This window comes from Gadus morhua, chromosome 20 (genome assembly GCF_902167405.1).
Source record: "Gadus morhua chromosome 20, gadMor3.0, whole genome shotgun sequence".
Taxonomy (NCBI): domain Eukaryota; kingdom Metazoa; phylum Chordata; class Actinopteri; order Gadiformes; family Gadidae; genus Gadus; species Gadus morhua.
This window is the reverse complement of record NC_044067.1, coordinates 42,634-114,722: the sequence shown is the minus strand read 5'-3', so window position 1 is coordinate 114,722 and position 72,089 is coordinate 42,634. Positions and strand designations below refer to the sequence as shown.

The 72,089-nt window shown below is 43.3% G+C and overlaps 3 protein-coding genes across 5 annotated transcripts in view; 1 reads left to right on the top strand and 2 right to left on the bottom strand.

Moving 5' to 3' along the window:
* Positions 1 to 12,407, bottom strand: part of abcb11a (ATP-binding cassette, sub-family B (MDR/TAP), member 11a) — a 17,299-nt gene extending 4,892 nt beyond the window's left edge. Inside the window, exons 1-19 of one of the 3 annotated variants that reach the window (XM_030343674.1) lie at positions 12,312 to 12,407; positions 12,097 to 12,148; positions 11,965 to 11,977; positions 11,837 to 11,876; positions 11,483 to 11,724; positions 11,323 to 11,407; positions 11,092 to 11,225; positions 10,810 to 10,981; positions 10,586 to 10,710; positions 9,495 to 9,669; positions 9,287 to 9,400; positions 9,036 to 9,146; positions 5,614 to 5,739; positions 3,839 to 4,042; positions 3,312 to 3,482; positions 2,168 to 2,378; positions 1,783 to 1,852; positions 1,545 to 1,647; positions 1,164 to 1,328 (exon numbers count right to left, since the gene is read on the bottom strand). In XM_030343674.1, coding sequence (XP_030199534.1) covers positions 1,164 to 1,328; positions 1,545 to 1,647; positions 1,783 to 1,852; positions 2,168 to 2,378; positions 3,312 to 3,482; positions 3,839 to 4,042; positions 5,614 to 5,739; positions 9,036 to 9,146; positions 9,287 to 9,400; positions 9,495 to 9,669; positions 10,586 to 10,710; positions 10,810 to 10,981; positions 11,092 to 11,225; positions 11,323 to 11,407; positions 11,483 to 11,724; positions 11,837 to 11,876; positions 11,965 to 11,977; positions 12,097 to 12,139 — 2,304 coding nt within the window. In that variant the 5' untranslated portion in view covers positions 12,140 to 12,148; positions 12,312 to 12,407. The remainder of the gene's footprint in view (positions 1 to 1,163; positions 1,329 to 1,544; positions 1,648 to 1,782; positions 1,853 to 2,167; positions 2,379 to 3,311; positions 3,483 to 3,838; positions 4,043 to 5,613; positions 5,740 to 9,035; positions 9,147 to 9,286; positions 9,401 to 9,494; positions 9,670 to 10,585; positions 10,711 to 10,809; positions 10,982 to 11,091; positions 11,226 to 11,322; positions 11,408 to 11,482; positions 11,725 to 11,836; positions 11,877 to 11,964; positions 11,978 to 12,096; positions 12,149 to 12,311) is intronic. The other 2 variants (XM_030343675.1, XM_030343677.1) reach the window with 2 other exon arrangements.
* Positions 12,408 to 14,029: 1,622 nt separating this feature from the next.
* On the bottom strand, positions 14,030 to 21,621 carry ehhadh (enoyl-CoA, hydratase/3-hydroxyacyl CoA dehydrogenase). The gene is made up of 7 exons (XM_030343678.1): positions 21,263 to 21,621; positions 20,882 to 20,985; positions 20,467 to 20,645; positions 20,277 to 20,388; positions 20,020 to 20,124; positions 17,906 to 18,247; positions 14,030 to 15,731 (listed from the first exon to the last, which is right to left on the bottom strand). The coding sequence occupies exons 1-7, from the start codon at positions 21,334 to 21,336 to the stop codon at positions 14,509 to 14,511; spliced, it is 2,139 nt and encodes a 712-aa protein (XP_030199538.1). The 5' UTR covers positions 21,337 to 21,621; the 3' UTR covers positions 14,030 to 14,508.
* Positions 21,622 to 33,315: 11,694 nt separating this feature from the next.
* LOC115533658 (UPF0524 protein C3orf70 homolog A) lies at positions 33,316 to 39,365 on the top strand. Its single transcript, XM_030344258.1, has 2 exons — positions 33,316 to 34,076; positions 36,465 to 39,365. The coding sequence occupies exons 1-2, from the start codon at positions 33,905 to 33,907 to the stop codon at positions 37,121 to 37,123; spliced, it is 831 nt and encodes a 276-aa protein (XP_030200118.1). The 5' UTR covers positions 33,316 to 33,904; the 3' UTR covers positions 37,124 to 39,365.
* Positions 39,366 to 72,089: the final 32,724 nt, after the last annotated feature.

The following is a 72,089-nucleotide window of genomic DNA, read 5'->3' as shown; positions in this document are numbered from 1 at the left end:
TTGCTCTTCATCTTGTTTTGATTGTTAAGGGATTTACCTAACTTACCGCTTACTACCATACTTTTGTTAAAAGCTTTGACTACTATGTACCATAACCTTAACTACTATACCATTGTAAATACCACAACCAACACCTGTGCTGTGTGACTTAATTTTAACCCATTTCGTTGAACCGGCGGTGACCCTGTGTTAATGTACAATTTATTAATCAAATGGAAATTGAAAAGGAAACAGTTACCATAACCTTTGCTACCGTAACTTTGTAAAAGAGAGTGTTTCATCTTTTTATGTTACAATACACAAAACCGTTAGCGGTTACGGTCCTAAGCTAACCCCTTCAGCAAACCCGCGGTCTTATGCTACCCCTCGTAGCAAACTAGCGGTCCTAAGTGAACCCTTCTGGTAACCTGTGGTTCTATACTAGCCCTTGTAGCGACCATGAGGACTTGTGCTAACCCTTGTAGCAACCTTGTGGTCCAATGCATACCCTCAGTGATCCTATGCTAACCGTCATAGCGGTCGTATGCTAACCCTTGTGGAGTTGCTGAGGTCCTATGCTAGCCCTGGTAGCGGTCCTATGCTAGTCCTCGTAGCGGTCCTGTGCTAGCCCTGGTAGCAGTCCTATGCTAGCCCTCGTAGCAGTCCTGTGCTAGCCCTCCTAGCGGCCCTATGCAAGCCTTCGTAGTGGTCCTATGCTAGCCCTGGTAGCGGTCCTATGCTAGCTCTTGTAGTGGTCCTATGCTAGCCCTGGTAGCAGTCGTATGTTAGCCTTTGTAGAGGTCCTATGCTAGCCCTGGTAGCGGTCCTATGCTAGCCCTGGTAGCGGTCCTATGCTAGCCCTCATAGCGGTCGTATGCTAGCCCTGGTAGCAGTCGTATGCTAGCCTTGGTATCGGACGTATGCTAGCCCTGGTAGCGGTTGTATGCTAGCCCTGGTAGCGGTCCTATGCTAGCCCTCGTAGTGGTCGTATGCTAGCCCTAGTAGCGGTTCTATGCTAGTCCTGGTAGCAGTCCTATGCTAGCCCTAGTAGCAGTCCAATGCTGGCCCTGGTAGCAGTCCTATGCTAGCCCTGGTAGCAGTCCTATGCTAGCCCTAGTAGCAGTCCTATGCTAGCCCTGGTAGCTATGGCAAATGGTACAAAGGATTGAAATACACATGCTGACCCCCAGGATCTGACTGAAGAGTATAGCGTAGATGGGGTTGACGGAGCCGTTGACCGCGGCCCCCAGGGACCCCAGCAGCATGTAAGGCCACTCTGGACGGTTGTACCTGAGGACCCGCAGCACGGGGGCCGGCTCCACAAGCTGCTCTGGAGCCTCCTCACCGGGCTGCTCACACAGAGTAGAGAAGAACGCATTCAAGAGCCATGAACCAGCAGGAAGGGGTCAGGGGTCATCAGGCTCAGGGACGCTTATAAGGAGACTGCCGACATAAGGGATCGAACAGAAAACCTTTGGCTGGGATCAGAATCCTGCCCCTGAAGTAAAGCTGAAGTTGAGACCATTTGAGGTTTTGGTGACAAAATGAACACGAAGGTACTTGACCTCCTCCATCCGGCCAGTGGACTGGAGCTGGAGGCTGCCGCTGATCGCATCAGGGATGGAGTTGTTGGACAACTGGGTATGAGATCGAAGACGAACGGAGTTCCTGAGGGAGGTATATTAATAATAGAAGTTAGTGGTTGGTCAGTTAGTTAGTAGTTAAATAGTAGTGTTCATCATTTCCATTATTCCATGAGACACTTTCTTATGTGACTGGTGATATGTGATGATGGAAAAATACCTTGAACTGGTATTATAACTTCCACGGCTAAATCCCCTTTCCCTAGAATCAAATCCGGTCTCAATTGATTCTAGAAAAGGCACATAAAAAGAAGAAGACCCGTTGAAACACAAATAATTGTGCGTGCCTATTTGTATTTACTATCATAACAATATTATATTTACTATATTATATCTACTATCCTAACCCTATTCATAACAATGGGTGACAGATGACATGAATCTATGTGAAGAGATTTGAAATAAATGAATATATGAATACGCTGGGTTCATTCTCAGGGAGGCCTAAAGGTTGATACTGGGTTTAAACCCAGTATCAACCTTAGGACGTTGGGTTCAAACCCAATGTGCTGGGAGTCAAATCCCTCCTCTGTCCTGCCTCCCACCTTGCGTACCAGCAGGTGCTTTGTGTGGGGCTGCGTCGGGCCCCTGGTCCTGCAGGGTGACCAGGGTGAAGTAGACCCCCTGTCTCTCTAGGAGCTGGCTGTGGGTCCCATGCTCCACCGCTCGGCCGTGCTCGAACCCAATGATGACGTCTGCGCTCCTCACAGTGGACAGGCGGTGGGCGATCGAGATGGTGGTCCGTCCTCGACGCGCCTGTGGACATCAGAGGTCATGTTCTCTGGGACTCTTCCATAGCAGATTTACCCTACTGCCCTACTGCCCTCTACTGCCCCCTACTGCCCCCTACTGCCCTACTGCCCCCTACTGCCCTCTACTGCCCCCTACTGCCCCTATTGCCCCCTAATGCCCTCTACTGCCCTACTGCCCTCTACTGCCCTCTACTGCCCTACTGCCCTCTACTGCCCTACCGCCCCCTACTGCCCTACTGCCCTCTTCTGCCCCCTACTGCCCTTCTGCCCTCTACTGCCCCCTACTGCCCTCTACTGCCCCCTACTGCCCTACTGCCCCCTACTGCCCTACTGCCCTACTGCCCTCTTCTGCCCTACTGCCCTCTACTGCCCTACTGCCCTCTACTGCCCCCTACTGCCCTCGAGCCCTGCTGCCCTCTACTGCCCCCTACTCCCCTACTGCCCTCTACTGCCCTACTGCCCTCTACTGCCCTACTGCCCTCTGCTGCCCTACTGCACTACTGCCCCCTACTGCCCTCCTGCCCTCTACTGCCCCCTACTGCCCTACTGCCCTCTACTGCCCTACTGCCCTCTACTGCCCCCTACTGCCCTCTACTGCCCTCTACTGCCCCCTACTGCCCTCTACTGCCCCCTACTGCCCTCTACTGCCCCCTACTGCCCTACTGCCCTACTGCCCTCAAGGGGTCCTGACTGTATCAGATGTACCCTACTGCCCTACTGCCCTCTACTGCCCTACTGCCCTCCAGGGGTCCTGGTTTATCAGATATACCCTACTGCCCTACTGCCCTCCAGGGGTCCTGGTTCTATCCGATATACCCTACTGCCCTACTGTCCTCCAGGGTTCCTCGTTCTATCAGATGTACCCTACTGCCCTACTGCCCTCCAGGGGTCCTGACTGTATCAGATGTACCCTACTGCCCTCTACTGCCCTACTGACCGTATCGAGGGCCTTCTGGACCACCGCCTCGCTGTGGTTGTCCAGGGCGGAGGTTGCCATGTCCAGCAGCAGGATGCGGGGCCTCCGGACCAGCGCCCGGGCGATGGCGATCCTCTGCTTCTGCCCCCCGCTCATCTGCCCCCCCCCTTCCCCAACCAGGGTGTCGAACTTCTGAAATACGACGTTCAGTAAAAAACAGATAATGTAAAGATTGTTTACATTGGTACATGGTTTACGTAAAACGTAAACCATGAAGTAAAGGGATTAGGCATCTATTTCAAGGACGCTTGGGCTTTAACCCTGAACCTAAACCCAAACCCGGCCCTGCTAACCACTAGTCTAACCATGAGACTAGCCTGCTAACCACTAGACTAACCAATATACTATCCTGCAAACCACTAGTCTAACCACTAGACTAGCAACTAGACTAACCACTAGACTAACCACTGGACTATCCTGCTAACAACTAGTCTGTATTAGACATATTTCAGATTTCAAGTGAGTAGATTCCTGTGGTGGTCTTCTACCTGTGGCAGGCCCATGATGAAGTCGTAGGCGTTGGCTTCTCTGGCTGCAGCGGTGATGTCTTCCATGGAGACCGCCGGCCGGCCCAGGCGGATGTTCTCAGCGATGGTAGTAGCGAACAACGTGGGCTCCTGCTCCACCACGCCGATCAGCGAGCGAAGCCACTGGATGTTCAGACCCCGAACGTCATGGCCGTCCAGGGTCACCTGACATCACATCAGTCCCACGTTGGCCTCAGGTTTTTTTTTATCATGAATCAAACTTTATTCAAACAGTAATTTTGTGCAAAAAATCGAAATAAAGTGTTCCATAAGGGAACAAACGCAACAAAAACAACAACCACAACAAATCAAAGATAAAGTTATATTACTTATCAAATTAATAATATAACCAATGAAGGGCCTTAAAGTTTGTATTAGCGATGTCACTTCTGTTGGTGTTTGAAGCGAGAACCCAAACAAACAGAGCCAGCTCGCCCCTCCCTTCGTGTCTCGTGCATCCAGTAAAAACTATCATGAGCGCAGTGCAAAACCCTGCAACACCCATCCCTTGTCGGTGATTGGTTGGAATACTATTTGTTGTATACTAGGATATCCTACTCAGTCAGTACAACAACTAATAAGGACACGAGACTGTGAGCATTTGATACGCACTGCTTTAGTATTGAACTCAGAGAAGGCACATACAACAACGTCAGCACGTAGCATAAAAGAGGGCGTGACCGCATCCCAGGAGGTACAAACTTAAACAGTGAATACACAACACTATTTATTTTATTTTTCAGTGGTTGGTAGTACCATTTTTTTTTTTGCACGATCTCGGAGCATAGGCTGCCTACAGAGACACGTTTTTGGCGGCCTGCTTATTGGGCGGGCAGCTAGCGGATCGTGAGGAAAAATCAGATGAATGTGATCATTTATGTTTAGGCCTAGAATCGCTGATACAACCTTGGGTTATAAGAAGACCAGAGGGCTATTACATCAAAGTCGCTAACGAAGGCGGCACTTAGTTGATTAAGCCCGGTTAGAACTAACGCCAACTTCCACTTGAGGCTAAAGCCATTCCATCAACGCAGTTCAGCCTCGCCTTGCTCAGGTTAGCTCAAGCCAGGCTTACGTTATCGCGGATTACGCATGCTCACGAGAAATGTAACCAGAAGCGTGAAGGCTGAATCATTATCAAATGTCCGAAAAGGACCGAGCGGGATCTTTTCCAGGGGTGAACTGAAGCTGCTTGTGGAGGTCTATGAGGTTTACAAGCATATAATAACTCAAAAAGGGAACATCGTAACCATTAATAAATACAGGGAGGCTATCTGGCAAATAAAATCACAGATCTGTTGAATGCATAAGTAGTATTAAGCTAAATATACGCTGTTTGTACTTCATATATGTACATTTAGGACAAAATCGTGAAGACTAGGCTTGGCGGGACCTTCTGATGGTACACTTGTTGCCGATGGATGGAACTTCTCTGTAACACCGATTAAGTAAGCCTGACAGTTAGCCTGGTACCGACCAGGTTAGTTTGGTCGGATAAGTTGCCAATGGATAACTAGCGGAGATTCCCTTAAGTCACTTTAATGGAATGCAACTCTAGCTGAACGTAGCTAAGCAAAATAAGCCCGGCTTTGCCTTTAGCTTGGTTGATGGAATACCCCCAGGTGCCCTTAGAGGTGTTAAAATGGCTTACTGAGTGCCATTTTGGAGACCAGAAAAGAACAAACGGTCGTTTGTTATGTATTGGAGGCTTTAACTTGTATTTGCCCAACTCTTACCTTTCCTTCCTTGGGGTTGTAGAAGCGTTGGATGAGCTGGACAGTGGTGCTCTTCCCAGAGCCACTAGGGCCAACAAAGGCAGTGTTCTGCCCGGCTTTAATGACCATGCTCAGATGGTCTAGAATCTAGAAATACAAAAATAATTAAGGAAATCTCACTCCCAAAGCGGTTAACCCAAACACTAGTTTCCTCCAATTAAGGACATAGGGGTGTCCTTCAATAACTTTTGGAAGGACACCCTAGTGTCCTCCAAATAATTGTAGTACCATGACATTCAGGAGCAGGTAAGGGTTAGGCACTACAGAGACAGGTCATTAAGGAGCAGGTAAGGGTTAGAGATCACAGACACAGGTCATTAAGGAGCAGGTAGGGGTTAGACAGTACAGAGACAGGTCATTAAGGAGCAGGTAGGGGTTAGACAGTACAGAGACAGGTCATTAAGGAGCAGTTAGGGGTTAGACAGTACCGAGACAGGTAATTCAAGAGCAGGTAGGGGATAGACAGTACAGAGACAGGTCGTTAAGGAGCAGGTAGGGGTTAGACAGTACAGAGACAGGTCATTAAGGAGCAGGTAGGGGGAAGAAAGTACAGAGACAGGTCACAAAGGAGCAGGTAGGGGTTAGACAGTACAGAGACAGGTCATTAAGGAGCAAGAATGGGTAAGACTGTACAGATACATAGTTACCCACTACGCTAATAAAGAGTTACCTTGACTACTACTAGCCACTATTCTATGATAGAGTTACTATACCTTGACTACTGTTACTAGCCACTCTAGTACTAATACTGACTTGATTTTAGGTCCTTTACTCACATTATATAGTAAGTAGTAGTTTACAATAATTTTTCCTAGTTCCGAGGCAATTTACTCTATATTCGATTTTGGAATACTGTATATAAACAGTTTCTGTTTTCCTTTTGGAGTATGTAGAAGCATACCGTGAGGAGTCCTTGAAAGGCCTTTCAGGTTTCTTGAATCAGTTAAAGGCCATTAAGCTACATTAAGCTACATTATGCAGATTCGGTTCAATTAATTATTAAAAGGGAAAATTGACATATTTCTTCGATACCTTTAATTTAGACTTGAAATCAACATCATAGTATCCCTTATATTCTATAATTACTGTTTAAAGGATGGATTTTCAAATTTTGATTTAATGTCATTAAGCCTCATAAAGCTCTTGTTTCCGCCTAAATATGATTTATTTTCATATTATTTGCATTTCGTTAGACTTGCTATTCTCATCATAGCATTCCCTTATGATGGAGTGTGAATAGTATGAATTTCATCTTAATCTAACTTTCTTTAAAGATGAACCGAACTGAAATTATCAACATCGATAACGTGTTAGTTATGACCATGGTAAAAAAAAATTACACTAAAAAAATTATTAAGAAAATCAATATATAGCTTTTTTTAGCAACAAAAGAAAATGCGTCTTTTAGTATTAGAGCGCTGATGACGTCACTGGCATGGTAGGGCTAGGTCGTTGCTGCAGACACGCGAACGTCTTCTACACTCCACGGTGGAAAACAGTGATTTTAATATGGCTGGTTACGCGTTTGAGCCTGTGAGGGACATGCCTGTAGTATCCGACTGCCACCCGGTGGAGAGGGACCAATTTCAGTCCCAGCTCCGCCTTCGGATCGTTTGGGTGTGACTGGTGTGCGTGTGGGTGCTGCCGGAGCGTGGACACTGCCATTGAATCGTTCTGCTGCCGAGAGGTCCCGGTCAACCTTGACCATCTAATGGTGGGATTAGGTTGCATAACCATGCATAGGGCATTTTAGGAAGCTGTGCGGCGAGAGAGAGTTTTTGGAAGTGGCCATGCTCTCTCTAAGGGACGTCCGAGCGGAGACACTGGAGCGCCCCATAAATAGCAACCAAGTAACAAGGCGAAAACGATCATTCCCCCTCTGATATCCTTTGATGCGTTTCAGGAATATCTCCGTAAAGACGGACTCATTGCTGAAATGCAACGAGCTGTACAAACGCTGTAGTAGCCTACCTACATATTCAAGGCTCTGGTTCTCCACAAAAATAAGTGGAGCGCATCAAGCCTGCGCGCATCCAGCCTGCGCGCTGTATAAAAACATTCAAGTCGAGGGGGAGGAGATAGTAGTTGTTGAACCTTTTAGATAGAGCAGAAATACAGTTAGTAATTAAATTGACCAAGGGGCTGTATTTACAGATTTACAGACCTTCCGTGGTTTAATTAGCAGCTTGGAAACATAGATCTGTGATATCGTCGGAGTAATAGTCTATACACTTTATGGTCGGAGTGCTAGCTTGTGGAGATTGACATGACAGGGGCTATCTGAGTGTTAGTCAGTTTTAAGGCTGCCAGCCATGTATTAAGGGCTGGTTTCCTATTCAAAGGTAGCCTGTGGAAATGTATGATTACCCCAGCTGCCTTGGCCCTATATAATTCATTACTGCAGCCAGGGGCAATGCAATAAGATGATCCTCCTGTAGACCTGGTTGTTTGCTTCTCCGTAGCCATTTCAGCGAGCCTCAAAGCCTGACTCCTTACCTGCTATGGCTGCTAGAGCCACAGAGTAGGAGTAGGTTACCATGCCAGTGACGTAGCTGATTGTTGAAATCCAACATGGTGGCACCCTGTAACACTTTCACCCCTTTCACCGTAATCCCTTTTAGCAAATTCAGCCCTTTTTAGTTATTGTACCAATGAGAAGGCAGACAATACATCTGTTATATCAACTAAACTTCAAATTTCAGTTCAGTTCCACTTTAAGGTCATTTAGCCACATTAAGCTGTTTTCACATTAATCCTTTAGGATATCCCCTTAAAGTAAATATGATATTGGAAACAACATTTTCTTTAATTTTATTGTTGAACGAACCTGTGCTTTTCTGGACACCCAAAGCGCTTTACAGTGAAGGGGGGGTAACCTCACTAACCACCACCAGTGTGTAGCACCCACTTTGGTGATACACGGCAGCCAATCAGCGCCAGAACGCTCACCACGCACCAGCTTGAGGTGGAGAGTGAGGGAATGAATGAATCAGCCAATTATACAGGGGGATGATTAGGGGGCCAGATTGAAGGAGCCTGGTCTGGCAGTTTTAGCCAGGACACTGGGGAGTCCCCTACTCTGTGCCCTGGGATATTTTATGACCACGTGAGTATTAGGCATATGTATAACGCATAATATTCTATTGGTATGTATAATATCATGTATAATATCTATGTCTAGTATTTCCCTGAGTGGGCGTGGTCAGGCTATGTCCTTAGATCTTGGACCCAAGCTTCCGCCTAATGTCTGAGCTGCAGACTTTTTTAAACCCTGATGGTGAATTGAGTCCAGTGTACGTGTGTGTACGCCAAGCCTGATTAAGCCCATGGCATCAAATCCACCCTCCAGCCAGGTACCCAGAGTGATGCCATCGTAGAGTTACCGTGACGTCCGGTCGAGATGGGTAGTGAAAGCTGACATCATGGAACTCAATGTCACCAGTGACTCTGTCCAGCTTATGACCCTCCTCTGAGAAACAGTCAATTTCCGGTTCCTGTGAAAGTAACCACGGGAACAGCGGTTTAATACGATTTAATCCACAAAAACCTATATATATTATTATTATGATCATTATTACTAATAAATTAGATTTGATTAAACTCAATAATTGACAGACGAGAGAGAAGGTTTTACCCGGTCTATGGTTGCAAATATGGTGCTGGCTGCAGCGCGACCACAAGCAAAGGCCTCCAAGCAGGGCGATGCCTGACCCAGGTTCATGGCTGCCATCAACACCCCGAAAAACACCTGCAGGGGGCCCCCACCATAGTGCATCACTCATAGGCAATCCCCCCAAACCTTAACCCGGTCCCTAATCTGACCTAAGTGTCTGGATGTTTACCTGGATAAGAGTACCAGGAGACAGCTCCTTGGTCTCGATGACCAGCTTAGATCCGTACCAGAAGGCCAAGGCGTAGCAGAGGAAGATGATGCACCACAAGTAGCCCTGGAAAACCCCGATGATGCTGCCTTTCTTCACACCCCAGCTCTGAGCCTCTTCCAGGTTCCTGTCATACCTTCCCAACCGACAGCCATGTTACACGTTACATAAACGTTACATAACAGTAACAGAAACGCACACACACACACACACACACACACACACACACACACACACACACACACACACACACACACACACACACACACACACACACACACACACACACACACAAGCACACACAGATTTTTGTTGAGATTTTTATGCTAACACTATCATACCATATTTATGAATAGTGGGGAATAGCCCCCTCGACCTTCGGTCTTGAGGGCTATTCCCCACTATTCACGGAGCATGAGGTGAATAATTGTTTTAGTATTATAAACAACATGTGAACACGATAACACAAGATAACATGTTTTGCCGGGATTTATTTGTTTTTATTAGCGGTTTAATTGTTTTTATTAGCGTGACGAGACGACATTTTGCGATAAAAACAATATCCTGAGTTTTAGATCTCAATCATGGGATATTGGCCCAAATCCTGAGATAGCAAACCAATTAAAAGGCGCTATCTTAGGAGGTTCACGTGTAGCTTATACTAATACTAAATATTACAATACAATTCCAAAATATATCTGCCCATTGCCCACCACATCTATTGCACTTCTGACCTGCCCTGGAAGGAGTGTTTGGGTCAAGGGTTAGGGTTAGGGTTAACCCTGACCCTGCCTTGGAAGGAATGTGGGTTAAGACCTTTGTGTTGGGTTAGGATTAACCCTTGTCTGTGTTGGGTTAGGGTTAAACCTGTTCCATGGTTAGGGTTAGGGTTAACCCTGTTCCATGGTTAGGGTTTGGGTTAACCCTGTTCTATAGTTAGGGTTTGGGTTAACCCTGCTCCATGGTTAGGGTTAACCCTGTTCCATGGTTATGGTTAGGGATAACCCTGTTCGATGGTTAGGGTTAGTCAGTAGATTGACCCGACTCAATACCTTTCCACTTCCTTGTCTTCCCCTCCGAAGGCCGCCACGGTCCTGATGGCCGAGAGGACCTCGTCGGCCACGGCTCCGGCTTTAGCGTAAGCCGCCAGCTCCCTGCCTGTCAGTCTGGCCACCGCCTTCAGGGGGGGGGGGGGCGGTGTTAGGGTTAGGGTTAGGGTTAGGGTTAGGGTTAACTAGTGTTTAGTCTGGTTACAGTATGAAGGAAGCTCTCTAACCATGGCCATGAGCCCGGCAGCCAGGCCGATCAGTGGGCTCACAGCGATGACCACCACGGTTAACTTCCAGCCCCCGATGAAGCCCACCATGAAGCCGAACACGAAGGTGGAGATCCTCTCGATGAAGATGGACACCTGGTCAGCGATGGCGTTGTTGATCTTGTTGATGTCACTGAGAGGAACCAAAAGGGTACGTGTGTTGTTTTACATTCCCATAACGAGAAAGTCCTATATATATATATATATATATATATATATATATATACGTGTGTAAATACTCACTCAGATATCCTTGTGTTCAGTTCCCCCACTGAGTTGCAGTCAAACCAGCCAATCTCCATTCTCATGACTTTTCTGAAGTAAGTTTTCCTGATTCTCTGGACTTGTCTTGCAGCAGCAGAAACCCAGAGAGCGATCTGGATCCCAATAGCAGAGTGATGAGTTTTCATGAAGTTTTAGCACTGATTTATTTGTCCATACTGAGTCCATAGTGTCCAAAGAGGAAATACTTACTTGGAAATAGCTGAGGATCAGCACACCTAATCCAATTCCAATATAGTAATATGCAAACATGGTCATCTGTGTCTCGATGTCCACCCTGGCACAAGAGGCATCAAAGTAGAACAAATACAGGAATGTGTTTTTTTTCCATAAGAAAACACTCTCAACTCACCCACAGTCCATGGTGGTGTTCTCTGGCGTCACGTATATGGATTGGTTGATCCACCATATGGTGTTGTTCTGGCATGTCTTATTGGGGTCGGCCAGCTCCTGGACCTCCAGCTCGTAGGCCACGAAGGTGTCGGTCATCATGCCATACACCAGCAGCATGAGCGGGGAGGCAGCGCCGTGCAACAGGGCGCACACACCCCCCACCACCATCATCACCGAGTCCTGCCGGGAGGCGAACCGGAACTACCGGCAGAAGAACCTTTTAGAAACCGGCATTATATTGTTCATTTCATAGTGACAAAGTAAGGCTTAGGCACAGTCAACAATAAGGAACAGAGCATCAGCAGGTGTTTACCAGCTCAAAGAATCCAACACTCGCTGCCGGGTTGTTCTTCCTGTTGCATGATGAGAAAAAAGAAGGCTGGAGATCCTCTAACAATTCAAGATTAACATTGATAGCATCAGGCCAGCCTCACAACTTACCCATTGTTCTTTTCTGGAAATAAGAAATGAAATACAAACATTAGATTGACTTTGAACAGCTCTTATATATATATCTATATATATATCTATATAGATATATATATGATTGTATTTAACTGTTTAGGTGCTCACCTTCACTCTCTGTTGTTGTCGAGAGGTTAGAGGATTCCTTCATGTTCGCTCTCTTAACAACACAGATAGCAGAATGTCCTAGTTACAGCTGTTCAAATACCTATCAAACTGTAGTAAAGAAATACCTGTTTTCTTAATAGTATTTGTTTATGCTAGATTCCGTTCTAAAGCCAGTAAAGTACACAATTAATTTTTGAATGAGAAAGGATACATACATTTATTATGCGCTTCTCCTCGAATGTCTGACGCCCGAGCCGTGAATCCACAAGCCCTAATGGCTGGAATATTTTCTCAGTCACCTATGGCTCTGCTATTATCTTCGCCTCCATTAAGCTGATAAGGAGTGCCTCTATGCCAAGGTGTGTTTATTGAACCCAGTTAATTATGAAGAATGGCAGTTGATTTACAGCTGGAAGAGTGAAATAAGTGTTTAATGGCCAAGGCTGCTTTCAATGGATATATTTTGATACTTTAAGAGGCTATATATTTTTTATTTATCTTTTTTACTTTTTTATGTATATGTATATATTAAATGTAATAGTTGTAATGCTTTTCCATTAGATTTCGTTCTGGCTACTTAGTTTGAGATATTTTATAAACATTCATAATTTATGAATTTAACGTGCCATATTTACTACAAACATTACATTATAACTCAGACAAGAAGATAACTTTTCTGTGTTCATTATCCATTGATAAAGCACACACAACTTGAATGAGTATGAATGAATGATTATCACGGTGTATTGAATGGTTACGAATGAAGGATTATCATGGCGTATGGAATGGGTATGAATGGCTGAATATCATGGTGTGTGTGTAGTGGTTATGAATGGCTGAATATCATGGTGTGTGTAGTGGGTATGAATGGCTGAATATCATGGTGTGTGTGTGTAGTGGTTATGAATGGCTGAATATCATGGTTTGTGTGTAGTGTTTATGAATGACTGAATATCATGGTGTGTGTAGTGGGTATGAATGGCTGAATATCATGGTGCGTAGTGGTATGAATGGCTGAATATCATAGTGTGTAGTGGGTATGAATGGCTGAATACCATGGTGTGTAGTGGTATGAATTGCTGAATATCATGGTGTGTTTAGTGGTTCAGCCGAGGCTGAGAGGGGTCATTGATCGCGAGCGCATGGAGGATGAAGACCTGGATTAGGAGTTTACTACTTCTTTACAACCAGGTTATTGGTCAACACAAAGGTGTCTGATAATAGTCTGATTAGAACCAGGTTGTCCCATTGGTTCTGTCCCGAGTGATGCAGAATAGAAGATAAAGAAGCAGTGATAATTGGGATGACAATGCGTGAATCCAAGGGAAAAGAAATTACTAAAATCAATCTATATCAATAAAGAAAAAAATTATTCAGATTGACACATTATACAAAGCATGTCATAAAGCCATCAAGGTTCACCTTCTGAACAAAGGGCCTTGGAGTGTATGTTATCCCAAGCTCTCCCGCATCATAACATGTTATCAGACCAAGGTGCTATTTATTTCCTGTGTTGGGATGCTGAACTCGCAGCAAGCTTCACATTTATGTTTACACTGAGGGCATTTAGCAAATGCTTTTATCCAAAGCGACTTACTGTAAGTATATTTGTCAGAAGAAAGAGAAACAATATATATCGCTGTCGGTACAGTAAGGATGTTCATAGGAACAAGTGCCAAGCACTAAAAATGGCTATTGGTTAAGATTCCAGTGCTATAATGATTAGGGTAATCCATGCCCACAAACTTAACCAATTGTACACTATTATAAAAGTGCTTTAAGTACTTTTTTTTTAACAAATAAATATAATTAACAATAATAATTAATAAACCAAACTAAAACTTAAAACTAAACTAACTAGAAAACAAGTTCTGTTTGAATCATATTGTAAGCCGTCAAAAATTACCATAAAAAATGACCTGTAAACACATGACTTATTCATCAAAGGTTTAATGCTTTTACTTTATTGGCCGTTAAGCATATGCATTGATTCAAACTCATCAATCACAGAAATCATATCATTAAACAAAAAGTTGCAAAGGCAGAGGCAGTGTCGAAAGCTATAGCTGCTTGCTTCATCATTAAACAAACAGCTGCAGCTACCTAATTAGTTCATCCATTCATCCATTGATTTGCAAATGTCTTCTTGTCGTTGCTCTTCTCATCTTCTTGGTCCTGTTAACTGTTCTACACTTCTCCGATTGTGATTTGAAAGGACCTGATTACTGCCATAAATTACAAAGTAGGGAAAATTACCCATTGGCCGATTAGCATGCATTCACATCATGTGCTTGCCTTGTAACTAAACTTATTGACAGCAAAAATCACAGTAACAGACAAACTCCTCCCAGGACATCGGTATCCTTCTTCATCAAAGGGATGGTTGGAATGGCCGATGAAGAGCAGGGCGGTCTACAGCTGGCTGCGGTGCCCCTTGACCACCTCGCTCCACTTGTGTATGGGAGGGCTGCCACTGGCGACCAGCCTCCTCAGCAGGCTGCAGGGCTGCAGGTGGGGGCTGTCGGGGTGGGCCTTGTGGTACTTCTCCAGCCCCTCCAGGACTCGGGCCAGGCCCACCTGGGCTGCGTAGAACATGGGACCTCCACGATGCTTGGGCCAGCCGTAACCGAACACATAGATGGCGTCGATGTTCTGGGGGCTGGCTGCTACTCCGTCCTCCAGGACGCGGAAGCCCTCATTGATTAAGGCGTACAGACAGCGCTCCAGCACCTCCTGCTGGTCAATGCGCCGGGCCAGCAGGCCGTGCCGCTCCCGGTATTCCTCCAGGAAGCTCCGCAGCCATGGGTCGGAGCGGGCCACTCTGGCGCCGGGCCGGTCGTACAGGTACCAGCCCCGGCCGGTTTTCTGACCATACCGTCCTTCCTCACACATCAGGTCCCCCAGGGGGCTATACCTGCGGCCGCGGCGGGTTCTCATTGGCTGATCTGCCGTGACACCAGGCCCCGTCAGCCCCTCCTCCTTCCGAACCCTCCAGCCGATATCCAGTCCCGAGAGGTCGGACATCTTGAACACGCCCATCGGGAATCCAAACTCCTCCAAGGCAGCATCCACCAGCTCGGGGCTGGCTCCCTCCTCCAGCAGGAAGTAAGCCTGTTCCAGGTAAGGCTTCAGCATGCGATTGCCGACAAACCCCGGGCAGTTACCCACTGCCACGGACACCTTGCCCATCCTCCTCCCCAGCTGCATTGCTGCGGCCACCGTCTGGGGAGAGGTGCGAGGCCCGGACACCACCTCCAGCAGCCTCATGACGTGAGCCGGGGCGAAGAAGTGCAACCCCAGCACCTGTTCTGGGCGGAGGGTGCAGGAGGCCAGGCGGTCGATGTCCAGGCTGGAGGTGTTAGTGGCCAGCAGGGCGCCGGGTTTACAGACGGACGACAGCTGCTTGAAGATCTCCTCCTTAACGGCCATGTCTTCAAACACGGCCTCCACCACCAGGTCTGCTCCGGCTGCGGCCTGTAGATCAGCACTGTAGCTCACCCCCCCTCCGCCCTTCAACATGCGGCTCACGGCTCGCTGGGCCTCGTCCAGCTGATGCTCTTGGGTTTCCACGGCGACAACGGACAGGCCCGCTCTGGCCAGCGCCACCGTGATACCTCTGCCCATAGTCCCTAGACCTGAGACCACACAAGGGTTAACAAGGGTTACTCAAACTACCCCCTAACTAACCCCTGACCACTAACCCAAGCTCTAACTAACCCCTGACCACTAACCCATGGCCTAATTAACCACTAACCCAAGCTTTAACTAACCCCTGACCACTAACCCAAGTTCTAACTAACCCCTGACCACTAACCCATTGCCTAATTAACCACTAACCACTAACCCAAGCTCTAACTAACTCCTGACCACTAACCCAAGATCTAACTCACCCCTGACCACTAACCCAAGCTCTAACTAACCCCTGACTACTCCCCAAAACTCTAACTAACCCCTGACCACTAAGTCAAGCTCTAGCTAACCACTAACCCAAGCCCTAACTAAAACCTCAACACCACCAATCCAATGTCCAACTAACCCCTGACCACTAATTCAAGCTCTAACTAACCACTAACCCCTAACCCAAGAGCTAAATAACCCCTGACCACTAACCCAAGCGCTCACTAACCACTAACCCAAGTTCTAACTAACAACTTACCACTAACCCAAGCTCTAACTAACCACTGAAAAAAAAGTACTGTACAACGGACTGTACATGTCCATCAACTAGGGCTGTAACGATACGCGTATCGAAACCGAAATCGCGACACTCAAAGCCACGAACCTGTCTCGCGGTGTGATACACCCTTTCTAACTCTCCAGTCAAAATGTCCAATTGAAATTTGCTAATAATTTGCCTAATTTATAGTCTGCTGACACCACTCCTCTTATCGATGCCGAAAGTCTGCGACGAGATGCCCTCTCTGTGATGACAGCTCTCCGTGGCTACGGAGGATTGCATTTCTCCACAGCCGTCGAAGTCCTCATATGCGATATGAATGACATTTATCCAGAGTGGGCCAAGCGCGAAAAAAATAGCCTTTGTGATCCTTGTCTCTATGTTTTGTGTGATTTGACCGGCAGTTGGTCTGCTTATAGGTCGGAATGAAGCGGCCACCGCTTATTGACAGGATGGGTAATTTATTTTACCGGACTCGTTAGTTTCTTCACTAGACACACACGCTACCGCTCGCTCTCCTCGCTCGTCCACTCACTCGCTGACGTCACTCACGCACACTGCCATTCTCGCGCACACACGTACGCTACTCGTAACACTATGCCTCGTTATTGCGACGTTCATGTTAGACGTTCATGTTTTTTCCCCATCTATTTGAAAGTTAGGCTATTAAAAATGATTATGATTATGTCATTATTTAAGCTACATAGCCTAATAAGAAGCGCTAATAGGATATTTGACTAAACCACCAAACTAGTTGAGGGTTTTTGCCTACCTGAAAGCTTCCTCCGACTGCAATCTTTGGTTATTTATTTATAAATGTAGCTATACTTTATTAGTATTCTTTCTGTTCAAATCAGTTCAGTGTTCCAAATTATTTGTAATTAAATGTTACATTAAGTTAATTGTTATACAAGTGTGAAATAAAATGCTTTTTAAATTAAAAAGAATCGTGGGTCAAAAATCGTGATACAAACCGAATCGTGAGTTGGTGTATCGTTACAGCCCTACCGTCAACGGATGACAGAGGGCGTGTCTGACGTATGGGGAACGCGATCTGATAGGCCAACGGACCCGTCGCTGCATTAAAGGTTTAACATTTCTCAAATTTTGGACGCAGGCATCGGAGCCGACGGAACGGATTGACCTACAATGCATTTCGAGAGCGCCCCATGCAAAGGCAATGAGATCCGTCGACGGACGTGTACAGTGTGAACGAGGCGTCACCCAAGCCCTAACTGACCCCTAACCATGAACCCAAGCCCTAGTTTAGCCCTTGCCACTAACCCAATCCCTAACCATAACCAACCCCAAACCACTAACAAAAGTCCTAACCTTAACGAACAAACTGGCTTTACCCTAAAAGTCAACTTGTCAAATTGTCAAGGATCTGTTTTAATAAAGTATCTGTTGTTTCCTCAACGATGAGTGGGATAAATGCAACAACTCAACTAGGAATCTAGAACTGTTGATTGATCCCTTGATTGAGATAATGTTTATTTTATCGAACTGAATTCAGGTCCCTCTACTCTGCTTTCTGAATCCGTTACTCAGGGGAGAGTTGACTATATATATATATATATGTATAGATTATTATATATATGCCTGTGTATTAAATACATGATGCATAGATACCGATCACTGCGGCTGTGCTGATTGGCCGGGCCCTGCATGTGTCCCAGCGGGCCCCGGTGGGCGTGGTCCAGCGGGCCGCGCCCCTCTCAGTGAAGAAGCAGTAGCGTGAGGCCTGTGCCTGGCCCGAGGTCATCAGGGTCTCCATCAGCCTCTTCTCCAGCTCCATGCCCTTGAGGAAGGGCAGGGTGGCCGCCCCTCGGACCGCCTGCACGCACGCCAGGGGGGCCGCCGCGCCGCGGGCCCGCCCCCTCGCATGGATCAGGGCCTCTTCGAAGAAAGCGTCAATGTTCTCCAGGGGGGGGCATGGACGGTTGCCAAGGCGACGGTCGTCCAGGGGTTTTCCTAAAACAGGGGATGGTAAAAAGATAAATAAAGCTTTAGTCTTAGATCTTCTTCTTTTTTTATTCAATGGGACACAGAGGAGCCCAGGGTGATACAACATGACTATAATGTAGTGTTACAACATGACTATAATGTAGTGTTACAACATGACTATAATGTAGAGTTACAACATGACTATAATGTAGTGTTACAACATGACTATAATGTAGTGTTACAACATGACTATAATGTAGTGTTACAACATGACTATAATGTAGTGTTACAACATGACTATAATGTAGTGTTACAACATGACTATAATGTAGAGTTACAACATGACTATAATGTAGTGTTACAACATGACTATAATGTAGTGTTACAACATGACTATAATGTAGTGTTACAACATGACTATAATGTAGTGTTACAACATGACTATAATGTAGTGTTACAACATGACTATAACGTAGTGTTACAACATGACTATAATGTAGTGTTACAACATGACTATAACGTAGTGTTACAACATGACTATAATGTAGTGTTACAACATGACTATAACGTAGTGTTACAACATGACTATAACGTAGTGTTACAACATGACTATAATGTAGTGTTACAACATGACTATAATGTAGTGATACAACATGACTATAATGTAGTGTTACAACATGACTATAACGTAGTGTTACAACATGACTATAATGTAGTGTTACAACATGACTATAACGTAGTGTTACAACATGACTATAATGTAGTGTTACAACATGACTATAACGTAGTGTTACAACATGACTATAACGTAGTGTTACAACATGACTATAATGTAGTGTTACAACATGACTATAATGTAGTGATACAACATGACTATAACGTAGTGTTACAACATGACTATAACGTAGTGTTACAACATGACTATAACGTAGTGTTACAACATGACTATAACGTAGTGTTACAACATGACTATAACGTAGTGTTACAACATGACTATAACGTAGTGTTACAACATGACTATAATGTAGTGTTACAACATGACTATTAATGTAGTGTTACAACATGACTATAATGTAGTGTTACAACATGACTAATGAACAGTGTTACAACATGACTATAATGTAGTGTTACAAAATGACTATAATGTAGTGTTACAACATGACTATAATGAACTAGCCTGGGTATACCCATGCTGCCTTGCGCACAATTTCATTTCGCACTGCTAGGCAGCCTAGATTCCATGGATCTGATTTTTCACTGAGATAGGGAACCAATCACAGAGCGGGGAGGGACGGCAAGACGATGACGACGTCTACGCGATCCAAAATGGCAGCAGACGCGTAACCTTTCGATGCAGCCTTAGACAGTAGATTGGCGTTAAACTCTTTCAGTACCAAGAAGGATGTCTTAGCCCTGCTACCAACAGGCTTTGATTGGCTATGAGCTACGTACAGACTCATATGATAGACATTCGTGGCGCCCAATAAACGGCTCCGGGCAATCGTAAACCACGCCTCAAATACGAGAAAATGAATGTGTGGTTCCCAGACCTCATCTCAATGTAGATTAAGATGAGGTCTGGCGTTAGCCAGGCTAATAATGAACAGTGTTATAACATGACTATAATGTAGTGTTACAACATGTCTCTGATGTACAGTGTTCCAACATGTCTCTGATGTACAGTGTTCCAACATGTCTCTGATGTACAGTGTTACAACATGTCTCTGATGTACAGTGTTACAACATGTCTCTGATGTACAGTGTTTCAACATGTCTCTGGGGCGGTCTTTCGCTCTTACCTTCAGCGCTCTGGGCGAACCTTACTGCGGCGTCCACCGTGTTACCGTCCGTCAGTCTGTCCAGCAGGCCCAGTTTCAAAGCCTCACCGGCGGCCACATGGCGCCCTGGGACACACATTCAACACTCGTTAAGATAACAGATTACTTATGGGAACAGGTAATGTGTGTTTAACTGTCAAGATCATTCCAAGGTGTTTACCTGTAATGATCATATCAAGGTGTGCTTACCTGTAATGATCATATCAAGGTGTGCTTACCTGTAACGATCATATCCAAGGCAGCTCTTACTCCTAGCAGCCTGGGTAAACGCTGGCTTCCCCCAGCACCAGGAAGTAACCCTAAAGACACCTCAGGAAGACCTACTCTGGCCTGAGGAGAACAACAACAGGATCAAACCAAAAATAAAAATAAAGCAAATCGACACGTAAGAGAGATAACTAAACGTACTTCCGAATGTCCGAAGCGATAGTGACACGCCAACGCCAACTCAAGGCCACCTCCAAGAGCGAATCCTTCAATGGCAGCCACCACCGGTTTGGCCAGGGCCTCCACTGACTCAAAGATCTCCACCAGATGAGGTCCAGATTCCAAATGCGATACATTTCCAAATTCCTTGATGTCCGCTCCTTTAAAACACACACACACACACACACACACACACACACACACACACACACACACACACACACACACACACACACACACACACACACACACACACACACACACACACACACACACACACACACACACACACACACATTGAGGCATAGTAGAAAATCGAGATATAAGAGAAATCTATTCTAAATGAGATGTTAGTCCTCGCAAAGACTATATTTAATCAAATCTTTAATTGTCTGACCGCCGCAGAATGGTCCGTTGTGCCCACTGATGACCACGGAGCGCACCAGGGGGTCGCTGGCCGCCGCTCTGACGGAGAGGAGCAAACCTTCTCTCACGGCCGCGCTGCAGACAGAGGGACACAAAACAACAGGTGTTCTGATCAATTCTAATCCTGTTGTATGCTATTTTATTTCATTACGGAAACTTGGTTACACACGAAATACCATACTTTCGTCATGCAACCATATATTGGTGTTTGTATTTGAATCACGCCTCATGTATTGAAATAAATAACATACGGAGGCCGTCAACAGTTTCAGAAGGGAACAGAAACGCTGACATTTCTTGTCTCTATCTCTTTACCGAACACCGATCAGAGGAAAGTGGGATTCCTGCTCACCTCAGTGCGTTTACCGGCGGATTCTGGATGGAAATCACCGCAACGGATCCCGAGACTATTCTGTATTGAGCCATGACTGTTCGAGGCTATCTTGAACTTTCGTTCTGTACAATGAATACTCAGACTGTTTGAGGCAACCTTTAACCTCTCACACTGTTTGCTTACAAACGAGCCGACAAGGAATCATTGAAAGCAGTTTCTGTTTTGGTCGACCCTTCCTGTCATTTGCTCTACGTCATAATGTTACTGGTCCTGACCCTGAACCCTACAAACCCTGAACCCTATAAACCCTAACTCGTAATCCTGGGCCAAAGGGTCAAGGGAAAAAGAGACTACAACTCCGGTAATGCAGCGCCCAGTCGTACTACGTCACAGGTTGTGCTTCTTGGAGCACGCCCACTAGGTGGATCCCTTGCACTATTTTATTTCAGTGCAAACGGCCTATGAAGTTAAAGGGATACGTCCTCACCGATTCAGAACCGGCGTTCTATTATTATAAAATCGCTATTGTACTATTTTTTTTCCCCTCAGTCCAACCCAGTCTTCCCTCGGCCCAGCTTTCCAGAGGCCTGTTTCACGTAGCTGGTTTTGAGGCAACCCCGAGTTTGTTCGCTCTGAGTTAGTGGAAACTCTGGGTTTTCCGTTTCAGGTAGCAGGTTCAGCGCAACCGAGTGTTAGTTGCTGCGGCAACATACGGCGTGGACCTAACCTGCTCGGGAGGTGGTTAGACCTACTCTGAGTTTGTTGTCTATAAGGCTGAAGGCAGCTCTCCGACAGAAGGAAGTGTTAGAAATGGCATGTCCTGTTCTACGAGAGCCTGTGGATGAAGAGGCTGCGATCCTCAGAAGGAATCTCCGTGAGGAACGATTATTAAGACCCCCGTTGGATATACTTTCTTTTCCTGATAATTTTCTTCACGACCGCTATCGTTTTTCAGCGCAATCTATCATTTATAGACGGGTTTCTTGTGTACAAACAATACTAGGTGCGCGCGCAGTCAGGGGGCAAAAGCCTGCTTCGGAGTGAACTGATATCAATGTAGATGCCGTATTGCTTGTAAGTTCTCCCTGACACAGTTGCAATAAAATGTAATTTTACTGAAAAATCGCTGTTTTTCATTGCATCACAAATCATAAAAACACTTACTGAAATGTCCATGAATTTCACTCAACTTACCAGGTTTTGACGGTTGTTTTAGATGTTTCCAATATCAGGAGCACGGTCCTAATGTTAGTTAACGCGCTGATACATGTGAACTATTACGCACAACCGTCCGCAGTGGATTGAATCTTCAGGAGAGTGACGGCTATTAGCCTATTATATATTGGTATAATTTAGGCAGTGTGCGAAATACCCCCACCCCCCCCACCCCTCATTGCAGAGGATAAGACAAAAGCCGACATACGTAATGTGTGTGGGCAACAAAGTCACTGTTACCAAAATCAACATCTGTCTGTCCCTTCAAAATAAAGTTTGTGAGGTGTGTGATTGGAGCAGCTGCTGACAGATGTGCTGCTGACAGTGACAGTTTCACTAAACCTGAGCCACCATCCAATCCGCCCTCGTTCACGTCCTGACGTCTCGGACATATAAATGCATAAATCTCTGTATATTCTGTGTTTTTCCTCTCAACTAATTGTTTCAGTTTTTGCCGGTGTCGGTCTGCAACGTGAAATCTGGTGCGCACCTGTTTCTCTCTCTCGCATACTCGCTCGCTCTCGATCCGCATATTAAAAATAAAAACTAGTGAGGAAGAAATAGGCCTACAAACCCCCCGAATATTGACGAGTATTTCGCACACTGAATTTATGTAATAATGCACAAATAATTTCACTTTTTTTTTCTGCAGGGATAAATTAAACGCAATATTTACAGATCAAGCATTTTAATAAAATCATAGCCTAAATGTTATTTTAAAATTGCTCCCTCTTATGTGACAATCCTTACACATACATTTCCTCCTTCACTCAGCAATTACAACGGAAGATCTTCAGGCCCTCAAAAACATTTGTCCAGAAGCTGCTATATTCACATCCATCAACACAGCTGCAGACTCGGACACAGACACAGCATCAGACTCTCGCCGCCTTTAGGACCTTCGGGACCCCAATCCGCCCTTTTAATGGCCTGGAGCCACAATCTTCTTCTTCTCTTGGCAAAAGGATGAGATCCTCTCGGGATATTAAACAGTTTCCATCCATCCTTTTGCCGATTCGTGCAGTTTACAGCACAACAGCTCCTTGTCATTTTCGTTCTCCGCTGACTCCGCTGGTAAACAAATGACAAATGTCCCGCTTTCTGACCCCTGGCTGCGCGCGCACATCTGCGATGACGTTGCGCAGAAACCCGTCTATTTAGACCACCATCTCAGTCCCCATGGTAACTGTCAAACGCACCGGGGGCATGCTTTTTTTACGCAATTAACGCATGCGCAGAATGATCCGCCCCGTGCATCCCACCCGCTCTGTACTACAGTCACTTTAACGTTGTGGCTTTCCCATGATCAGAGTGGCTGACTAACCACGGACCTATAACTGCTGCAAGTCAAGAAACTAATTTTAAGAATGCAAGGCAGAAAAGACCCTGGTACTGCTTTTAACCAGATGCTGTTCTTCTCTACATGCACATGCTCAGCATAATCGTCTGCATTGTTCACTGAAGTAAAACCCTTTGAGTAAACTGTTCAACAAAATAACTTGTCCCACCACAGCCCGTGTTCTAATAAAGACAATCTACTTTTTAGGAGGATTTCTTTATTTCCTGAAAAAACAGTAGAGCAGGGAACAGTATCCCAGTTTGCACCTCACTCACCTTTAACTTATGTTCCAAAATGTGGATCTCCAAAGCATCCTTTTGCATCTTTTGAATTGTTACAATTGCATGGAGGTTGGTGAGGGCATCTGGTTCAAGTAGGGCGATGACGCCATCAGTAACTGGAAGAAGATGATTAGACAGTGAAATTATTACTTGAGCGCAGCCGCAGAATATTGCCCCATCTAATTTGCAACATGCTGGGTTGCGTGTACATATTTAATTATTTTGAATAACCAACCTCTTATAAAGGCACTTCTATCCTGGGGGGGGGGGGGGGGGATCAGAGGAGCTCCCCCCAGGGATGCCCTCAGCCACAGGACGCATACTCTGTTGTCTGAGGGCCATCTCCTCAGCCTCTGTGAGGGCTGCAGAGGTGGACCCCCTCCAGTCTTCCGGGCCTCTGCTTTTTTTCGATTTGCTAACATAGAGGAAAATGTTACCCTAATATTCAGTAAGCGCTATTTTGAAGACTATATATATATATATATATATATATATATATATATATATATATATATATATATATAGTCTTATATCTAAATCCAATATTTAATAGGATTTAGATATATTAGAAGGCTACACCTAGGCAAAATGCATTATTTATATATATATATATATATATATATATATATATATATATATATATATATATATATATATATATATATATATATATATATATATATATATATATATATATATATATATAAATAAATAATGCATTTTGCCTAGGTGTAGCCTTCTAATATATCTAAATCCTATTAAATATTGGCAGTGTTGGGGGTGGCTGGGAAATGTAATACTTACATTTACTGTTTAAATATAGGCCCATCACATGTTGAATATAGCTGTTAAATTAGGTACAGCAGGCAAAACAGCACAATTGATTTGATTTCAATTCAACATTAGTTTACCTGTTTGAACTATATTTTTGTACTTCATCTTCATTTGCTGCCAAGTCCTCTTGGGGCAATTCTGGGTTGCGTAAATTGACAACACACACACACACACACACACACACACACACACACACACACACACACACACACACACACACACACACACACACACACACACACACACACACACACACACACACACACACACACACACACACACACACTTTACATATTGATTAAGTGGAAGATATTAAACTTTCCTCTTATTTTATTTTATTTTACCAATTTATTTTACTCACGCATTGACTTGTTCAGCTATTTCAGGCCAAGCTCTCTCTGGGTAACTGCTCGGCATACGCATTCATTAGAATTTCCAATTCCGTGGGAGAAAGTAAGTGGATCTACGCTTTTGGTCCATGTTTGATCATGTTATCAGAGATCCATTGATGATGGCTCTTTATAGTCAACAGGCACGCCCTCAACCCAGGGTGAACATACTCAGAGTTGATTAACCCAACGCTGATCACCTGTTCTGAAACCGAAAACACAGAGTTTCTTTTCAACCCTGAACTCTGAGTCAACCAACTCAGAGCGCAGGATTAAACTCAAGAGTATGTTAAACCAGCTACCTGAAACAGGCCTCTGATCTAATTTCTCGTGAACTTTGCTTGCCTGCTAGAAGGGCCGAGGACTACAAACCACTGGTTCCGCAAATTTGTGAACCGACCAATAAGGAATGAGGGGGGGCGGGAGCTCACCTACGCGATGTAAACACAATGTCCGCCATGTTTCTTCCCCGCTTGGCTAGAGAACAAATTTGCAATGTGTAAACAGCCGAAGTGGATTTTGAAAATCTATTGTCGGATTTGGACATTCAGGGCTTTTAGTAGGCTACGAGTCAGAATACAGCCAGGAAGATTTGATACAAATAGAGGAGGAGGCTGCTGCGGCTGCAGCTGAACAAGCCTTGCCTGTTTACAGACGAGGAGCCGGAGAGCGCCGGTTTTTAAATATATTTCTGTTTCTGAAACGAGAATCAAATGCCCAATATATACACAGACCCATCAGCTGGTGTACCCAGGGAACTCACAAGATGTTAGGAAGCAAAGGAGTCTGAAATGATTCCTCATGGACCTATTATGTGTGGGTGCAATAAATGAGACAGATATGATGGTGCCAGCCCACGTCAAAAACAAGTAATACTGAAACGGAATCTCAAACTTGATCCTGAAATGTATTCAACATGAAATATTGTACAGGGAGAGGGCTGTGGCCGCAGTCGATGGAGGAGGCAATCTGTGTGCAGGAAGACAACAACAGGAGTATGATGGACAGGGATCTGACATGGACAAGGCATTTTTTTATTTAAACATTCAGAGGAAATCGGGTCTACTGTAGGCCTATGTAAATAAGATTAAAGATGTCTAGGATAGTATAAATGATAACTGTAAATGGCAGGTAGATTTGCTTTTGATGGAGCCATAATGTTCTAGAAAAATAATAAAATGCATTTTATTGAAGGGCACCTTTCAGGCCACTTAAGCACACCTTACATGTATAATTAATAAAAGATTAAAAACACTTGGGTCGAGCGTGTTTGTCACTTTTGTGAAAGAGCTGGAGTAAGGGAATAAGATGCAGCTGGGCAGGGCGCTGAGAGGTGATGCATGAGGCATGATGGTGGCACGGCAGACAAGTACAGGAGCATGATGGACTGGGATCTGATGAGGAAACTACAAAGATTATCTAACTTAAGATAAAATATACTCTGAGGTTTCCAGTTTCTGCAAACAGAAGAGAAGGGGTTTAGTTAAGGCTTTGTATCATTAATAAGATAGACAGTGACACAATCAATAACAAACATAAATATGTAAAAGGCTTGCTTAGTTTAAAGCCCACTCACCACGTTAAGGTGCAGGCCAAGAGTGGGAACATAGAACAAAGACTCACATCACAAACTCAGACAGTCACAACATGTAACAAACACATAAATACATGAAACATGTACATAACTACGAGACCATAGACCCACATCACAAACTCAGACAGTCACAACATGTAAAAAACATAGAAATCATGAAACACGTACATAAATACGAGAGACCATAAGATATTTTTGGGTTTCTCTTGTTTAATCTTAAAAACAAAATACACGTAACATTAAGAAAGAAGGGAAGAAAATAAAAGTAATAATAGATAAAGCTAAACTCAGTTAGTAATGGGCATACATTTAAATGTACAAAAATTACAGAGGTCACTGGTCGGATGTTCTGTTCAAAAAGAAATGCACTATTAAACTATGCCTTGTGCTCCGTTATGCAGGCTACAAGTCTACAATAGAACAATGTCTTTTTGCAGTTTTGAGTGCTTTGTGCCAACTTGTGCTCCGTCATGCAAGCTCCAAGTGTCACACTGCTTAAGAAACAGATTCCTTCCAACTAACTATTTGCGAAAAATGCAATCAATAACTTATGTACAAATAAATGGTTACATTTCAACCAGCAACGAAGTTGGAGTGGCCTACACACATAAATAATTGTAATACACCAACATTGTTAACTGTCATACATAGCCTAGCTAAACAAGCAAAATACCAACGCAACTGAAATGTTAATTAGAATATCAACAATAATATAAAATCTTTTGAATAAATGGATCAATATATGGTGAATCACAATGATCGCAAGCAGAGGACCGTGAGTTATTGAGCAGCAGCTGAACCAGTCTAAAAATCGGACACGTTAACGGAGCACTGAACTAAGCCCTCTCGGATGCCAGGTCGAAACAACATTTGTTTCACGACTCCTTTCAGCTGCACACCCCTCCTTCTCCAGCAAAAAATAATTGGAGAGAAGGGCTAATAAAACGCTTGAGGTGGCGTTTTGAAAAGAAAAAACATACATTTTTTTAGGACATGGCATAAAGATAATTATGAGCCTTTGATTGATGTCCAGACATTTTTTGCGGAGACACATTCCTGTTCCCCACTTGTATTGGAGTGAACAGAGATTCTTCTGGGTCCTTTGAATCGAGGGACCCGTCCACAGCCCGCTTAAACAGCTGCAATACCAGGCTTGGCCGCTGAGCACTGGTGGATTGCGGAAGTATGCACTGTTCCCGGGGGCTTGTGCCGTGTTCCGATATCCATACTTCCATGAGTACACTTAAACGAAGTACACTATCCGCACTCACTAAGTGCGCTAATTTTCAGATGTCAGTGTTGTTCGAAATCGAATACTCCGTGGTGCACTAACCGGAAATTAGAATCACGACTCCCGCCGCGGCTCCTCCCCCGCAATAAACAACCCGCTTTGAACGGTGAACTCCTTACGCCTAGCAGCTATAAAAAGATATGAAAACTATAAAAACTTCAAAATGACTCTATTAATGCAGGCTATGTGGAAAATGTGCCGACTTTGCCTCAGCCTGGCCCTGCCCTCTTCCGCTACGTAGCTAAGATGGCTGCCGTTGAGTACGAAAAAGTGTACATCGCCGCACACTTCGAAATTTGACCGTTTTGGGTACACCATCCGGGTCCTTTCACACTTATTTTCGCCCAATCTGAATCGGAACGCCCTACGTATTCAAACTTAGGCTAGTAAGTACGGATAGTATGGATATTGGAACATGGCATTGGTCCTTCCCCCTCCAAACAGAAACAGGCGGGCAGTGCACTGTGGTAGTTTGAGGATTTCTTACTTTTGAGCCAGAGAGACATTTTCTGCCTTTTATCAGGCTAGGATGAACCGATTTAAATTTGTTTTGCACATTCATAATACATAGAATAATTTACTTCACATAACCTTCATATCTCCACTGGTGAAGTATCCCTTTAAAGTCTGTTATATTTGTAATAATCACAGTTCCAGTCTCAACGGGCTTTACAGGCCATATATTTATGAAACCTACTCACCCAACCCTAATGGTGTGTTCCTGAATCCTCGAACGCCAGAGTTCCGAGTTGAAAGTCGAAGATCTCCCAGCTTTCTTGCGGCATTTCTCGAAGGCACGCCCCCCTTTTGTCTTAATCTTTGGAAAATCTGAGAGTAGTACGAGAGCAGTGATGACGCTCTCTACAAAATGGCTGCGCCCGTGAAGAGATTTTTTTTATTTTTTTATTTGTACCACATAGGTCATTTTAAAGTCGACTTTAAATGCTCTTACACACTTGATTACATTGCTACTTTATTCCGGTCACCAATTTACATTGCATGGTCTTGCTGTGCGTGCGATACAATGTCAAGTTGTGTTGTTTGTTTTCACGCTGGTTTGCTAAAGAGGCTAATGTAGCTAAGAATAAACAACGGCTAGCCAATTTCATGCCACAATCACAAAGACGAACAGGAACGCTATGAATGCTCCGAGACCAGAAGTGTCGTCAAACGTGCAACTCGGAAGGCTGGCGTCCGAGGATTCAGGAACCCACCATAACCCTAGCCCCCCCATTGGAGTGGTGGATCCACTCGTCCAGGAAGTGCATTGGGTGCCATAATTGGCATGTTAGGAAGTATCACAATCATTTAAAAAACCCAGTATTCCATTTTGTATAGAGTAAGTATAAACCACGGTGATGGGGGGGCTGGCTGATAGACGAACAGACGTACCTAACCGAACATGGAGCCTCTCAGCCAGTTAGTCAACACGTTAATGTGGTGAATTATGTGTTCTCGTTAAGAGTCTAGCTCTGTAATCCAGCAAAGAGTCCATTACACCAATCTAGACTAAATAAAAGATAAGAAAGCTTGTGAGGATTTTAATTCCATAGCGCAGACATCATGTCGGTCGTAGCACTACCAGTTAATGTTTCAAAGCTGTGTTGGATAGGTCTACAATGTCTTCACTACATTTAGAAGGTCATAAAAGGACAATGTACGATTCTGAATATTGCTTGCCTGGTTTTCTTGATTTCGAAAACACATTGTGGCCGTTCATTCACAGATTCACACAGGCCCCTGAACTCCTTCCTTACACATTGTTTATCCAAGGTAAGAAAATATGAGAACATGGAACAGCTTTATGCTCTGATCAGCACACACTGTGCTGTCATCACAAACCGTGAGCCCTACACATATATCTTTCTGCTGCGTCAGTAAACAGCCCCACTCTGAGCCCTACCAGACCAAACCACTGACACCGTTGAGATTAACACTGATATAAGACAAACAATAACACATTTGATTAAATTGGAATTAAGTCTACATTTAGATGAGGTCCATACATAAATGTGTATGCATATTTATATGCATACCTAAAGATAGATAGGCAAATATGATATAAAATGTATACCGTGGCGAGGGGCTCAGATGGGACTTTTGAACTGGGGGGGACAAAGCTGTCAGCAAATGATTTCAACTCAATAAGTTATTTTTGTGTAATTTGGGCTTTAACTAGTGCTCAAGTAGTTACTTTTGTAATAGCCTATGGGCCAATGGTTTGCACTAAAAAGCCATTGGAGAATTCTTATTTGAAATCATGGATAAACAACAGTGAACATTGTTAAACAAAGGCCTACTTGATCAACACTAGCAATATAGGCCTATGATCAAACTGTTATTTGTCTGGAATGCCAATCACCCACAGAAACTACATGCCTTATGCAAAATATGTTTTATTAAAAAATTTGTGTATACACTCAGAAGTGTAGCCTAAACAACAACATATTTACATAAATGAACAAAAAGCCAAACAAATTTACTGTCTAAGCAGACTCACTGAATGACCCAAAGACATCTCTCCTCCTTTCATTACCCTGAACATTCTGCTGGGCAATTTATTGTGTGTCCAGTCTGTCAAGCCTCTCTTGGTGTACAAGGCACACAGCAATGCCATTGAGTCTTTTTTGCGTCATGGTTGATCGCAACCATGTCTTCAATCTGCGTAACCCACTAAAACTGCGCTCTGCCTCGCAGATGATATGGGCAAGCACCACCATCAACAATCTCACTAGTGTCTCTACCTGATCAAACAGGCCACGGACTCAAGGGGGCATTTCTTTCAAAGCATGCACAGCATCTGCAGTTGTGTTGACCTTGTACTTGTTTTAAACATGGCCAGTTGGACTCTCAAGTCTTCCTCTTTCAGTTCAGGATATTTGCGAACTGCTGCATCATTTGTAATGGGAGTAAGGAGTGAGTTTTCCAGTTATTTTAATGTTGGAATTAGGGATGCACCGATTGTGAAATTCTGACACAGGGAGGGGCTTTAATGATTTGCATGAAATCAATGTTTATTTCAACAACTGCGCCATCAACATTCAACATCAAAATTATTTCAACGTGGGCTTAGGCAGATAGACCTACATGCACCGACAACAGATGGCTATTTATTTTACTGAACACAGCCTGCATGACGGTGAACTAGACACGTCTTTAACATATGGAAACTATGGCCAAAAAAATAACCTCACACGGTGTGTCTTTTTACTATGAGGGGCCGTTTAGGACATAACTAATTGAGACACTCTCACACACATACCTATGAAACACTCTTACACTCACTACTGAAACGCTCACACACTCACTACTGAAACACTCACACATACATACATACTCTTCTGAAACACTTACACATACATATGAGAAACACACACGCATACATACATACCTGTCTGTGGCATATACACATACATATGAAATGCTTACATTCATGCAAATGAAACATTTATACGTATCTATCTGAAACACTCATGCAAGCACATATTTGTATAAATGTTTCAAATGTATGAATACGTTTTTCAGTTATATGTATGTATGCTCTTACATGAGGATTTGCAAGCGTTTCACATGCAGTATTCATACCAGTAATTCCAGTAGTGACGGTGAGAGCGTTTCAATAGTGAATGTAAGAGTGTTTCATAGGTATGTGTGCATGAAATTCCAAGGTCAAGGTCGGCATTTAAACCGGAAGGCGGGAACAAAGAGTGCCGGTTTCTAAGCCAACGGTGAAGAGCGTGACATTTCAGCCAATCTAAGCCAACGGTGAAGAGCGTGACTGAAATGTCACACTCTTCACCGTTGGCGCAAAATGTCGATCGTGTGGGAGTATTTCACTGTCTCGGAGGAAGATCAGCATACGCAGATTGTAAAACATGTTCCAGTGATATTTCAAGAGGAGGAAGCCTCCGTTTTACCTGCGATGTTTGTCGCCTTTTGTAGGGACAGTGGGGGGGTCACTATGAATCTGAGGGGGTCACATCCCCCCCGTCCCTAGTGCCATTTGCGCGCATGCGCGTAACACTACTGAGTCAGAGGATGGAAACTGGAGGTGGGTTCGGGCCCATCAGAGCAACTCCATTTATATATATATATATATATATAAATATATATATATATAAATATATATATATATATATACATATATATATATATATATATATATATATATATATATACATATATATATATATATATATATATATATATATATATACATATATATATATATATATATATATACATATATATATATATATATATATATAAATATATATATATAAATATATATATATATATATATACATATATATATACATATATATATATATACATATACATATATATATATATATATATATATATATATATATATATATATATATATATATATATATATATATATATATATATATATATATATATATATATAATATAGCCGAGGGTTTTATTGTCGCCTATACTTTGGTAATATACAAAGAAAGAAACGGAAAACTCCATTCACGGAACGGAACGATCCACTTTCCTTAGCGCTCCCTGCTTAGAATCAAAACAGCCACACTGACGCTACACGCAGGCACTTCCTTTCTGCCCCTTCAGAATAAGACTCCCTAACAGGAAATGGGTTACATTACTGTATATATTCATATATTCATGTATGCATATATTATCAATCTCCTGCCAACAGAAAGTCCGTTGCAGCTGTGGGGTCCTTAATACATTTATAGAGATAAATGAACAACCAATCAGGCGTAACGTTACGATGCTCTTCGGTGTGCTGCTCAGTGGCTGCTTCTGTCATTCACTCAATGCTCATCATCAGGGCCAGCGATTGCCTTGGGCGACTAGTTTGTGTTGGGGGCGCCCTCTCGTGGCGCCCTTAATTCCCACTAATCGTAGAATTAGAACAACAAGCGAAATGAAACATGTTTATTAAACATGATTATCCTAGGGCGCCCCCTCAGCCACACGTTAGCATGTCACCCAGATTATTAGATTTAATTTATGATTTTTTAAAATCATTTTCCAATGTGTGTGAGTGTGTGTGTGTGTGTGTGTGTGTGTGTGTGTGTGTGTGGGGGGGGGGGGGGGGGGGCAAGACTATACACGTCATTTCCGCTGGTATAATGAGTGACAGGCTACATCTCATTGCACATCGCATAAACATTTGAAAACAGTGGAAATGCTGACAGAACACAGTGTCTGTGAAGCGCGCATCGTCGCACGCAACGCAACGCGGCAGCGCGCACGGCAGCGCTAACACCAGGCACGCGGGCTCCTCCCGTTTGGCTGCTGAGGCTGAGAGATGCTGGAGGATCGCGTCGCCCGGCTCGGACCAGCTCGGACCAGCTTAGATCACACGGACCACACGGATCAGAAGCTGCTTTCTGCTCGTATGAACATGTCAGCAGGACTTTGATATTTTGTCTTTATCTTTATCCTGGTTCTATTGTTCCTCGGAGGCTTCGTGGCTTTAGAGATTGATCTCAAATGGCATCAGTTTAGTCTACGCAAAGTGCCACGCAGCAGGCCTGCTCTTTAGAAGGGGAACAGGAGGACTTGACGCACGGGCTGGTGATGCCGGACTGATCCTGACGGCTGGCTCAGGTCAGATATTACTCGGATAGGTCCTCCTCGGTGAGGCCCTCCTCGGCGAGGTCCTCCTCGGCGAGGTCCCTCCTCGGTGGGCTCCTCCTCGGTGATTAAGGGATGTTGGCATGGCCGCCTCGGGAGCAGCGAAGAGCCTCAGGACAGAGAAGCTGGACGAGGCGCAGGCGTCGGCCAGGAGCTGCGCCGGCAGACCGGACTTTCTGCCGTGCGACGGACTCTCCGTCCGTCACGGAAAGTGCTTCAAGCTGCACTGGTGCTGCCACCTGGGCTGGTGCCACTGTGAGTGGATGTCCTCTCAAACATGAGGGGTCCTTATGATTTACACCATGGCTAGCCTACTTCTCTGGGACTATCGTATGCATACCTAAAAGCAAAAAATGATTTACTGAAAGATTCATAATTTATGTCGTTATTTTAACTACTACGGGTTACGCTTTTTAATGAAACTACACAAATAGAACTGGAACATTCGTTGGCTTCAGAGTAAAATAATGGATCGTTTTCTGCTGTAAACTTTCCTGAGTGTTCAACAAAGCCCCGTGATCCCCCCCCCCTTGGTGGCCACTGGTGAGGGCCTGTGGTTTGGGCCCCATGGTGGGGGCCCCATGGTGGGGGCCCATGGTGCGGCCCCATGGTGGGGGCCCATGGTGGGGGCCCATAGTGCGGCCCCATGGTGGGGGCCAATGGTGCGGCCCCGTGGTGGGGGCCCATGGTGCGGCCCCGTGGTGGGGGCCCATGGTGGGGGCCCATGGTGCGGCCCCATGGTGGGGGCCCATGGTGGGGGCCCATAGTGCGGCCCCATGGTGGGGGCCCATGGTGCGGCCTCGTGCTGGGGGCCTCGTATATTGTAATCAGACAGTGTAGGCCATAGAATAAAAAGACAACAAAATACACAGTGATGAAATACTTTGTCACCGTTTTGGTTAGCTTTTATTTCAAGCCCTACATGAGCACATATCTTTGAGTGTAGCTAACCCTAACTCTGTGATGTCATTCGGCATTTATAGCTTAAAGGTTTCTGTTTCCACAACAGGGAATTTGAGTCTCTCCTCGTCTTGAGGGACTCTGGCCTCGTTGTGGTCAGGGTTAATAATAATAAATAATAATAGATTTCATTTATAGTGTCCTTTTCATCCGAAGATCTCAAAGGGCTACATGTTAAAAGCAGTGTTGTTAAAAAATAAATCTATATTTATTTTTAAAATAAAACTAAAAGAGTGGGAGCCAAAGGTCTTAAAAATAAACCGTTTAAGGCCTTTTTTAAAACAATCAGTGGATTGTGGTGCCCTCAAGGTGTCAGGGAGGGCATTCCACAGGCGTGGGGCGGCAGCACTGAAGGCCATATTTCCCATGGTCCTAAGTTTGGTTCTGGGTATGTGGAGGCGGTTAGAGTGAGGGGAGTGGAGGGAGTGTGTTTTGTTATGTTGGTTGAGAATTTCTTTGAGGTAGGGGGGGGCATGGCAATGGATACATTGGTGAGTGAGGAGGGAAACCTTGTACTAAATCCTGGTGGAAACGGGAAGCCAGTGGAGTGAGTGGAGGATGGGGGTATTGTGCTCATGCTTGCCCACTCTCATCAGGATCCTAGCTGCAGAGTTTTGTATGTATTGGAGCCTCTGCAGGCTCTTGCTAGGGATCCCGATGAGTAGGGCGTTACAGTAGTCCAGTCTGGAGGAGATAAAGGCATGAACTAGTTTTTCGGGAGAGAATGGGACGGAGTTTGGAAATGTTGCGGAGAAGTAATGTGTTTGAAGTGTAAAGCTAACTCATTCTGGGAAAGACTGGTAGGAGAGGGTTAGGGTTAGGGTTAGCCCTAACCCTAACCCTCTCCTACCAGTCTTTCCCAGAATGAGTTAGCTTTAACTCTCTGGTCTAGTTGTGGTTAGGGTAAGGGCTTACCCTCTAGTCTAGTTGTGGTTAGATTGTCAGTTTTACACTCCAAACACATTTCTTTGATTATACTACCCTTATACTATCTTAGGGGGTAGGTATATGACTGATGTGGGTCAAACTAATTGTAAAGCATACATTGCTTACGTCAAATAGAACGGATCAACCATCCCCTTATTTATAGGGATAACGGAGCCGCTATTCTGTTACAGGTACCCAATCACACAGTAGGGTTAGGGCTTACCCTCTTGTCTCTTTGTGGGTTAGGGTTAGGGTTAGGGTGAACTCTAACCCTTAGAAATAGCGGAAGCAACTCCCCCAATCCCTGACAATTAAAGATTTACCTGAACTCAACTAATAATTCATAGCATTGGGTTAGGGTTAGGGTTAACATTGGCTGAGTATATATTATTATAATTATATTTTTTACGTAGACATGATTCATTCAAAGGACTTCTTTGCCTCAAGAAAAAGCTGAAGTGTTTTTAATAACAATTATATATTAAAGTTTCACCCATAAGGCGTTAAAGTTGCTGTAGGTTAGATTTAAGATTACTGTTTTTCTAGATGACTGTGTTTCTAGATGACAGCGTTTTAGATGACTGTGTCTCTAGAGGACTGTGTTTCAAGAGGCTGTGTTTCTAGATATCTGTGTTTCCATGAGCTTTGCCATACAGAGAAAACCTTATGAGCGCTGACGTCTTCTCAACGCTGCAGGGTCACACATGGAGGGGCATTCAACAGTCATGTTTATATGTGATCCTTCCTCTCATTCAGGTAAATATGTGTACCAGCCCATGACGAGCGTGTGCCAGCTGCCAAGCACAGTGGTACCCCCGGCCTCCATGGAGCACAGTGCCACCATGGAGCTGTCCGTCTCTCTGGCCCAGCGCTTCCTCAAGCTGGCGCCTTGCTTCCAGCCGCCGCCGCACCTGCAGTCGCCGAGGTACTGCGTCATCGCAGATTTGTTCGTCGACGACTACATCGTAAAGCGCATCAACGGCAAGATGTGCTACGTACAGCGCCCGCCTCCGCGTTTACCGGACCTGCACCCCTCCACTGACCCGGCTGTGCCCGGCACCCGGCCCCCGCCGGCACCGGGCCCTCCGACTCCCCCCTCGCCCACCCTTGGCCCTCGGACCTCCTCCGCCCCGGGACCCGCTGGGCCCTCCAGCCCCACCCCCCGGCCTCACGGACCGCCGCACCAGCTGAAGGGCCCCTGCTCCTCACCCTCCAGCTCCGAAGACTCTGGCATCAACGCCCTGGATGTGTATTGCCTGGAGTCTTGTGAGGAGGATGAAGAGGAGGATGAGTCAGACGAAGATGAGTTGAGCACGGACGGAAACTCCAGCCTTTGGGATAGGGACGAGTGCTCGCTGCTCTCTCCCTCCAAATCCATGATAGAGATCATTGAGAAGATGGAAACCACTGTGTGACTCCATGGAATGACCCATTGCTAGCCTCCAGGGAGGCACCACCACCAGGGAACCCTGCACCTCCTGGGGGAGGCACCACCACCAGGGAACCCTGCACCTCCTGGGGGAGGCACCACCACCAGGGAACCCTGCACCTCCTGGGGGAGGCACCACCACCACCAGGGAACCCTGCACCTCCTGGGGGAGGCACCACCACCAGGGAACCCTGCACCACCTGGGGGAGGCACCACCACCACCACCACCACCAGGGAACCCTGCACCTCCTGGGGGAGGCACCACCACCACCACCAGGGAACCCTGCACCTCCTGGGGGAGGTACCACCACCACCACCACCAGGGAACCCTGCACCTCCTGGGGGAGGCACCACCACCACCACCAGGGAACCCTGCCCTGGGGGAGGCACCACCACCACCACCAGGGAACCCTGTGTCGGAGACGGACCTGTAGGTTATGTAAGGCGTTCTACTTCTACCTTGCAGTTGTGGAATGATTTGGAACCTAGATGCATACAGATGAGCAGGAATAGCAGGAAGGTTTAGCAGGAATAGCAGGAAGGTTTAGGTTTTTCTCGAATCTTCTCACACAAACACTTTCCTTCGCCCCATGACTCCTTATCTTCGCTAAAGGAGTTGCTGTTGTCTTACCCTAACCCTAGCCCTTTACTTCCTGAAGGGAGATTTGTGTGTCTTACCCTAACCCTAGCCCTTTACTTCCTGAAGGGAGATTTGTGTGTCTTACCCTTACCCTAGCCCTTATCTTCCCTAAGGGAGATAGTTTATCTTACCCTTACCCTAGCCCCTATCCTCCCCTAGGGAGATAGTGCGTCTTACCCTTGTCCATCAAACACATGCTCAGTGCACTCAAGGAACATTTGCATGATGCTCAAGAAACACAGAAACAAACACAGAGCATGGACTGGGAAGATGATAAATACACAGCCCCTTGACAGCAAGTCTCTTTTTGTTAGCTTGGAGTTAATGTAACACTAGAGCAAGGGTTGAATGAGGATATGACCTTGGTGTTACAACAGGTGAAGAGAGAGAGAGAGAGAGAGAGAGAGAGAGAGAGAGAGAGAGAGAGAGAGAGAGAGAGAGAGAGAGAGAGAGAGAGAGAGAGAGAGAGAGAGAGAGAGAGAGAGAGAGAGAGAGAGAGAGAGAGAGAGAGAGAGAGAGAGAGAATCAAAGATAGATATTTCATAAGCACATGACTAGACTAGAGTATCGCTACCATTCAAGCTCTGTTGTGGGACACGCTTGTAACCCCTACAGCCCAACATTGGTTTGGGTTCCGGGGGGGCCATCAAATGTTTTCTTAGCAGCACTCACACAAGCCCACGACCTCGTAGGCCTGCAGGTTTAATGGCATTAGGCTTTATTACGGGACACTAGGTGGGGAAACTGAATGCAGAATATTTCCAATATGCGAACAGTTTCCTAAAATGGCCATTAGGTGAGAAAAGGCTACTAGAACCTCATACTGGCCTAGAATCTTCGATGGTGTTAACCCTAACCCTAACCCTTTATACTAACCCTAATCCCAGTTGAACCAAGGGTGAACAGGTTAGAAGGTTAGAAGTGTGACGATACATGTGATCATGTTGTAGTAGAGACGATGTTAAGGGTGAAACGGTGTAAGTTAAGAAGTATGATGGTTCATCATGTTGGTTGTGATCATGTTGTGGTAGAGATTACATACTTTATACCCTATGGTGTCAATAGTTAAAGAAAGGTTTTGTTCTGTAAGAACATTTTGTTTTCTGCATAGTTCTGGACCAACAAAAGCTAGCATAACATACATTTCACAAATATAAAAAACTTTATGATGAACTCTGGATTAAAGAGGTTATCTGCATGACTGCATTTTGGGGCAGTATATTGAAATTTTACAAAAACAGGCTGAACCAGAGAACACAATTTTGTCCCTGTTGTTTTATTTTCATATGAATAAATCAAAAACTACCTGATCGTTTATCTTCTCATTTGTCATTTAATTTCTTTAATTGCATTCCCAGATTAACGAAAGATAAAATGAATCTGTCATAATTCTCCCTCACCCTTCCCTTCAATCACATTCAACTTTATTTTCATGCAAAGATAACGACTACCCAGACAACAAAACGAAGATAAGATTCGAACCAGAAAACCAAGAAGAAGCAGAAAAACATTATGGACCTATGATGGTAAATTTTAATCAATGATGGTATATTTTAATCAATGATATATATAAACACATATAACAGTATGGAGCAATGGTGGTTTATTTTAATCTATGATATATAAACATATTTAACAGTAAAACTATGGACCTGTGGTGGTCAACTTAAATAAATGATGTACAATGCAGCATTAACATCATTGGTCCATGCCATCACCGTCCCGGGCACCGTGATCTCTGATAACCTTTCCTGGTCTGCAAACACCTCAGCTGTCATCAAGAAGGCACAGCAGCGTCTGCACTTCCTGAGATTACTCAGGAAAACATCTGTGAGAAGCTGCTTGTGTCTTTCTACCTCTCTACCATTGAGAGCATCTTAACCTACTGCATCACGGTGTGGTTCTCCAGCTGCACTGAGGCAGATAGAGAGACTACAGAGTGGTCAAGACAGCACAAAGGATTATCGGATGCCCCCTCCTTTCCCTCAGAGAAATCTAAGAGGTACAGGTCCATCACAACCAGAACAAACAGACTTAGAAACAACTTCTGTCCACAAGTAATCACTGCACTGAACACAAATGGACACTGACACACACGCACACACACGGACAATGTGCAATAATTGTAAAACACTGTACATATCATATTTATTTAATATTTATTTTCTATGCATACATTGCACTTCTGCCTTGCACGATTGCCTCCTATTTTAGTCACTATTTTTATCTTCATTTAGGGGACTTTGCTTACCCTATTAACCAAAGCGACATACGACCATTCATTCACTTATTCACACATTACTGCCACACCAATATGAGCAGCAATAGCAGTAGGTAGTGCAGATAAGGTATAAGTAAACATAGGGTTAGTCAGTATATAGGCTGTATATTTTCTTTTTCTTTCAAATGCCTTTGAAGCTCTTGCGGGCCACATCAAACGAGGTAGCAGGCCAATTCGGCCCGTGGCCCTTGTGTTTGATAGCTCATGATTTGTTATCCAAAGGTTACTAGGAGAAGCTCCCCCGTCACTAAATGCTGACATTGAAACCTACGGTGGCGATCACAGGCTAAACTATTACATGTGATCATATGTTAAATCGGGTAATCGGTGATAGGTGTGAATTATCCTTACAGTCGATGGTACTATCTGGTCCTAACCCAGTCAGTTACTGGTCCTAACCCAGTCAGTTACTAACCCTAACCGACAATTACTGGTCCTAACCCAGTCAGTTACTGGTTCTAACCCAGTCAGTTACTAACCCTAACCCAGACAGTTACTGGTCCTAACCTAGTCATTTACTGGTCCTAACACATTCAGTTACTGGTTCTAACCCAGACAATTACTGGTTACTGTCTGGGTAACCCTGCTAACCCTAACCCTAACCCTTACCCAGACAGTGACTGGTTCTAACCCTAACCCTCACCCTAAAGCTAGCTAACCCTAACCCTAAGCTAACCCTCACCCTAACCCTAAGCTACCCCTCACCCTAAACTAACCCTAACCCTCATCCTAAGCCAACCCTAACCCTAAGCTAACCCTAAACTAACCCTAAGCTAACCCTTACACGTCCACCTGAATGTCCAGACTTAACCTTATTGCATTCTCACTACCTCCACAGGAGAAATGTCTTCTCCCCGCATATTGAACAGAAAACAATAGGGATAAAAACCCAGAACATGTGAGCCTCGCCTACAGCAGCTGTCTCAATCATTCTCCAAATGCGTGTTTGTGCTTTAAAAGCCACTGTGTTGTGCGCTGTTGTGAGGCTCTTTTGTGTGCTTTTCCTTTTACTCTCCTTTTAATATCCTGAAGGACCATTATAGGATAACCGGTAACCCTAACCCTAACCCAAACCCTTTAGGATTTATAAGATAAAACGGGGACGCATTAGAGAGGCCAAACACACACACACAAACACAAACACACACACACACACACACACACACACACACACACACACACACACACACACACACACACACACACACACACACACACACTACCCCCTGCAACATCTCTTGATGACGGCCACATGGATGGACTGACAGACAGATATAAAAGCATCACAACACATCATTGCTATGAAACGGCTGCAGACAGACAACGCAGCACAGAGGCTCTGCCTGGGGGAGGGGAGAGTATATTTAGAATCTTGCATAATATGCTTTTAACAACATAGAGTGGATGAATTTTTAATGCCAGTGGAGAAGGGGAGGGAGGGAGAGAGGGAGGGAGAGTATATATATATATTAGAGCTGTCAAGCGATTAAAATATTTAATCGTGATTAATCGTATTAATGTCATAGTTAACTCACGATTAATCGCAAATTATTTTTCTATGCTAAATATCCCTTGATTTTTTTGTCCAATAATTCTTCTCATTTTAATTCTCTTATCAACATGGTGAAGTGCATCGGCTTGCCTTGTGCAAATGATTTTTTATTGATAACAACATTGGCATATACTGATCAAAACAGGACGATACAAAAAAGAGCCTATAGTGCAATCAAACGACTGCTTTGAACAAATGTCATTTGAACATAGCAGTCAGGCTACGGCTTCTTTGTTTTAAGCCAAAGAAAAAAAAATATATATTATTTTTATTTATTTTTTTAAATAAAATAATTGCGTTAATCGCGCAATATTTTTTTTAACGCCGTTAAAATTGGTTTGCGTTAACGCCGTTAATAAAGCATTTAACTGACAGCTCTAATATATATATATATATATATATTGCGAGCCACATCAATAAATATATATATATATATATATATATATATATATATATATATATATATATATATATATATATATATATATACAATCCTACACGTTTCACAAGAGAGAATATAGGCCGGGAGAAAAGCTAAAGTAGAGAGAAAGAGAGAGAGAGAGAGAGAGAGAGAGAGAGAGAGAGAGAGAGAGAGAGAGAGAGAGAGAGAGAGAGAGAGAGAGAGAGAGAGAGAGAGAGAGAGAGAGAGAGAGAGAGAGAGAGAGAGAGAGAGAGAGACACACACACACACACACAAACACACACACACACACACACAGAGACTGAGAGAGACAGAGAGTGTGGTAATGTGGGGCTGGACAGCCTCCGTTTGTGTTGGGTAAGGGTGAGGGCCAAAACAAACTAAGCCTCCGTGTGTGTTGGGTAAGGCCGGGCGAGGGCCAAAACAAACTCACCCTCCGTGTGTCTGCCACTGGATAAGCTAAAAGAAAATAAAGCTTTCTTTATTTTCCAGAGAAAATAATAGATAGATTAGCTGTTTTCCATGGGTGTGTGTGTGAGGATGATTGGCGTCATTTATCAGCCGTGGACCAACAACATTAACAAATATGACGAAGGCTAGGGATGCACAGCAGTATCTAGCTTAGGGTTAGCCCTCACCCTACCCTACCCCTACTATGGGATGTCAGAACAAAGATTTTGATTGTGAGCGATCAAACAAGATTTCATTAGAAGCTTAATTACTTATTCTTTGTTATGTGGCGTGCGTGCTTCCGTGGGTGCGTGCGTGTGTGCCTGCTGACTCATTTAGGGTTAGGAGGAGGTGATGACATTAAAGGGGCCCTGGCTCAGAGTTTACCAGCCGGAACCACAGAGAGACCGGTAAAGCAGCAGGGAGCCTAACCCTAGTAGCTCCCAGTTAGTAGATCGGAGACTTTAAAATAAACCCCTCAATAATAGTTTTCTGTTCACTCTGACTGTCTATGCAGCAGTGTGCCAGTGTTACACTGAATTCTGCGACCCACCGAAAAGTGTGACCCAAGGGGGCGCTGTTGCACATTTTCTGCTGCATGCCCGAGTGCATTAGGGGAGAGCCAGGTCGATTGAAACACTTTTCAGTTAAACGTCTTTTCAAAGATGACGTGACGATGAAACAGCATATTTTAAAAATCAACTATTGACCTTACTCTTGTTTTTATGCAATATACCGGACAACATAGTAGTGTACTCGTCATTGCTAAAATTTCACATAATACCGCATAATATAAATAGGTTAAAATATTTTTGGCCCGTGCGTAATTGTGCGTAATTGTCAAGATGCACATTTCGATTAAAACTCACCTTTCTTCTTTTGGACGACTACATTTGCATTAAATTTACTTATTTCCCTGTCCTAAGTCATGTTTTGGGATACACAGCTGAACATCCTTTTATTTATTTTAAACAAAAACTAATCTTCAATACTGATTGAAAATGTTGACAATAATTAAAATATCTGGGTGCATTTCTCACTTTTTTAAGGTTTCCCAAAGCCAGAGCGATGAGGATGAAGTGAGAAATTGCCCTAGGAATGTTGTGGTGTCAGCAGTCTGCTGTGTTTTCCTCCTCCTGGTCTGCTACTCCTCCTGTCTGTCTCACCTCACACCTGGCCCTCATCTACAATCATGCTCACCTGGTCTTCATCCCCAATCAACCCCCTTCATAAACCCTTGGATTCCCTGCTGTCGGCGCCAGATCGTACTACGCAGTACCGAGGTAACTACACGTGCCTGGCTCTTGTGTAACTTGCTACCTCGCTCTCTTTCTCAAGTCTCTTGTTGTATTTTGGACCACATCTAACTTTTGTTCCTCTGCCTGCAGTTACCCGGATCACTCACTCCAGCTCGCCCACATCGCTCTTCCCCCGGCTCCCTCATCCACTACCTGCTTCCCACATAAACCCCTTTTTATCCCTTCAACATCGTATCTGTCTGCTCTTGGGTTCAGCATCGTCTACCATATCAAAGAAGGGCATTGTCCTGCCTCTGACAGGACACTGCTCTGCAGTGACCTCTTCAGCAGTGAGGACTTTGACAGGATGGGGCCGACTGTCCGGCTTAAAGATGGTGTTGTGCCAACCCTTTTCAACTTTCCAGCTCATCTTCAAAGGGTATGTGTTTCACGGACCCACAATAATTTAAGGTGTATAAGATTGATATATCAAGATAAATATGTGATTAAATGTCACACTTTAGTTTTTGTTTCTGCAAGTTATATAATGTGGTGTTAATTACAGCATATTTTAGACACACAAAACTTCTTTACTTATGTTTATTTTAGACCACTGTTAAAAGAGCGGAAGACAACCTGGCAACGGACTTGATGCCTGATGTTGTGAGTATTTGCATGTGGAATGTCACAAACTAATAAGAGCATCATATGACTTGTTATATTAAATCCTTTATCTTGATGGTACCCAGGTCTATGATGGTGTTAGTAGTCTAAGAGCCCAATATTATTTGAGGTGGTACTCTGTGTAAAAAGTTTGAAAACCACTGGCTATCTCACTTTCTCTGTCACTCATACGCTGGAATGAATAAACGTGTGTGAACATTGAAACTACACCCAGGGGTATGCAACCTTTATATTTTTGTCCAGAGCCACAAAACGCCTTATAATCTCACAGAATTCAAAAGTGAAGATTGAATTGTTGAAAATAAGCTATTTCAGTATTACTATTTATATATTTTTATATCTTGCCACATAACAGGGAGTTACTGGAGAGAGGAGATTGAGCCGCAAGCGGCAGGTCATTGACGACCACTTGTATGCATTGCCTGTTTGCCCTACGGCTATGAAGGCCAAACTTTAAGAAGCCTCAGCGAGAGTGAGGAAACTGCAGCGGGAGAAGATCAATGGCTTCAGGAGAGAAAACAGAACAACATGCAGGCTGTTCTGGAGGAACTGAAGGAGAAAAATCTCATCAACGAAGAGCTGAAAGACGAGCTTGAATGCCACTCAGGTAAAATAAAAATATCAAATTAAATATTTTGGGTATTTTATGTTATTTGTTGACTTCCTAGTTACCATTAAAAGGAGACCTACTGAATTACTTTTTCTAATTGAATTTCAGATCTTCCGGTTCATCTCCTGTTGAGGCAGGGCGTAGAGTACACCAAGGCCCAGAGAGATTCTGCCCTAACGCTCCATCTGCATGGTCCAAAGGCATATCACTTCCTGAGAGATACTCTGCACATTCACCTGCCACATCCCAATTCATTGCAGAGGTATTCTTCATGATGTCTAATTTTACATTACAGTTACATTAAGCACTACAGACAATATTATTTAGTGTATCCACCATAGGGATGCTTGTGTTAGTGGTTAAATGGCTACGTGGTTAAATATCTTCTTTTTAATTACACAAGGTGGCTGAGCTCTCTTGATGCCAGACCTGGTCTCAATAAAATGATGTTGTACATATTGGAAAGACGGCGTCAGGAAGATGAGGTCAAATACGGCTATGTCACTCTGATGCTGGATGCCATGTACATCAAAAAACACGTCCAACATGATCCTCAGACACAAACAATGTTTAGATATGTGGACATGGGGGATCGACTGAATGAGACTGACATAGCTTCCGAGGTTCTTGTGTTTATGATAGTTGGGCTTCAAGGTTATTGGAAAGCTCCAATTGCATATTATTTGACCAAGTCCCTCACACCAGAATCACAGAAAGTGTTAGTAGAACATGCATTAGAAGAGCTGCATCATCAGATAAGGGTGGTGTGCAGTGGTGTAGTCTACGTGATACGCAGGTATACGCCGTATACCCACTAGGAACGCACCAGGATTTGCGTATACCCACTTAAAAATGTGCACGGATAAGTATCAATCGTCTTGTGACAGATCTTTCACTTCTGTGTTTATTTTTCGGAAATATCGGTTGGGTATAACTGCAATAAAATACTTTAAGCAGGGGAAGTTATCTCCTACATTCACCATTCATAAAATGCGCGCTCGCGCTCTGCCCTGTCTCTGTTACGAAGCGCGAAGCTGCCCCTGCATCTCTGCACGTTAGTTGGCGGGCCAAGCCCCTCCTTCTCGCGTGTGCGTGTGTGCGTGCGTGGGCGTGCGTGTGTGTGTGTCCAGTCCTCCCGTATTAATGTGTAAACCACATAATAAGTAGTCAACAGAAGACAATGTTTTAATCCCACTTTATATCTCCTTGTTACTTTTAGATGAGAACCCCTGGCCAGCCTTTCAGACTGGGTGTCAGGCTAGGGAATTTAAAAACAGGCATCCTTGGTTAGAGTGGAGGGAAAAAAAGTTAGCTAAATGTCAGCCAACATACAGTTGGTATACACAATTGAAATTCATAATGTTAATCACTATGCAAATGAGAGTATAGCTAATTCATGGTCATTTTTAAGGTGCAGTAATTTCACACTTTTACACAATTCAATTACTGTATGGTATGTTAGATAACAACAGTAAGAGCTCAAATTAGAGCGAAACATTAGTCTCCTGTCATCTCCTTCTCATGCACTGGTTAGCCATGGATGTAAACAGTTCATTAAATTATTTTGAGTAGATTTTGTCCTTGTTTAGCATGTGCTATTGCTACTATAGATATACAAAGGACAACTTGTCATTTTTGTGTTCTATTTGTTCAGACTGTTATTAAAACTGGTTCTTTCCATGATTGTTGATAATCGTTATACTCTTAAATCAGCGGGTTGTAGACCCCTGCGTTGGTGAGTGTGGTGCGACACCCCATAAGTGCCACACACGTACACGTACCGGTCGGATGGGTTTGTATGAGGCTGGGAGTGAATCATCACAGTATACCCACTACAATAAAATAGACTACACCACTGGTGGTGTGCATGACAATGGATGGTCATGCAACAAATATCAGTATGTGCACCCAACTTGGGTGTGATTTAAAAGCAGACCCCTGTAAGCCCTTGAAGACCCATTTCCCACATCCAGTAACCCATCACAATGTTTTTGTTATGATGGATGCTTGCCACATGCTGAAGCTGACACGCAATATGTTGCAGGTACATGCTCATTATTGCCCATTTTCTCTGACTGTTCTGCTTTTTATACATTTAGATTTTATTTACATAATTCTGCAGAATATGGTGCTTTACAGTTGACGTGTGCAGTGAAAATCTGATTCTGCAGGCATACAGCCAAATTAGAAGCATAATTGGCAGTATCAATTGGAAGTACATAGTTCAGCTGAACAATGTCTAAAGAAAAGTAGACTACATGCTGCCAACCGAGTCACATAAGCATGTGAACTTTGCTAATCAGAAGTTGAAGGTATGTTTGCATGATGATTTATGCATAGAGGGTCGCAATAGAAATGGGCTGTAGGGCTTTATTGTGTTTTTAATGTGCTCTTCATATCTCCTTATAAAGTCAATCAAGGTCTCCCTGGCAGCTCAGACTTTGAGTAACTCTGTGGCAGGGGCGCTCCGCACCTTGCAGGACGTGGGCTATGCAGAGTTCAAAGATTGTGAGGGTACTTCTGAATTAATTAAGGTAATGCAGCTAGGATTTGCATCATTGACCAAAAACATTTCCGAACATTCTACTGTTAACTTCTTAACAACATTTGAGTGATTAATTGCTTTAACCACTTTTAACCCTTTTAACACCCACCCTCCCTTTGTAGTTGATATGTTGGTCAGCTACCCCAAAACTGAACATTTTTGCATCAGGAACGATTCAATAATTATGACTCTCCTTAAATTCAATGCTATGCAAGACCTTGGTTAAAACTGTTTATACCTACCTCATACTTTCCTGAAAAGCACCCTTATTGTTACATCTCCGATTTACAGGTTTAAAGCAATGCAGCAATATACATTTTAAAACCACAGAAAATGGAGAGAAATCAAACTATGCCTCATCCTTGGGTGTTTACTCTCTGTTACCTGTTCACACTAAGTTATAGTGATGATTTAAGTGCCTTCAGTTAATTTATATATTTGTTTATAGATAACAGACAAGCTGTTTGACATCTTGAACAGTCGCAATCCCAGAGCCAAAGGGTTCAAAGCCCCCCCTTGGTTCCAGGAATTGGACAAGCACCAGGGAGTTCTTGATAAAACCCAGGGGGTACTTGCTCACTTTGAAGATCGAGGATGGCAAACCCCTTTACCGAACAAAGAGGTCTTTTAAAATAGTGTCAATTAGTGATGCACTTACACCATTTGTAGTCGCCAATACCCAGTTCAAATTCTTAATTCTAATTCAATTGTGTGCTCAATTAGAAAATAAATGTTTATTTTATTATTCGTTAGATTTATACAAGTAGTCAATTTACAAATCATTAAATTATCTAAGGTAAAACTCTACTGGTTTCAGTGCATCCCTCAAGTCCATGATATAAGTTCAACAGATGCTCTGTTTTATCTACAGTCTCTGTGTCTTCTGCATCAAGTTCAGATGCTCTGTCCTCCTGTCTGCATCAAGTTCATAAGATGCTCTGTCCTGTAAAATGTTCTGTCCTGTCTGCATCGAGTTCATGAGATGCTCTTTTCTGTTCATGTATTGCATGGTCTGCATGTTACGGTGTGAATTGATGGTGAATTTAAAGTCAGGGATGCAAACTAGTCAGCTTTACACCCCCCCCCCCACCCCCCCCCCCCCCCCCACCACCCAAATGTGGCAATGAAGTGAATTGTTTGAAATGTGGATTTGTGTCTGCCCTGAGAAGTCGTAACTACGGCACAAATAAAGTCTTTGGCATAAAAAATTAATAAAAATCAAAATAATAATAAAAAATAAATAGGGGGCACATTCAAATTGGAGTTACTAGAATGGATATCCATGCAACAATCAAAAGCATAAGTGCTTTCCATCAACTGTGATCACGTTACAGGTTTATCGGTCAGTGAGATATGTCCAGAAACCATCCCATGCTGGTGCTCTATCCTTGCTTATAGTATTCAGCTTATTAAGCATGTGTTCATATGAGGCTGTTTTTATCATGGCGTTAGCCCATTCTTTAAACCCTGGAGTTGTAGGTGTTTACCAGTGTTTAAGAATCGTCCTTGCAGCCACTGTAATGCCAACCATGATGACGGAAAACTCTTTACTTGACATGTTACATAGTTGACTTCTGTCACCTAGCAGGCAAAGTCTTGGAGAGACTGGTATTTTTCTCCCGGCCCATTTGCCAAGGTACTCCAAAACAAATCTCCAAAAGGGCTGAATAGATGGGCATTACCAAATACAGTGTGATAAAGTACCACCTTCTTTCTGACATTTCCAACATAAATTGTTATTCATTACTCCCATTCATAAAATGGGAGTGATGAATGGTCTAGTACCTGTGTATTATTTTAGATTGGGTGAATTTCCCTTTGGCTGTACTTTCCAGTGTCAGATATCATTTTACAACCATGTACTGTCCTCCATTATACATCCCAAATCTTTCTCCCATATTACTTTTCGGTTATAACTAGGCATAGCTATGTAATTGCACTCCCCAGGTAGTTTGAAGTAATCCATGACATGGTTCCCATCCCTGTACTGAATCTTGTAGGTAATACAGCTCCTGATTTGAAGGTACTTCCAAAAATGGTATTTTCTCTTGAGCTTATATTTTCTCACCAAGTCCGAGTATAATATAAACACATGATCTTCAAATAGATCAGCAATGTTACATATACCACTACTATGCCACTTCTTCCAAAATACTGATGTCCTTCCAATTTTAATCATTGAGTTATACCATAAGGAGGAGTAGGATTGCTTACAATGTGCTTACAAGATGATGTGACAATTTAAACATCTTATGTACTTTGTTCCATATCTGTTTGGAGTGTGCCATGATAGGATTGGGTAAATTAAGGGAACACTGAGAGTATCTATAGGTGAAAAAGGGAGTGCCATCTTATATTCAATAGCAACCCATTCTAATGTATTATCTTTATTCCAGTGTCTGGTTATTTTGGCCATTTCGAAAGAGATGTAATACAATCTTGGGTCTGGCAATCCCAGTCCGCCTTTGTCTCTAAGTGAGCACACTTTGATCAACTTAATTCTGGGTCTTTTCCCTCCCCATAAAAAGTCTTCAATTATTATGTCATATCGTTTGAAAATCTGAGGGGATATAGTTACTGGTACCATCATGAGTATATAATTGAATTGCGGCAAAATCACAATTTTTATAAGATTAACCTTTCCCCATAATGTCAGATTAATTTTCCCTGTTAAACAGAGCTTGACTGTTAGATATACCTACGAAACGTTCTATCAACTTGGGAGGACAAATAACACAACTGCATTCAAGTTCTGAGAAAACACACAAGATTTATTTTGTGCAGGTGCATCAGCTTATATAGGCAGTCACATGACACACACACCTGAAATGAATCATCAAGAATTGGGAGCACAACCAGTTGGCAATTCATCAATTAACACCCCCACTTGATCACACATTATTGACAAGCATAAATCATAAAACAAAACAAAAACAAACAAACATCGAAACCAACTGAACTTAACTGGCTATACTCCAAACAGGAACATGGAAAAAGTCAGTAGCTTTGCTTTAGTAGCTGGTTTTGTCATCAGGTCAGCTACCATCTGGTTTGTTGGGCAATACTCCAAACATACTTTACAGTCATTAACAGTTGACCTCACAAAATGGTATTTTATTTCAATATGCTTACATCGCTGTCTGCTTACTGGATTCTTGGCTAATGCAATTGTACCTTGGTTATCTTCAAAAATCGTAGGTACATCATACAGACAGTCATCAAGATGTTCAAGCAGTTGAGATAAGTAAAGACACTCTTGTGTGGTGGCGGCCAACGCCATATACTCTGCCTCACAAGTTGACAGTGCTACTGTTGGCTGCTTCTTAGTCTTCCAGGAAATCAGAGGACCATTTTCACTCAGACTAACACAATAACCAGTTGTACAGCGTCGGTCAGTTGCATCACCTGCCCAATCTGCATCACTGTAAGCAAACAACCTTAGCCCATCACATTTTCTGTAACACAACATTTTGTCATTTGTGCCCTTCAAATATTTCAGTACATGTTTAACAGTTGTCCACTGCTCTTCTGTCGGCTCACTGAAATGCTGTGACAGTTTGCTTACAACAAAACTCAGATCAGGTCTGGTGCATGAGGTTAGGTAGATAAGGCTACCCACTGCCTCTCTGTACTTTCTGGGGTCATCTAGCTTATCATCATCATCAGTGTAATACAGTTTTAGTTCACAAGGTGTCGACCTGGGTTTACAATCCTGCATATCGAACCTGTCAAGTAGCATGTCAACATAACTCTGCTGTGACATGGTCACACATCCATTACACTGGTTAAAAGTGATACCAAGAAAATTCTTCAGTCTGCCCAAATCTTTCATCTGGAACTTAACAGTAATCATCTCTTTAACTGCTTTTAAAGCTCTCTCATCACTGGCTGCAATAACCAGGTCATCAACCCAGATCAGTATGATCACCTTGTCATGTTCGGTTTCTCTAACATAAACACAGTAATCGGCTGGGTTCTGTACAAACATGTTTTCACATAGATAGTCATGCAACATTTTGTTCCAGTTTCGACCTGATTGTTTAAGCCCATATAGTGACTTCTCTAGTCTACACACCAACTTCTCATTTGTCTGTGATTTTACATCAGAACCCTCTGGCTGTTCCATGTAAATCTCACAATCAATTGGTGCATGTAGGTAGGCAGTTTTAACATCCATCTGATGTAGGATCAGATCCTCTTGGGCAGCTTTCTGCATCAAAACTCTCACACTAGTTAGGTCAGCAGTAGGAGAAAACGTTTCTCCATAGTCTACACCCATCTGTTGACTGTATCCCTTGGCTACATAGCGGGCCTTGTACTTGTCAGATCCATCAACATTGGTTTTGACAGTATACACCCATCTACCCCCCACTGCTTTCTTGCCCACAGGTAAGGTGGTCAGAGTAAATGTTTTGTTATCCCTCAGTGCCTTCATCTCCTCATCCATTGCATCTACCCACTCTCTTGAGTTGGATAAAGTCAGAGCATCTCTGAACATCTGAGGTACATTACAAACCATCCTGTAGCAATAATCAATGTTGCTCTGAACCTGATCACTATCTATCCCATAGAAGTCTGGCCTCCTCCTCTCTCTAGCAGGGTATCTCCGTGGAGACTGGGATTCTGGCTTGACCTCACCTGTCTGTAGGCCTATCTGGCTTGGACCTGGCCTAGCCTCTGGGATGTCGTTCTGCTCGGGTTTGTCGGGGTCAGGTCTGGTTGTGCTAGACTGCACACCACTGTCATCGTCTGACATGCCATCAGTCTGCGGTCCCTCAACACAGGACATGAACCTCACCAGTCTGTGCTTCATCACCTTCCTGCTGTCAGGGTAGTAGACCCTATAGGCTGGACTGTTCTTATCATAACCAACAAAGATGCCTTTTTCAGACCTTGACTCTAGCTTCTTCCTGTCCTGCCTATCGGCGTAACACACAGTACCAAACTTCTGCATCCTGGAGACATTAGGTCTCCTTCCTGTCAGCATAAAGTAAGGTGTCTCTCTGGTGCGGTTGTTAAAACATCTATTCCTCACCACTGCTGCTGTCTGGACCGCATACGGCCATAGCTCCTTGGCTAACTGGCTCTCCAAGAGCATACATCTAGCCATGTCAAAAAGGGTTCTCCAGTTACACTCTGCGGTGCCATTCTGGTGTGGTGAGTATGGTGCTGATGTTTCATGTCTGATTCTATTTCTACGCAGTAGGGCTTGGTAACCCTGCCCTGTGAACTCAGTACCATTGTCAGACCTGATACACTTCACTTTCCCATATGGGGCTGTGTCGGCTAGAAACCTCTCTGTGGCTTCGACAGTGTCACTCTTGTGCTTTAGACAGTACACAAACGCTGCACCTGAATAGTCATCAGTAAAGGAAACTACATACCTATACCCTTCCTTGGACTCTGGGTCAATGGGGCCTGCCAAGTCAGTGTGAACCAGCTCTAAGGCTGAAAATCTCGTGCCACGTCTGAATATCATAACAGCTCATACATTTATCATCAGTCATTGTTTACTGGCACAGTAGGCAAATAAAACAGTCTGTTATGCTCATGAATGAGGAAGCTCGTAGCGTCTCTGTACTGCAATACATCTTCTCCTTCCTTGAAGATCACCGTTGCCCCATTCAAAGTTGCAGCTCTCACGGAGAAGATGTCTTGGGGATACGAGGGGATGTACAGCGTCTGCTTCAGTGTGGTACTGCGGCAGCGCCCCCTGCTGTCGACCAGACACACCTCTGCGCTCCGCGACCCCCATGCAGCTTGTGCCATCGGCAAGCTCCACGCAGTGAGTCTCGGACTGGAATCGGTCATCGAAGCTCTTGAACTTTGCCAAGTCAGTGATGATATGCGATGTCGCACCGGTGTCCACCATCAGGCCCTTTCTGGTGACACAGCTTCCTGGCTCACTGGTCACAGGCTTGAACGCGAAGGTGCTGTCATCCGTCTCCTCGTACACTCCGCGAGCGTTGTCCTGCTGCCGCTGTCGCCATCCTCCTCGCCGTGCGGTATTCTCGCCCTGGCTGTACCACTGTTGACCACGCTGACAGTCTCTTACCTTGTGACCTCTCTGGCCACAACGGAAACACACAATGTCCCCGCTCTCGGTTCTGCGCGCACTTGCACCTGATGGGGCAGCCCTACTTGGATGCGCACGGGCCCCCATGACATTGTCGTCAGCCGCAGCTGTGTGCATACTTTCAGTGCTCTCATAACTGCGCAACTTAGTCTTGAACTCGGCAAAAGAGAGTCTCATCACTTTGAGTGATAAAAATGGAAAAAGGCTTAAATGATTCTGGCAGCCCCTTCAAAATCATTGCAACCAATAATCCATCGCTTTAAACCTCTCCAGCATTACGCAGTGCTGTGATTGAAGTCTCGGCGCGTATGACATAATCAGTCTCACTCTCAAAACTCATCTTTTGCAAGGAAGTCAGTTCTGTATACAGGCATACAATGCGGGGCTTACCCTTGCCTGCATAATAGTCGCGTAAAATCCTGAGAGCTGCACGTCCGTCATCCGCTGCCTCTCGCATGACCAGAGACAAACTTTTGTCATCAAGGAATTGGATCAATTCCGCGTATGCTTCCGCGTTCTTCGCCGCATCCTCGGCCAGTGCGTTTTCTTTCGCGCCATCGGCTGGTTGATTCAAAATTGTGTTCTTCAATTTCTGCAACCGCATATGGCCCAAAAACTTAGTCTCCCACAGTTCATAGTTCTTTTCGTCTCCATCAAACACAAGACGAGACCAACGTGAACTTGTACGTTCGCTCATGGTCCTGGCACTCCAATCCGTGAGACACGTATTCAAACTCGCTCACAAACAAATGTCTCTCGGTGCCTACTCACGCCGAATATCTCTGTGCACAAACGTCAAATGCTCCTGGGCCCATAACCTGGTAAACAGAGCTTGACTGCTAGATATACCTACGAAACGTTCTATCAACTTGGGAGGACAAATAACACAACTGCATTCAAGTTCTGAGAAAACACACAAGATTTATTTTGTGCAGGTGCATCAGCTTATATAGGCAGTCAAATGACACACACACCTGAAATGAATCAAGAATTGGGAGCACAACCAGTTGGCAATTCATCAATTAACATTCCCCCATTTATCTAATTTTTTTTTTTTTTTTTGTAGTACTGGTTCAAAGTTTAATGCCGGCATTTCTTCCACAACCTGGCTTAGTTTTATTCCCAAATATTTTATCCCTTTTGGTACCCATTTTAAACCAAAGTTTGTCATTAAGTTTGAATTGAGTAATCCCGTAATAGGCATGGATTCCGACTTTGTCCAATTTATCTTGTACCCTGGGGTCTCATTTATAAAACTGTGCGTAGGATCGTTACTAAAAATGTGCGTACGCCCAGAAGCCAAGTTTTGCGTGCGCCAAAAAATATTCAGATTTATAAAACACTGCGTACGCACACCTGTACGCAATCTTTGCTTTATAAATCACATACTGACTACAATTGTGCGCAGCTGAATCAGCTTCACGTTCCGCCCTCTACACGCCCCTTTTTAACCATAAATGGTCAATGCAAATGACCTCATGAATGCGATCTGCATATAAAACAGACTCAGATGCCGGTATTATGTCTTGTTGGAAACAATGGCAGAAGTACTGAGAAAATCAAAAAAGCGAAATTTCACGGAGGTTGAAGTGGAGACACTTGTGGGTGAGATGGAGGCCCGAAAGGTAGTTTTGTTCGGCGGTCACGGGATTGGGATCGCCAACAACAAAAAGCAGAGTGAGTGGCAACATGTTGCTGCAGCAGTGAACTCTGTCAGTAGCACGGAGCGCACTGTCCCAGAATTAAAAAAAGAAGTGGTCTGACATAGTTACATATTTTTATCTAGCCTACCAATAAATCGTTATGGTCCCTAAATACCCTCTCCCTCCGAATCCTGCCATTTGCATGGTCCGCCAGAAGTGCCATATGGTGCAGCATTACCACGGCGCTCACCTCGGTATTTATAGGGTTACGGTAATAAGACTGACGAGAACGCCTTGGATAATCAGTTTGTAATTACCCACGTAAAATGTTCTTGAACATAACCCCTTTTTAATGCCTGATTTGTCATGAAAAGCATCAAGAGTAACGGACAACGATTGTGATGAGTGTGGCTTGGTTTTTCACACTTGGGATTTAATTGACATTCGATCATGTGTTTACAGTGTCACATAAAAATATTATGTTATTGACACATGTTGGACAGATGCTTTATTCCATGCAGTCGCGCCGTCAGTGGACAGTATGGATTGACGGGATTAAATATAGGGAATTTCTTTTTATTTCTATTCTAAGGAGATATTTCTGGAGTTATAACTGAGAAATAACGCAGTGGACTTAAATTATTCTGATTAGGATTTAACGCATGATACGGGTTGAAATTAAATTGATGAAGGGCGATGATAAAACATAATCGTTCTTCTCACTCTGCAATTCTTCGGTCTGACTTCAGTTCACCACCACACCGTCTGTGTCGCCAATTCTCCTTTTCCTCCAAACCATGCGTACGCATGGGTCAGAGTTTGCTTAGGGCTGCGCACATTTTCCCGTCAAGTTGGTTTTTTATAGATCACAACCTTGGCGTGAAAAGTCACGTACGCCAATTTCAGCCCCGTTTTGTGCGTACGCAACGGTTATAAATGAGACCCCTGATCATTTGGAATATGATTTTTTTGTGTCCATTAAGTGGGGCGTCGAATTCAATGGGTCTTTTACCAGCATAAAAATATCATCCACGTACAATAACAATTTGTGCTCTTTTCAGGTGATCAAGAACATGAACATACAGAACCTTAACATCTCTAAAAACATTAACGTATAGAGAAAAAAAACCTTAACTTAGGAAGGGCCCGCCTAACACCTCTGGCTTTTCTCCAGTCTTAAAAAACAAAACAGAAAATAAAAATAAACCTAACCTTTTGGTCCGTGGGGTATGTACACCTAACCAGTAGAGACTCGCTCCCCGGCTTTGTTGCTCAGGCAGAACAATATCAAGCTCAACCACCCAACTCTTAGTCCACTTTTAAATCAGCCTCTTTTTTCTTAATATTGTCCAAGACAGTCTTCCTTATAGGCCTATCAGCTAGCTCACCCATCTGTATTGCAGTTCGCCCTGATGAACTGCTCTACCTCCTTGGCGCTTGTGAAACTCTGGTTCGTCCCCTTCCATGTGAATTGCAGGGACCCTGGATGCGCCAGCGTGTATCTCTTGTTGAGCCGTTGCAGCGACCTCTTCACAGATGTAAAAGTTTTTTCTTTTCTCTGCAAGCTCCTGTGTCATGTCAGTAAACACGGACAGTCTCATGCCTTCCCATTCCATCCCACGGTTTTCTCTGGCCGCTCTCACTACTTTATCTCTTGCCGACTGTCGCACGAATCTGATCAGCACTGGTCTGGGCGGTTGTCCGTCATTGGGCACGGGAGCGAGCGAGATTTCAAATTCACCGCCAACTTCAATCCCGAGTCCCTCGCCCAGAACTCTATTTACTCAACTCTCCATAGTGCCGTTTGTTTCGAAGGTTTCTTTAAACCCCACCAGTCGCACATTATGTCTCTTACTGTGAGTTTCAAGCACCTGCATGCGGTTCCACATAGCGTCCATCTTTTTCTCATCGTGCTCTCTGTTGCTCATTAGGCACTCTGTTGTGTCCTCCAGCTGTTGGATACGGCCCTCTGCTTCTTCCATCTTTTCCTGTATCTCTTCCACCGTGTTCTTCAGCTCAGAGGTTGTGTGTTTGATTGTTAAAATATCTCCTGCAATCCCCTGCAGCACGGTGCTCATTTTGACGATCTCGGCATAAAGATTATCCATGTTCGGTGTAGTTTGGTCGCTCTGTTGCGTTTAGCTAGCATTTCCCGCATCGTCATTTGGAGACAAACTATTCCTGGTCGACCTGCGGCCCGCACCCTTTTTTTTTTAAAATATTTCGAAGTAGCTATTCGGGTTCAGGTGAACTCAGAGTTACTTAGGAAGCTGTTTTTAAAAAAATGAGTGGACTATTGCCGCTTTTCCACTGCATGGTACCAGCTCGACACGACTCGACTCAGCTCGCATTTTTTGCGTTTCCACCGCGAAAACATGGTATCTGGTACCTGAAGTGGCTGCTTTTTCTAGTACCGCCTCGCTCTAGGTTCCAAGCGGCTGAGCCGATGCTAAAAGGTGACGTCGGCAGACGGCCGGCCACTGATTGGCCAGAGAGTGTGACGAAGTCACGAGAGCGACATGGCAACCATGCTGGTAACAGCCATAGCAGCGCCGCAGCCAACATATTCCACTTCTTCAACATGCCAGCTAATAATATGAACACGAATACCATCGCATCGATGTTCTCCATTGTTGTTATGTGGGTTCTGTCCATGTGTGGGTTACGTAGGTGTTGTTTGCGTCGCGTACAAAAATACGTCACGGCCCTTTCACGCAGCCGACCCCGCCCACGTCCCGGAGGTACTATTTGCGGTGGAAAAGGACCCGCGCTGCTACCGTGTCGAGTCGTGTCGAGTCGTGTCGTGTCGTGTCCAGTCGAGCTACATGTGCGGTGGAAAAGCGGCATAAGATATATGATAATTAAGTAAATATATTGGTGGGCTAGCGGAGATCTTTACTGAGCTGCCATCTAGCTCGACGTACCCACGTGACTCCGGAACTTCTCTTTAACTCCATCAGAGCATCTGGTATGTTTCAAAATTTATTTTTACCAGCCGCAACACTAAGTGACAAAGTTTCAGCAAATGCTTGGAATGTTTTCAGTTTTTCGGTCCATATGTTTTTTTTCCATTTTTGGTAAAAAAAAACTTAAAGCATAAATTGAATATCTGTGTGATATACTCGTATATCTTGTGTTTTTTTTTAAGGAGGCTGGAATAACAACCCTAATGCTGGCCAGTTCAAATACATCTTCAGAAAGCTGATGGCCCAGTGTGGAGTTGTTAAACCATGCAGAGGCAATGTGACTGCACCGGATGAGACAGTCCCTATCAGCGGTCATCGACACCTCTACAAGCCTGTCAGCTGTAGATATGTCCTCTCTAGCAGGAGGAGAAGATCTTCCATCCCCGTTTGCTGACATTCCTGCCCTAGTACATGACCACAGCTACCTTCCCGTCCGCTACGATGGTCTTGTGGACAACTCTCTCGTGTACATTTCTAGTGCCAATAGTCAACTCTGTGAGAGAAGAATCTTGACAGTCCAAAAAAAGAAATGTCTCCTTAATTTCCCCACGCGTATTATTATGAGTTATGATATTATACTAACCCATATTTCAGGATTTGTTGTGAGACGGGCTCTGAAGAAGGTGTACTGTGATGTGTCTGCCGTGCCAGCCTGACAGACGCTGCATCTGCCATCAAGAACCAGAGCTACCACCTGGCACAGTGAGGGTCGTCAGGGCAGCAGAGTGGGTCATTCGCCAGGCATCAGCTAGCTTCAGACCATCACAGCCCATCAAACTGCTAGAGGTCTTGTACATTGTACGGATGTGGATCGGGTCAGAGGATGTGTTGGTGCTGAGGGAGCACATCGGCAACACGCAGACAGCCACCACAATACACTGCTAACACTAGTTGTGTCCTTGTTTTTTAAGCTAAGGCTACATTACATCGCTCAAATGACCACACTAAGCTCACAGAGCAACAACATGCGACAGAAGCTCAATAAAACAGTCCTTTTCAAAGGGCATTAGCCCAATGTTACGACCCTGGTGGGTCTCTCATTGGGCCCGCCCATTTTTGCTGCCTCTCTCTCTCTCCACCCCCCTTCCCGTGAGGATGGACACCGGGGTTTCAGCGGCCCTCACCAGATCGGCTCGAGGTCCGTCGTCTGTGGATTACGTCACACAATACGCTTTCTACAGCCACTCGGACAAACTAAATTACATTCTACTTTCACGACTTTCACATATATATATATATACAAATATAATAAATACATATATATAATAAATATATATATATATACAAATATAATAAATACATATATATAATAAATATATATATACAAATATAATAAATACATATACATACTTTTAAGATATTTTTCACTTATCTGTGTGTGTGTATTTGTGCACATATACTCAACAGAAAAATCTCAATTCGTTTTATGTAAATGTTTTGCCTAACATAAATAGGAGTCCACACACGCGTACACAAACAATACACAAAACTGAAAAGGAAGCTTCTCTTCGGAGTGAACCAAGGCCAAAATATTCAAATAAAACAAACTCGATTTGAAATGAAAGCTACCTAAACCCTAGGTAGTAAATAATAAAAAAGACAATTACTAAAACTAACTTCCTAAACTAACAAAATACATGAGAAAACGAGTCAAAAGAAATGCAGCTCACTCATACTGCACTCATACTGCTTCCAGGTACTAACAGTGACTATATACAAATGGGGAAAAAAGGTGACAATTTAAAGTGACTATGTACAACAAAAATGACTAGTGAAACAAACTAATGTAACCCTTGTCCCATGTAGTTAAATAATAAATCTAGAGTGGTTAATACAATAAGACTGGGCCTGGGCTCGTTGTAGGAAACTACAACTTTGATTCATATGTTACTGTTGGATAATTTTAATAAATGACCACCACAACTGTATTTTAAATGTAAAAGTATTCAATCACATATTTATTCACAAAATGAAATACTAGTCGAATGTATTTTAGGAAAAGAAAACAAATAAACAAATAAAATAAATAAAATCAGATGCACGGGATTCTCCAATTTACAACAATGCAAACTCAATGTACCACACACAATCAAATTAACAACACACTTTAAATTAGGTTAACCCGTTGCAGGCCTGTTAGTTGAAGCTTGTGTGCGGTGGGGCCTAAAAACTGTACTGGCCGCTTCACTCAGCTTGAGCTCAAAATAAAAGCACGTGCAATGTGTAAATCAGTACTCACGAATCCAGGGTGTAATTAGTAGGGGCAGAAAGGGATTGGGGGATGATATTCTCACGAAGATAATGGCAATGGCGGTGGCAATCCAAACACACACGTGGGCAATGGCGGTGGCAATCCAAACACACACGTGGGCAATGGCGGTGGCGAAGTCACAAGGAAGAAAACACAGAAAACAGCAGGGCCATCTGCTGGAAACCCCTCTCTCCAACGTCCAGCTCCTTTTTGCAGGTCACAAAGAAGTTTAAATCAGGACCACGAGTAGTCGACCTCACGATAAAACTTAACTGCTTCCCACACTACGATGCCTCCTCTTAGCTCTCAGTCCGGTCAGGTTTCTTTCTCTACATGTGCTCACTACTCCCCACGCTAACCTGCTGCACTAGTCCCGCCCTTTACACGTTGAGACTTTATTCGGATTGGCTTGTGAAGTTTTAATACAACCAAAGACAAAACAAATTAAATGATTTACGTGTGACAGGTCAATGGTTAAGTTAAACATAAACACGGCTTCTTCCTCTTTTATATCCTGAATTCACAAATATTTTAGCCTTGATAAACTTAAAGACCTTTATATTAATTTATCTTTTAACTGTAAATAGTTTTATTAAACGTATTATATTTATGCTTTTAATCCGCACACATTTTAACCCATTTTATTATTATGAACTCTATTTATTTATGAACATTAAACACAGCATTTTATTATACTGTTAATTATTTTTTATGCTCTGTAACTTGTGGTTTTTGTACAGGGCTACACTAAGGTAATACTTAACATGCAAATTCAATCGAAACTAACAAAGCCAAGGTCACCCTTGGATGGGTTAAGTTTGTAACTGACATACAATATATGCTGTTGCCCCTAAACTATGGAACAGCTTGCCGCTGCATATTCAATCGTCCCCCTCTGTAGCTATTTTAAAATCAAATCTTAAAACTCATCTCTACTCTATTGCCTTTAATATAACCTTTCTTTTACCTCATCTTTATCACATCTTTTATTTTTTTGACCCTGATTGTACATTGATTTATTGCATTGTGGCAACGTCTGGTGTGACGACCCTGGTGAGTCTTTGACTCCACCCTTTGCTTTGACTCCACCCTGGCTGTTTGGTTTGCCTGTTTTCCCTCTCTCTTAATAGGTGATGCAGTTCAGGTGTGCCGGGTTTGGCAGCAGGTTAAAAGCCTGCAGTCGCAACAGTCAAGGGCGCTCCCTCCTCCCGGCGTGTTGGTTTTCGTTGTCCTTTGTTTGGTTACACATAGACTGACTTTGCTTGACACTTTTGGGTTACTTACATTTAACTGATTTACACCACACTTGTTTATCTTTAATTAATTTCATTCTCTGTAAAATTATCTTACTTTAATAAATTCTTTATTATTACAAAACGGCGTGGTCTCCCCCATTTCATGTTCATGCTAGAGCCAGCATGTGACACTGGCCAACATTACAATTGTTATTACTGTCTTTATTATTATTACCGTTATTATCGTCTTTTTAAATGTATGAATGTTACTTGTTTTATTTTGTATTTCTTTTCTTATTTTTTTAGCACTTTGGTGAAATGTTGTTTTTTAAATGTGCTTTAGAAATACATTTACGTTACATTTTATTTTGAAGTACTGTTGTTAGTTAAATGCCACAGCCAGGACTTTAATGAATTATTTCTGTCCTGGGCCTCTTCAAATCTAGGCTAAAAACCGAGTTATTTAGGATGGCTTTTACTAACCAGCAGTATGATAACCCTTTTATTTTAACTTACATATATACTACATTTATTTTGAAGTACTGTTGAAAGTTAAGTAAAGTTAATTCTGTGTGACTTACCTTTTATTGTGTATTTTATTGACTAGTGTTGGTCAAGGTGTGGTAAAGCCTATTTTGTAGGAAATACTTAATTTCTTCGTAAAAGCTCTCCATAGCTGTTGTCGATCACCGAAACACCGGAAAAAAACTCTCCGATACAGCCAGAGCTATAGCGTAAAACAGCCAATCACAACTGTCCGACGTACAGCCAATCACAATGTACTCCCATTCAAGCGTACAGCCAATGATATTGTGTGACGTAATCAGCAGACGACGTTCCCCCAGCCGATCTGGAAACCACACTGGCATAATTTACGACTCCTCCTTTCGTGACGGTGAAGTGCTCTTCTGCCTTAACAAACTGTTGTCAGCACAGTGGAACTGTCTGTTAACGCTGTCCAATTCGGTACAGGACAAGTGCTGGCACGGGAATAATATGATAATAATAACTGAGTCTGATTTTCCATATTTAGTTAAGTACGATGATAAGATTACCAAATTTTGCGTATTATTTCGGGGCGGCAATTAGCTCAGGTGGTAGCGTCGTCGACTGGTGATCGCAAGGTGACCAGTTCGATCTCCGCTCAGAACCTAGCTGATCGTCGAGTGTCCTTGAGCAAGACGCCTAACCCCGAGCGCTCCTGACGCGCGCTGTCGGCCCTTCTTGGCCGGCACCGCCGTTGGCGAGATTTTTATAATGATGTATATGTAACAAATCAGGCATTAAAAAGTGGGTGATTTTCCAAGGTGTTGTCGGTCAGTCTTATTTATATTCTCATTTGTCAACATTCGACATTGTCTTGCTCAAGGAGCGGAGATCGAACTGGTTATTATTCGAATGTTGACAAATGAGAATATAAATAAGACTGACCGACAAAATCACCCACTTTTTAATGCCTGATTTGTCATGAAAAGCATCAGCTAATAATATAACGATTGTGATGAGAAGTATGTGGCTTGGTTTTCCACACTTGGAATTTAATTGACATTTGTTGACATAAAACTATTATGTTATTGACACATGTTGCTTTATTCCATGCAGTGGTAGCCTATAAATGTAGAATATTTTCATTTGTATTGTAATGAGATGTTTCTGGAATGTCTATGGAGGCCTATTGAACATATTTACAAACTATTATTTAAAAATGAAAGAGGGGTTTTTGTTTTATATAATTTGTTTATATTGTATAAGTTGCTGAAATCCCGGTCGGATCCATCTGATCGTGTGTGCGTGTGTTTCTATTCTTGCTCGTTCGTAATTCGTAAAATTGAGAAACGGCAATCTCATACAAGCCACTGATTGTTTATATGTAGGGTACAGCTGGCTTGCCGTGTGAATACGCATAACTTTTAATTGATATTGATTGAAAATATTAACATACTATTTTAAAACTAAAGTGGTTGGTGTTTTGTTTTACATCATTTGTTTATATTGTTCAATAGTTATATGCCTACATGAGGCCGTAGTACAGTTAACAGACGAGCTGAGCGGGTGACGTCATGGAGTCTGCTGCTGTTCCAATTGCAGGTGCGTACTCCCGTCCTCGGAAGTGTTTAGTTAACAGTTAGCGCGCATTTTTGAAAAGTGAAGCTGGATGCGTTTTCGCTAGCTTACTTTAATTTGTAGTTCATCATCATGGATATTCGTAAGTGGTTGAAAAGCCCACCAACAGTCTAATAATCAGTCCGATAATTTCCTGGACCCATCAAAGGTTACCTTCCTCCTGCTATTAGCTGGAAGTGATGTGGCTGAATCTGAATATACTGTGGCTCGTGAGTTCCTGGTTAAGGAAATGAATGACACCACGATTCCCCCTGAAGACGGCAAATGGACAAGAGCAAACATCCTTAGCACATTCAACTGTGCACTCCAGGCAATGCCGACTGTTCTCGCAGCCTACACCCTTGCCCTAACTTTCGGAGCTTCCACAGCAATGTGTGAAAACAACGCTGAAAAACGTCTTCTCTGAGCATGCTGCACAGACGCAAGGCCCAGCTGATTCCGCTTGCTTTTGAAAAGGACCTGACTCACAAGAGTTTACGTGTGAGTGGAAGGATGCTGAGTAGGCTACAGGGAGGGAGGACAGCGCTGACTCAACTCAAAGTAAGCTACCGTGTGTGCGTGTGTCTAATGGCAATGCATATCCCTCTCTGTTCACTGCTTTTACACCTAATATGTTGTATTGTCCAGTGTTTTATGGATATATATTCATAGCATTGCTTCTATGTAATGTATTGCTTTAGATGATGAGGAATGATGTGATGTTGTAGGCCAGGCCTATTCAACTAGCGGCCCCTCTTAATTTTTTTCTGGCCCGCAAGAGATGCATGCAAAAAATAAATAAAATGGGTTAGGGTTAGGGTTAGGGTTAGGGTTAGGGTTAGGGTTAGGGTTAGGGTTAGGGTTAGGAAAATTGAAATATCTCATGGATCTCCCCACGTCGTCCGACGACTTCGCAGTTAGGATAGAGATCCAAGGCAAGGCACTGGCCGGCGCTTGTTATTCATGGTCTTAATGTCCTCATATGCTTTGACCCGTTCCTTAGAAAGAGCTTTCGTTTTTCCAGTTTGGATTTTTCCAGGTCGATGCGTTGTTTGTTTTGGTTTTTAAGACAGGATCGATTTTTCCTTCGTTTGTTCGGTTGGTATTAAGATGGGATAGAATTTCCGTTAGTGCTACTCGGTTGGTTTTAAGATAGGATAGATTTCTCTTTGTTTGTTCGGTTGGTGTTAAAACAGGAAAGATTTTTCCTTTTTAGTGTTATTCGGTTGGTTTTAAGAAAGGATAGATTTTATTTTTTGTTTTTTTATATTTTAAAGTTTTGGTTTATATTATTTTGAAAAATCTCTTCAAGAATTGCAGGACATGTCATCAGTTGTGGTCCCCAGGATCATCGAGCGTTTCGGCCGTTATCACAAGACACTCTCACCCGAGGGAGGCCCTCCCGAGGTCGATCAACTCCCGGGAATGTCCTACAACTCATCAAGAACTTTTTCCTTTTTATAAGGTTTGTTCGGTTGGTGTTAAGATGGGATAGCCACTCGGGTTAAGGTTAGGGAATAAGGCTAAAGGTTAAGGTTAGGGTTAGGGTTAGGGTTAGGGTTAGGGTTAGGGTTAGGGTTAGGGTTAGGGTTAGGGTTAGGGTTAGGGTTAGGGTTAGGGTTAGGGTTAGGGTTAGGGTTAGGGTTAGGGTTAGGGTTAGGGTTAGGGTTAGGGTTAGGGTTAGGGTTAGGGTTAGGGTTAGGGTTAGGGTTAGGGTTAGGTTAAGAGCCATCTACCACTTTTGAAAAACGGTTTTTTTGGGCTAGTTCGAGAACCGAGTGGATCATGGGAATTCTTTTACCACCCACGGATAGGTCTAGGCCCAGCGGACTTGTTCAAAAAATGTGGCGCCCCTGGTGTTTTTTTTGGGTACTGCAATTTCAATTTTTAAGTTTAAAAGTGAAGCGTTTTTTTTATTTATTGGATCATGGGAATTCTGAATAGTGCCAGTTGTAGCCCTTGGTCCCCTCTACATCCCCTAGAAATTTGGTGCAATTTGGAGCCCCAAGTTTTAACATTGGACGACTTTTAAAATCGACCTCACGGGGGAAGGGGGTGGATCATGGGATCGTGGTTGGGGTTGGGTGGTAGGATTTTATGAGGCCGACCTTTGTGCAAAATTCTGGCCACCTGGTGGCTTGTTTTGGTATAGAAAATCCCATTTTCATTTTTTTTTTTTTTTTTTCTAAGTGTGGAGTCAACAAAATTTGTTAGTGAAAAAATAAGTTCCCACAGAAAGTGTCTAGGAGCACGTTTTAGGCCATTTCGAGTCTTTTTTTTTTTTCTTTTTTTTTTGATAAGAAATTTGAAATTTTCATTTTTATTTTTATTTTTTTTCATACCTTCTTTTTTCTGGGCTCGGTCCGACCCTGAATCTGCAAGAATTATGTTTCTAGCCCCTTCCTAGGCCGAGAAAATAACTTAAAACCGATCAAAATTGTTCTTTTTTTTTTTCTTTTTTTTCTTTTTTTTTTCATACCTTTTTTTTGCTGGGCTTGGTCCGACCCTGAATCTGCAAGAATTATGTTTCTAGCCCCTTCCTAGGCCGAGAAAATAGCTTAAAACCAATTAGGGTTAGGGTCAGGGTTAGGGTAGGTTAAGAGCCATCTACCACTTTTGAAAAACGGTTTTTCTTGAGCTAGTTCGAGAACTGAGCGGTGCATGGGAATTCGGCGACCACCCTCGGATAGGTCTAGGCCCAGCGGACTTGCTCAAAAAATGTGGCGCCCCTGGCGGTTTTTTTGGGTACTGCAATTTCGATTTTAAAAGTTCAAAGTGAAGCGTTTTTTTTTTTGAGCGGTGCATGGGAATTCGGAATAGTGTCAGTGGTAGCCCTTGGTCCCCTCTTCATCCCCTAGAAATTTGGAGCAATTTGGAGCCACAAGTTTTAACATTGGACGACTTTTAAAATCGACCTCACGGGAGAAGGGGGAGGTGCATGGGATCATGGTTGGGGTTGGTCGGTAGGATTTTATGAGCCCGACCTTTGTGCAAAATTTTGGCCACCTGGTCGCTTGTTTTGGTATAGAAAATCCCATTTTCATTTTTTTTTTTTTTTTTTCCAAGTGTGGAGTCAACAAAATTTGTTAGTGAAAAAATAAGTTCCCACAGAAAGTGTCTAGGAGCACGTTTTAGGCCATTTCGAGTCTTTTTTTTTTTTTTTTTTTTTGATAAGAAAATTTGAAATTTTCATTTTTTTTTTTTCTTTTTTTTCATACCTTCTTTTTTCTGGGCTCGGTCCGACCCTGAATCTGCAAGAATTATGTTTCTAGGCCCTTCCTAGGCCGAGAAAATAACTTAAAACCGATCCAAATTAATTGACGTATGTTTAGGTTATTAAAAATAGAAGGGAGACAGGTAGAGGCTTCAAAACATTTTTGGAGAGTGTTTTAGAGCCCCCTGAGTCAGTCTGCACTGAGTCCGACGTCATTTTGCCCAAAATAGATTTCCCCCATTGACAATGCATGGAGAGGCGGTTATTGCATTACTTGGTTTGCACTTACTTGGTTTGGTGAAGTTGTCTGGTAGTCTATCGGGTAGTCTGTGTTGGCTCCAAGTTCTAACATGCATGCAAAAATAGATGAAAATTAGTGTTCAATGCTCAAGAGTATCAAAGTGTGCATGGAGCAGTAAAAGACTGCTCTCTAAGCATTCACTGGGTCAAACTGTTTTGGTCAGGGTTTTTTTTTATTTTTTTTTTATGTTTCTTTTTGCTGGGCTTGATCCGACCCTGAATCTGCAGAAATTATGTTTCTAGCCCCTTCCTAGGCCGAGAAAATAACTTAAAACCGATCCAAATTAATTGACGTATGTTTAGGTTATTAAAAATAGAAGGGAGACAGGTAGAGGCTTCAAAACATTTTTGGAGAGTGTTTTAGAGCCCCCTGAGTCAGTCTGCACTGAGTCCGACGTCATTTTGCCCAAAATAGATTTCCCCCATTGACAATGCATGGAGAGGCGGTTATTGCACTTAATTGGTTTGGTGAAGTTTTATTTTTATTTATTTTGCTGGGCTCGGTCCGACCCTGAATCTGCAGGAATTCTGTTTCTAGCCCCTTCCTAGGCCGAGAAAATAACTTAAAACCAATCCAAATAGAGATTTTTAATTTGGTCTTAATTTGGTCACCGTTGGTAAGTGACCGTGGTATAAGCGGGAGTTAAGCGGGATAATGCCCTTTGAGGTGTCATTTAGCAGGAATTAATGGACGAAGTGGAGGCGTGAACCGTCCGAAGGACGGTTGCCTCCGCGAAGTCCATTAATTCCTGATAATCGACACCTCAAAGGGCATTATCCCGTTTATACCACGGTCACTGGGAACTTCACACTGGATTTCAAGCAACTCGGATTTAGCTTCCTCCAGACTTAATCAGCAATATTAAAACGACAAAAGGCTTGCAATATTTCAGTTGATGTGTAATGAATCCAGAATGTATGACATTTTCATGTTTTTAGTTGCATTACAGAAAATAAAGTCCTGTATCTATCGTGTTGGGAGTAACGCGTTACAAAAGTGGCTATCTATCCTATCTATTCTATCTATTCTGTCTATCTATCTATCTATCTATCTACCTTACTTACCTGTGCTTACAGGACTGTCTCAGGAAATTAGAATATTGTGATAAAGTCCTTTATTTTCTGTAATGCAACTAAAAACATGAAATTGTCATACATTCTGGATTCATCAAAATCGGACTGACCGGGAGCTCTCCAGTGTGTGTGTGTGGCCTTTTCCTTTTTATTAACTTGGTCATTCATGACTAATTATACAAAAGTTAAGCACTATTTTTTTTTCAGATGGCCGAAACAAGTGGCTACACGACGGGGGGGATGTCGCAGGACTCCACCCTCATCCTGTCCAGAACTGTAAGTTACACCCTATTGCCACATTTTACGTTACAAGTCTCAATGTAAACTTAGTTCTAAATACATTATATACATATGTACACATACAATGTTTTTTTTTAAAGGAGGAGGCCCCCGCTCCCCAGCTGCGTCCCCAGCTGGCTCCGCAGCCCCCTCCTCAGCCTGCTCCCCCTCAACTACCCCCGGCTGAGGAGGGGGACGAGGAGGGATATTTGGGAGATGATGAGGGGGATGATTGAATTATTTTTTTATGTTTGTTTTTGTATATAGTTGTGTGGTTTCGTTTAAATAATAATAAAATCGTTTTTATTATAAAATTGGTGTGGAAGGTTTTCTCTTAAATAAGGGTTAGTGTTAACATGGGATAGCCACTCGGGTTAAGGTTAGGGAATAAGGCTAAAGGTTAAGGTAAGGATTTAGATAAGTGGTAGGGATAGCTACTCGGGTTAAGGTTAGGGAATAAGGCTAAAGGTTAAGGTTAGGATTAAGATTAGGTTAAGGGTTAGGATTAAGATTAAGGATAGGGTTAGGTTAAGAGCATTTTACCACTTTTGAAAAACGTTTTTTTTTAGCTTTTTTTTCATACCTTCTTTTTTCTGGGCTCGGTCCGACCCTGAATCTGCAAGAATTATGTTTCTAGCCCCTTCCTAGGCCGAGAAAATAACTTAAAACCGATCAAAATTTTTCTTTTTTTTTTTCTTTTTTTTTTCATACCTTTTTTTTGCTGGGCTTGGTCCGACCCTGAATCTGCAAGAATTATGTTTCTAGCCCCTTCCTAGGCCGAGAAAATAGCTTAAAACCAATTAGGGTTAGGGTTAGGGTAGGTTAAGAGCCATCTACCACTTTTGAAAAACGGTTTTTTTGGGCTAGTTCGAGAACCGAGTGGATCATGGGAATTCTTTTACCACCCACGGATAGGTCTAGGCCCAGCGGACTTGTTCAAAAAATGTGGCGCCCCTGGTGTTTTTTTTGGGTACTGCAATTTCAATTTTTAAGTTTAAAAGTGAAGCGTTTTTTTTATTTATTGGATCATGGGAATTCTGAATAGTGCCAGTTGTAGCCCTTGGTCCCCTCTACATCCCCTAGAAATTTGGTGCAATTTGGAGCCCCAAGTTTTAACATTGGACGACTTTTAAAATCGACCTCACGGGGGAAGGGGGTGGATCATGGGATCGTGGTTGGGGTTGGGTGGTAGGATTTTATGAGGCCGACCTTTGTGCAAAATTCTGGCCACCTGGTGGCTTGTTTTGGTATAGAAAATCCCATTTTCATTTTTTTTTTTTTTTTTTTCTAAGTGTGGAGTCAACAAAATTTGTTAGTGAAAAAATAAGTTCCCACAGAAAGTGTCTAGGAGCACGTTTTAGGCCATTTCGAGTTTTTTTTTTTTTTCTTTTTTTTTTGATAAGAAATTTGAAATTTTCATTTTTATTTTTATTTTTTTTCATACCTTCTTTTTTCTGGGCTCGGTCCGACCCTGAATCTGCAAGAATTATGTTTCTAGCCCCTTCCTAGGCCGAGAAAATAACTTAAAACCGATCAAAATTGTTCTTTTTTTTTTTCTTTTTTTTCTTTTTTTTTTCATACCTTTTTTTTGCTGGGCTTGGTCCGACCCTGAATCTGCAAGAATTATGTTTCTAGCCCCTTCCTAGGCCGAGAAAATAGCTTAAAACCAATTAGGGTTAGGGTCAGGGTTAGGGTAGGTTAAGAGCCATCTACCACTTTTGAAAAACGGTTTTTCTTGAGCTAGTTCGAGAAGTGAGCGGTGCATGGGAATTCGGCGACCACCCTCGGATAGGTCTAGGCCCAGCGGACTTGCTCAAAAAATGTGGCGCCCCTGGCGGTTTTTTTGGGTACTGCAATTTCGATTTTAAAAGTTCAAAGTGAAGCGTTTTTTTTTTTGAGCGGTGCATGGGAATTCGGAATAGTGTCAGTGGTAGCCCTTGGTCCCCTCTTCATCCCCTAGAAATTTGGAGCAATTTGGAGCCACAAGTTTTAACATTGGACGACTTTTAAAATCGACCTCACGGGAGAAGGGGGAGGTGCATGGGATCATGGTTGGGGTTGGTCGGTAGGATTTTATGAGCCCGACCTTTGTGCAAAATTTTGGCCACCTGGTCGCTTGTTTTGGTATAGAAAATCCCATTTTCATTTTTTTTTTTTTTTTTTCCAAGTGTGGAGTCAACAAAATTTGTTAGTGAAAAAATAAGTTCCCACAGAAAGTGTCTAGGAGCACGTTTTAGGCCATTTCGAGTCTTTTTTTTTTTTTTTTTTTTTGATAAGAAAATTTGAAATTTTTATTTTTTTTTTTTCTTTTTTTTCATACCTTCTTTTTTCTGGGCTCGGTCCGACCCTGAATCTGCAAGAATTATGTTTCTAGGCCCTTCCTAGGCCGAGAAAATAACTTAAAACCGATCCAAATTAATTGACGTATGTTTAGGTTATTAAAAATAGAAGGGAGACAGGTAGAGGCTTCAAAACATTTTTGGAGAGTGTTTTAGAGCCCCCTGAGTCGGTCTGCACTGAGTCCGACGTCATTTTGCCCAAAATAGATTTCCCCCATTGACAATGCATGGAGAGGCGGTTATTGCATTACTTGGTTTGCACTTACTTGGTTTGGTGAAGTTGTCTGGTAGTCTATCGGGTAGTCTGTGTTGGCTCCAAGTTCTAACATGCATGCAAAAATAGATGAAAATTAGTGTTCAATGCTCAAGAGTATCAAAGTGTGCATGGAGCAGTAAAAGACTGCTCTCTAAGCATTCACTGGGTCAAACTGTTTTGGTCAGGGTTTTTTTTAATTTTTTTTTTATGTTTCTTTTTGCTGGGCTTGATCCGACCCTGAATCTGCAGAAATTATGTTTCTAGCCCCTTCCTAGGCCGAGAAAATAACTTAAAACCGATCCAAATTAATTGACGTATGTTTAGGTTATTAAAAATAGAAGGGAGACAGGTAGAGGCTTCAAAACATTTTTGGAGAGTGTTTTAGAGCCCCCTGAGTCAGTCTGCACTGAGTCCGACGTCATTTTGCCCAAAATAGATTTCCCCCATTGACAATGCATGGAGAGGCGGTTATTGCACTTAATTGGTTTGGTGAAGTTTTATTTTTATTTATTTTGCTGGGCTCGGTCCGACCCTGAATCTGCAGGAATTCTGTTTCTAGCCCCTTCCTAGGCCGAGAAAATAACTTAAAACCAATCCAAATAGAGATTTTTAATTTGGTCTTAATTTGGTCACCGTTGGTAAGTGACCGTGGTATAAGCGGGAGTTAAGCGGGATAATGCCCTTTGAGGTGTCATTTAGCAGGAATTAATGGACGAAGTGGAGGCGTGAACCGTCCGAAGGACGGTTGCCTCCGCGAAGTCCATTAATTCCTGATAATCGACACCTCAAAGGGCA

What these genes read in the sequence shown, in the direction of transcription:
- ehhadh (XM_030343678.1), bottom strand. Translation starts at nt 21,336, where the DNA reads ATGGCTCAATACAGAATAGTCTCGGGATCCGTTGCGGTGATTTCCATC. An exon ending in CAACGGACCATTCTGCGGCG is followed by an intron (nt 20,646 to 20,881) that starts GTCAGACAATTA and finishes TGTGTTTTAAAG; the next exon opens with GAGCGGACATCAAGGAATTT. An exon ending in CTTGGATATGATCGTTACAG is followed by an intron (nt 20,125 to 20,276) that starts GTAAGCACACCT and finishes TGTGTGTCCCAG; the next exon opens with GGCGCCATGTGGCCGCCGGT.
- LOC115533658 (XM_030344258.1), top strand. Translation starts at nt 33,905, where the DNA reads ATGGCCGCCTCGGGAGCAGCGAAGAGCCTCAGGACAGAGAAGCTGGAC. An exon ending in CCACCTGGGCTGGTGCCACT is followed by an intron (nt 34,077 to 36,464) that starts GTGAGTGGATGT and finishes CCTCTCATTCAG; the next exon opens with GTAAATATGTGTACCAGCCC.